This window comes from Glycine max, chromosome 10 (genome assembly GCF_000004515.6).
Source record: "Glycine max cultivar Williams 82 chromosome 10, Glycine_max_v4.0, whole genome shotgun sequence".
Lineage (NCBI taxonomy): Eukaryota > Viridiplantae > Streptophyta > Magnoliopsida > Fabales > Fabaceae > Glycine > Glycine max.
The window spans coordinates 6319903-6370722 of NC_038246.2; the positions used below are offsets into that span (position 1 = coordinate 6319903).

Consider the following 50820-nt stretch of genomic DNA (forward strand, 5'->3'; position numbering starts at 1 on the left):
AAGTTAAAAAAATTATATGCAATATTAAAAAGAATAAAATTTACATAAATTTATTAAAATATTTACTCTTTAGAAGAATCTAAGATGACAAACTTTCATTTTGTTGCTTCTTCAATTGGCTTTCTCTTCTCACAATTTCATATGCAACGCTAGAGAGGTGTGAAAAAAATATTTAATATATAACTAATATTAAAATTAATAAATTTAAGTATACTAATTGAAATTTCCACTTTTTACAAGATTTTGGATAATAAGAAGAAAAATAACTCAGATTTTTGTTAATTTGTCTTCTTTATTTTATACTTAAAAAATGTAATGTTAAAAATGTACATTTAACATAAAAAAGTAAAATTTACATATATTTTTTTAAATCTTGACTTTACATTTGTCTTTCTTTTCATGATTTTAGATGTATAATGTTAAAGAGATGAGAAAAATAGTTAATCTATGACTATTATTAAAAAAAAATAGAGAGTGTTCACAAATATGATCACCGCAAATCCAAATTGACTCAAACCAATTCAAATAATTTGAGTTAAGTATATTTTGTGTTTAGATCAAACCTGAACTAATTCATTCAACCCCATTGAGTCTGGATTTGGTCATAGGTTTAAATATATGAACCCGATAATCCACTAATTTGATCTATTAATTCATTAATTTGTATTAAATTATTATTTATATATAATATATATTTTAAATTTTAAAAAATCAATTACTATTATTATCAAACTTAGTTATTAAGATTGAAATAATGTCTTTTTTTCTCAATTCTCACAATTTCACCATCCATCCACACCAAATTAGAGTTTTAACTCCCATCTTTTTTCGGTGCACCTCACTCAATCGCAACTCGCAATCTCACTTCAACGAACTTAGAAACACACGGAATAGTGCGATAGAGATTAATAAAAAATTTAGCTTGTAAAAAAATTGTAAATGCTTTGACTAGTTGATCCAACCCATTCAAATTGTTTATAAAAAAAGGTTGGTTTAGGTTGGATTTTAATTTTTTTTCTTGAAAAAGAATGGCATGGTTTTGGTGACTGATCCCTTGATGACAGGTGAAAGACATCACTTCTAGCAATGAAAGATTAGCCATTGCACAAGTCCACACGGGTTGTGCCTCAAACCTAGACAATAGTCTCACAACACAGTCTTTGGAAATTCAAGTCCTTCATTCTGTGTACATATAAACAGGTAATCTTTAATTATTCTAAATACACAATTTATTGTGATTATTAAGACATTTAATTCTTAGTGACACACATGAAAAGACACCAATGCTATCGGTCCCTAAAATAAGTAGAAGAAAATAAAAGAAATATAACTTTATTTAATTCTAAAAAAAAAAGTTAGTAACAACACCCTTCAACTCATGGGTCAATAACAATTTTGCACTGAGATCATCACCACATATATAGGTCTTCCTTCTGCTTGGTTCTTGAGTCTCAATATCTTCAAACCAATCGTTCAAATTTGATTAGATTGAATCATGAATTTGTTCATAACCAACTCAAACTGACTTGCTACATCCCTAAAATTTCCATATATTTATTGAAATCTCCACTTTTTAAAAGATTCCAGTTGATAGGAGAAAATTCAACTCACTTTTTCACCTCTTTTTAATTTATCTTCCTTATTTCATGCTTAAAAGATGTAATAATAAAAAAAGATTAAAAAAAGAATAAAATTGACATAATTTTTAAAATCTTTACTTTTTAGAAGACTTTAATGACATGAGAAAATAATAACTTTTTTTTTGTGTTAGTTGATCTTTCTCTTTTCATGGATTCTAATGCAACGATAAAAAGATGTAAAAAATATTTAATGGAAACTTAATATTAAAAAGATTAAATTTAAGTATATTTATTATAAATTTGACTTTTTAAGAGACTTCGAGTGAAGAAAAGTAACACTAACTCATGAATTTGTCATTTTTTTATTTGTCTCTCTTATTTCACATTTTACAAATGTAATATTAATTTTTTAATATATATATATATATATATATATATATATATAATATTAAAAGAATATAAATATACTAAAAATGATAGATTAAAATGTTATTAAATGATTCAATTAATATTAAAAGTGTAAGAGAATATATTATATGCATGTAACAAACATATTTGAATTTTAAAAATAAAATATATATGTAAAATTAAAATTAGTTTTTTTTTTATATTCAGTTATAGTTTATAAAACGGTTGAGTTGGTATTAAGAAAGAATAAGAGGATATATTAAATATACCATTTAAATTTTTTAAGATAATACATATATAAACGAAAAAACATATAATATAAAAATGATTATTATATGTGAGAATTAAAATAATTAATTTTAATCGTTATATTAAAATTAAAGGTTAAGATTATAATATTTTAAATTTAAATCAAAAATTTATTTATTAACTATAAAATCTATAAAATATTTACCAAATAGAAAATTAAATATATTAAAATTTTAATTTTATTAAAATTTTTAAAATCAGTTCTCTAAAATATAAATACAGAAGCTATGATTTCCTAATATTATAATAGCCACACTTATTTTTATCTAAAATATTATTGCAAGAAGAAACTTGACTTCTCTATCTAATTTACTAAAAAAATCTATACATTACATGAATCGAACATTTTATTAAGATTTTAACGTTTTACAATATAATTTTTACACGATTACTTAATCATAAATTAATATTTAAATTATTTTAAAATAATTATTTTTAAAGTTAACAAACTTACCATAGATAATTATGTAAAATTTAAAATATATAATTTTTTTCTTCTAGTAAGCCCTTGAAGACACTTTCACTCTATTATTTGGTGATCACAAAATATTCTTTTTAAACGGTAAATTCAATCATTTTAATAAATAAGGATTAAATATGAATAGATATTACATTAATCATAGTAAAATAAAAAGATAGTTCTTTTAATCATATATTTTAAATTAACTTCATACGCTTATTATTTTTAAATTAATTAGCGCATAAATAATATTATTAAGAATTATATTAGTTTGAAATCTAGATTCTCTTTTTAAGACTGGTTGTTCAAAGTAGAATTTTTTTCTTATTTTTATTGATTTTATAAAGCTTAATTTCATCTCAACAATTTTTTTTTTAAAAAAAAGCATCCCTCATCAAGATGTCTTCCAATCACGTTGTAAAAGTTTGACAATTTCATTGAAGACAATTGCAGAATTAATCCTATAGTTAATTGTGTAAAATGTTTGTAAATTTTTTTGTTCATGTTTCCCCTTTATAGTTTTTTCTCTGCGAGTATGCTAATTTGTTGTTTTGTTAATGTCTTATTATTACTTATTATAACAAGCAAAAAGTTGCTTAATCACTACATACACGAACCAAAGTAAAATTAAGTCATTTTATTAAATGGATTATGGACATTTGATCGTGTTTAATTTTATTTATAATTTTTAAAACTGTTTTATAAAATAGTCTTAAAAATATTTCCTAAAACAAAATAAGAAAATAAATATTCATTAAGTATTATGTTTAAAATATATTTATTTTCTTGTTTACATATGTTTTTCTTTATTTTTCTTTTTTTTATAAAAAAAAAACAGAAATGTTTCAGTTTTAAAGATCGAATTAAATTAGTTTTGAAAAATAATTTTTTTCAAACAGATTTTTTTAGTTTGCTTTTAATTTGTAAAAAGTTAATACAATATTCTAAAAAAAAATGGAAACACAACCTAACTTGCAGAATTTACTGTTTGTTCCATAATAATAATAATTGATAATTGTGTACGAATAAGAAATTTTTCAAAAATAATAATTATTTTATTTTTTTATATCTCTTATAATATTAATTTTATAAATTTTTTATTTTCTTTTATTTATTATTAATTTTTATTAATATGTGTAAAATAATTTAAAATGAAAATGATAATAAAACAGAGAAAGTGTCTCTTTTTACATGATGATAAAGAGAAACTCATGGTCATAATAAATAACACATTTACTATTTATGAAAAAATAAAAAGAATAAAAGTAAACATTCAATGTATGTATTTTACAAAATCTTTAAATTCATGACCATATATATAAATTTAAAACACTTTTTAAAAGTTTAATAATTAAAATATTCCTTAATTAACATTATGATAATTGATATCACAATAATATATAAAAATTAAATTCTAAAATAAATTATATGCATGTGTCACTTATGAAAAATATATAAATAATATTATTTTCTTGCGTGTTCTTATACACTTGTTAGTTAATAATAAATTTTCAATCAAAAAATTTATTAACTGTGTATGAAAATTAAATTCTAAAATAAAATCGCATGCATGCATAATTTTATGCATGCATGCATTACGTATGAAAAAGTTATGCATGTGTGTGAAAAATATTTTTTTTTTTTGGTATTTCTGTGATTACAACTTCTCGGTGAACAATAACTTAAAAAAAAATTAAAAGTACATCTAATAAATCGTGTACTTTAAATGTTGATTTCTTCAACCAATGCATCATAGAAGAAATGAAACCTATCTTCTGGATACATACACAGGCACATAGAATTCGTGTTACTTCTCTCTTGTTCTGCTGGCTTCCCTCAGATACTTACAACAGCAACTTGGTACTTAACTTAGCCCCACATATTTTGATTCTATGTAACCGCTTTCATATCTCATATCTGTTTTAATTTCGATTTTGATTTGCAGCATAAAAGAAATTCTGGAGGGATTTTCCAAACAGAAAAATAATCAATAAATCTATCAACAAGTATCTGGTTTCTGGTTTGTTGCTTTCCATAGTCCACCAATTGGGTTGGTGTTTTTTTTAATATTAATTAATTAAGTGGGTATAAACAAATTCTTCTATCCCCTCTGCAGTTACTCTGCTGGAGCGGTTACCCCTGTCATAGAGGTAATTACAGAAACCTATCTTTATCTTTGATCCTGTTCTTCAATTTCTGATATTTATTCACATTTATTTCACATTTCTTTTAGGTTCAAATGGGAAGATGCTCCTTCCAGAGAGGAAAAGGTCAATATTGCACAAAGTTGTGACCTTTATCAGGAAATTGGGCTTCTGAGAGCACCCTGAGATAGTCCCAGTAAGCAATTTTGATTATATTCCCTATTGACCTTTTTCAGTGAGGATTGAAGGGGAAGAGTGAATGGAGGTTGGGGAAATGGACAGAAAGGAGACACAAGTTGAGGTTCCTTGGAGCCCCGGCCCACCTATTAAGCCAGTTCCTATGAAACCAGTGCCGATCTACATGCCTGAGGAGAGAAACCAAATGGATCATCTTGCAAATGGAGCAGTTGCATGTGCTGAATTTTCACTTGGCCAAGACAAAATTGGTGGGTCAGGTGATGGGTCAAATGTTGCCGGTTACAGTGGCAAAACTTGTGAACAGATAGTTTCGGATGCTGTTTCCAGCTACAGAAAACTTGGGTTCTGTGAGCAACTGTTGGCGGTTGAAGCTGAATCGAGGAACATCAGTGTGACACAAGGGAATAATGATGGATTGAAGAATCCGTTTGTTCCTCCACTCGTCCTTGATAATGTCCTAGACCCTCAGGGTAAGTCCTATTTTTTGTCCTTGCTACTCTCGGTATGTGACATTTCATTAAATTTTCCACTCCACATCTCACTGGAACTCAGTGAGCACTAGCAACGATTGTATTCGTATCAAGGTAAATTAAGAATTTACACAGAACACTGATGATGAATAAAAAAAAATAGAGGTAGCAACAGCTAGAGGATACCTGATAAATTTGAATAAGATATTACGCATACTATATATTTTTCCATTATCATCCATTTTGTATTGAAATGAGGACAATCTGAATGGGAAATCAGTTTGTAATTTCTAAATATACATTCAAACTAGTTTGTGACTAAAATGATTTTATTTGCATGTTTGCCTGCATTTTTCTCCTTAAAGGTTATCAACCTTGAGATCATGTTGCTCTATAGCATTTCATAAAACCTTCTGCACCACAAGCACAATATCCACCATTTTCTTATCAATAAGTTTCTGCTTTAATTTCCAGACTTGGTCTTGCTAGGATCATATTGCTCTTACACTTGTTTGCATATTCTCTTTTGACACAGAAACATACATTGCTTGCTGTAGCATGAAATCTTCACAGGATACCTCATATATACTTGACAATGCCAACAAAGAAGAAAGCAGACAAATAGCATCAATGCAAGTCAATATGGAAGAAAAGGATCCAGGAAGGGAAGAGAGAAATGTCACTGCCAATAAGCTTGACAATAATGTAGCGCCAAACAGCAAAGAACTCTGTGACCCTGCCATGGAATTTGCTGCTGTTTCTTCACCAGTGAAGGAGAATCACAACCCAGATAATGGAAGCAGTCATGATACTGATCTTAATAAAACACCACAACAAAAACCAAGGAGAAGAAAGCACCGTCCCAAGGTCATCAAAGAAGGCAAACCCAAAAGAACTCGGAAGCCAGCTACCCCAAAGCCTGTTCAATCAAAAGAAAAGCAACCTGTCAAGAGGAAGTATGTGAGAAAGAATGCACTGAACAAGACTTCTACTCCTCCAACAGAAGAGACTGGGGAATTGACTAAAGAAATGTCTTGTAAAAGGTCCTTAAATTTCGACATAGGAACAACATATGAAAGTTCTGCTGCCATAGAAAATACAAGAACGCTATTGGGAAAAGAAAATGGTGTTCTTGTACAAGAAACAAATGTAGGTCCTGCATTTGATCTAAACACTTCCATGAAGCAGGCATCAAACAGTTACATGTCACTACCAGAAGACACACAAGCCCTAAATACATCTTCGGGAAGAAAAAGCTCAGGGACAAAGCCAGAGGAAAACCCACCTCCGAAGAGGAAGTATGTGAAAAGGAAAGGAGTGAACAAGACTTCTGCTCCTCCAATAGAAGTTCCTGGAAATTTGACTGAAGAAACAACGTCTGCATCTGCCCAAACATCATGCACAGGGTCCATAAATTTTGATGAAAGAGCAAGTGAACAAAGTTATGCAGTCAAAGAGAATCCAACTGGGCATCCAGGCAGTGAAATTGGTGTAGTAATGAAGGAAATGAATGTGGGCCTTGCCTATGATTTAAACACTTCCATGAAGCAGGCATTAAATGATGACATGACATTACCTAAGGACACACAAGCCCCAAGTTCATCTTCAAAAATCAAACTCCCGGGGACAAAGAGAAAAGAAAACTTGACTGGCAAGAGGAAGAATGCGAGGAAAAAAGGATCGAATCCGTCTCCTATTCCTCCAACAGAAATGACAGAATTGACTGAAGCAATGATACTTGAATCTAACATGTCATGGAGAAGATCCTTAAATTTTGATATCGGAAATGTAGGCAGAGAAAATTTAGATTTGGACATTGGGAAGGAAAATATGGTGTTGGAGGAAAGAAAAGTAGGTCCCACCTATAAAGACACTTGGTTGAAAGAGGCAGTAAATATTTGCATGTCATTACCTGAGGAAACCCAACACCCAAGTACGTCTATTTCAAAATGCACTTCCCCTGGGGCAAAGCTGAATGCCAACTCTGTAGAGAAAAAAAACAAAAAAGGCCGGGCAACTGCTTGGGGTGGAAACATAAGTAATAGTCAAAGTTCATCAATAAGGTTACAAATGGTTGGCTCAAAGAGAAAACATTCTGATACCTTTAATCGTGCAGATGACAGCAGCATGAATCTGATTGGAGTGCAATATAATGGACTGCCCTCATACCAACACCTAAGTACGTCTATTTCAAAATGCACTTCCCCTGGGGCAAAGCTGAATGCCAACTCTGTAGAGAAGAAAAACAAAAAAATCCGGGCAACTGCTCGGGGTGGAAACATCAGTAATAGTCAAAGTTCATCAATAGGGTTACAAATGGTTGGTTCAAAGAGAAAACATTCTGGTACCTTTAATCGTGCAGATGACAGCAGCTTGAATCTGATTGGAGTGCAATATAATGGACTGCCCTCATACCACACTAGCCTTTGCCTTCAGTTTCCAAAAATACAGAAGAAAAGGAGAACCGAAAAGGGGAATGCAACAAAAGAAGTCCAACTGACATGCCCTCAGGAAGATGCTCTAGGACATCCATATGCATCAAGCTCCAGCTGCTGGACTTATGGTTCTGGATATAATACAGCTAGAGTCCCAGCCACAAGTATTGATAATACTCAAACATTCAACGAGTTTCTCTTGTCTTTGAAAAGGCTGGCAGAAACATCTCAAACCTCTACTTGTGATCGTGGTTCTCTAACTAGAATTAGAAACTGTGATACTGAACCAAATTATACAGCAAAACAAGTGGGTGTCCCTGGCAAAGAAACATTTGGGGATGCAATTGGTGCTTTAGTTGCAGAGACATGTACACCACCCACAAAAAAGAGGCAGAATAGAAAGAAAAGTGTTCTTTCCAGTTCAGCACATTCTACCACAAATGAGATGCTACACCACCATAATTTTACATTGGAAAATTGCCCTCTGCCAATGGGGAAGCCATCAGGTATTTGAACTGAATCCTTATTTTTGTGTCAATAACACTATAAATCTCAAAGGACAAATAATTCCACCATGGTTTTTTCTTTTTTTTTTTGCATTGCAGACATTGTTCCTGAAGTACTATGGAACACCATGAACAATATTGATGCATTAACATTGCAATTTAGACAGCTAAACTTAAACGCAGAAGCCAGAGACCTTGCATTTCATGAGGAGAATGCACTTGTCCCTTATAAACAGAAAAACAGCCTTATCCATGGAGATGGGGTCATCGTTCCCTTTCACATTAAGAAACAGCATCTACGACCAAAGGTCAACCTTGATGATGAGACTGATAGAGTGTGGAAGCTTTTGCTGTTAGATATAAACAGTCATGGCATTGATGGAACAGATGAAGATAAGGCCAAGTGGTGGGAAGAAGAACGAAATGTGTTCCGAGGACGAGCCGACTCTTTTATTGCACGAATGCATCTTGTACAAGGTATCATGTTTGACATTATTCACCTTTGACACACACCTCTAGCTAGGCACCAACTTATGTGATCATTGAAGTGGAAGAAATGAGAAAAGGAAAGATGCAAAACAAAACTACACTTTAAAAGAATAACAAATATTATGTCTGCCTACTTCCCAAAAAAGTAGATGGTAAACCCGACCCACCAATAACTATAAAACAAAATAGGTCCCCTAGACCACCACAACATGAATTATGAAATTATTTGTACTTCCTAGGTCAGTGATAATATCACAAGAACAATGCAAGGGCCACTCTCAGTGTCTAAAAAATTTAAGTACCTACACTTTGGCGGTCATCTATTAGGGTTTTTCTTGAAATTGATTGAAGGCAAGACAAATATAATAGCATCCTATATCTTATCCATCATACATAAACTTCAGAATCTCTTATAAGCAACAAATCATCATAGTAATTTAAAGATAAGTAGCATAAATATTTTTTTCAGGTGTAATGTTCATAAACCTCAATGACACAATCTAATTTGACTAAAGATACATGTAGCACTTTACTAAAATAGTGTAATGAAACCATGTCCTCAGGATGTTGTTACAGCTTAGAAGAGAATAAAATAATTTCAACTTTATCTTGAAAAAAAAAACAATGTGCAGAAAATCTACCCCATGAACAATGAAAAACTTCAGACAATAAGAGCTTCTTGCATTGAGTTCATTTACCAATATAAATCATATTCAACAGGAGACAGACGATTTTCTCGATGGAAAGGATCAGTTGTGGATTCAGTGGTTGGAGTTTTCCTCACCCAAAATGTCACTGACCATCTTTCCAGGTATAAACTATACAAGCTTAATTTTGGCAAATTTATAACATGATGACATGCCACAGCAACATTTTCTATTCTATGTTGACAGCTCTGCATTCATGTCCCTTGCTGCTCGATTTCCAAAAAATTCAAGCAGCATGTGCAAAAGACACCATAAAGAAGACACAAGGCTGGTAGTCAACGAACCACAAGTGCATATAGTGGAACCGGAAGAGAGCACAGAATGGGATGTAAAATTATTGAATCAATCTGTTTATGACCAGACTTCTACAATAGATATGGCTGAACATTCTGGAGAAAAAGAAGCCGTCAACAGCAATGAATCCTGTGGAACTCCCAGCAGTGTAATTAGCTTAACAGATGAATCAAACTCCAGATTGTCAGAATTACCTCAAAAGAATATTAAGGAACACTGTAGTCCTACGAGGAGTGGAATACTTAGTGCTACAATTGAGGAAGGAGAAGAAAAATCATGTTACAATGGTGATAGGAAAGAGTTAAATGACATAGTTTCATCCCAAGGCTCTGTTTTTTCCTCTCAAATATCTGGAGATTTTTCAAATGATCAAAATCCTGAGAAAATAGGATCATGCTCAGATAGCAACTCAGAAGTAGAAGTTCTGTCCAGCACAGCAAAGTACAACCATTTTGGTAGCAACACTTCCTTCAGTAAACTCCTTGAAATGGTTAGTTCGACCAAGTTTTATGAAGATAACAGTCAAAAAAGCGAATCAATTGAAAACTCAGGAATGCTTGAAGTTAACGGCTTTGATCCTTTCAAAACAGAAGCATCAACAAGTGACTTAAAGAAAAAGGATGAAAATGGCATGAACAGATCTAGTCTTCAAACAACAGAACCTGCAGGCCAAGTTGCAATTACCCATTCTCAAAGTATTGCATCTCAAGTCCATCCTCGGGAACAAAGCAATCACCAGCAGCAAAGCTTTTTCAACATTTCTGGACAAACTCAAGATCTTATGCAGAAAGAAAGGGGGTCAGGTCTTGGTGAGCAAAAAAATGCCACGAGGAATGGAACCAATGAGATAAGTTCTGCCCCAATAAAATTAAAGACCAAGGAACAAGGAAAAGAAAAAAAGGATGATTTTAACTGGGATAGTTTAAGAATTGATGCACAGGCTAAGGCTGGCAAAAGAGAAAAGACAGAAAACACCATGGATTCTTTGGACTGGGATGCTGTGAGATGTGCAGATGTCAGTGAAATCGCTGAGACCATCAAAGAACGGGGCATGAACAACAGGCTTGCTGAACGTATTAAGGTACAATCAAATTCCATGAAATATTTCTTTTAACTTTCTGGAGACAGACAGCCTATGAATGCAACTTATATTACATGATACACTGCAGAATTTCCTGAATCGACTGGTTGAAGAACATGAAAGCATTGACCTTGAATGGCTTAGAGACGTTCCACCTGACAAAGCAAAGTAAGTCCAGTGGTTGATTAAACTACTTACAAGCAATAATGTGAGCATTTCTTGACTCTCATTGGAGAAACCAACATCCTGAACTCTCTCAATTCATTCACTAGTAACAAACTCACACAAGTGAATAGACCTATTTCATGTAGGCAATGTATTCATAATAAAAATTGATTTCATACATACAGAGAATACTTGCTCAGCATAAGAGGATTGGGATTGAAAAGTGTGGAATGCGTGCGGCTTTTAACACTGCACCATCTTGCCTTCCCGGTAAGTTGAAATAAGTAGTAAGCAATTACAGCAATATGGAATAAATCTGATAAATTATTGACGTATAACAGGTAGACACAAATGTCGGACGTATTGCCGTACGACTGGGATGGGTGCCTCTGCAGCCACTGCCTGAGTCACTGCAGTTGCATCTCCTAGAATTGTGAGTGCTTCATAAATAATATGAGGCATTAGTTCTGTTGATACGAAGAACTGATATCATTGTCTTATGCAGGTACCCGGTGTTGGAGTCAATACAAAAATATCTCTGGCCTCGACTGTGCAAGCTAGATCAGGAAACACTGTAAAGATTTTCTTCAATTTACTTGGCAAAAATAAAATATAAATAAATTCTTTGTTTCTGCAAGTTTAGCAAAGGTTTTTGTTTTTTGCTTTTTTTTTAATGTTATATTGCAGATATGAGCTACATTACCAGATGATTACATTTGGAAAGGTAAATTACATTTTCTCAAGGAAGAGACTGACCTTACTTAGCTAAAACCCATTATGATTGGGACAAAAACTACAATGAATGCAGGTCTTCTGTACAAAAAGCAAACCAAATTGTAATGCATGCCCAATGAGAGCAGAATGTAGACACTTTGCTAGTGCATTTGCAAGGTATGTATATTAAAATTCTTTGCAAAATATAGAACTCTAGAAGGCACTGAAAGCATTATAGTTGGGCAATAGGTATGGATCTTGACGGACAAAATACTAGGTTCATATATCCAGAAATATAATACTCGCTACCTCAGTATAATGACAGTACTATTGCATTCTATCCTTATCACAATGGTTTAATTAAGAAATGTTTACTTAAGTGATAACTGAAAATGATCTCAATACCACACTGAACCCAATAATATGCATGTATCGCAAGTTATGATAGATCAATTACAAATAAACAATATTGTATGCAGTGCAAGGTTTGCACTGCCTGGACCAGAGCAGAAGAGTATAGTTAGCACAACTGGAAATAGTGTGATTAACCAGAACCCATCTGAAATCATCAGTCAGTTGCACTTGCCTCCACCTGAGAACACAGCCCAAGAAGATGAAATTCAACTAACAGAAGTGAGCAGACAATTGGAATCAAAATTTGAAATAAATATTTGCCAACCTATCATTGAAGAGCCCAGAACTCCAGAGCCAGAATGCTTGCAAGAATCACAAACTGATATAGAGGATGCTTTCTATGAGGATTCAAGTGAAATTCCAACCATCAATCTTAACATAGAAGAGTTCACTCTGAATTTACAAAATTACATGCAAGAAAATATGGAACTTCAAGGAGGTGAAATGTCAAAGGCATTGGTTGCTTTGAATCCACAAGCTGCTTCCATTCCTATGCCCAAGCTAAAGAATGTGGGCCGATTACGAACAGAGCATTGTGTGTAAGTAAAATAACTAACTCATCTCCAACTACATAACATTGAGTGCACTATCGAGATTTCATAATAATTACCACAAAAGCAAGACCAGAAATCAGTAATTACATGTCCACAATTATAAATCCAACAATATTCAAATATGAGTGTAAAAGAATCTTGCATGTAATAAAACCAGAGAGTTTAGCAGACATCACAACCACCATGCTAACGTAGGGGAAATTTCTAACAATTTATGTTGATTGTGTTTACTCTTGTACAGTTATGAACTCCCAGATACGCATCCTCTTCTACAAGGGGTTAGTAAATTGATGTATCTATTAATCAAAGCTATGCTTTACCCTGTATGTTCATCTTTTATTAATTATTTGTGCATTACAGTGGGACACACGAGAGCCTGATGATCCAGGCAAATATCTTCTTGCTATATGGACTCCAGGTAGACAAAAATAACAATTTCACTACCTTGTCTCCTACCAGATGAATTTAGATATAGTCTTTGTCTGCTCCATGCAGCAGCACAATAAGTTGGGAAATGATTTCTTTCAGCTTTGGTCTTTCCGAACTCATTTTTCCGGATAAATTATTGTATTAGGTGAGACCGCAAATTCTATACAGCCACCAGAAAGCAATTGCAGCTCTCAAGAAGAATGTGGCCAACTCTGTAATGAGAAGGAATGTTTCTCATGCAACAGTTTCCGTGAAGCAAATTCTCAGATAGTTAGAGGGACACTCCTGGTCTGAATGCTTATCAAAATCATTGTTTTAACCATATGTAGCTTACTAATTCTTATACATTATGGGGGCTGGGGAGGGAACACATCTGCATAGAAATTCAAGCATTATAATAGACTGACTTGAATTTATGATAAATATGAGCAGATACCTTGTCGAACAGCTATGCGGGGGAGCTTTCCACTGAATGGCACCTATTTCCAAGTCAATGAGGTAAAATAATGTGAAATTCAGACTGCTGAATCTCTTTTTCTCTTATACTTGTTTATTGAAATTTAAGCACTACCAACTTGTATCATTTGAACCAGGTATTTGCTGACCATGACTCAAGTCTCAACCCAATTAGTGTGCCCCGAAGTTGGATCTGGAACCTCAACAGGCGAACAGTATATTTTGGGACCTCCGTAACAACAATATTTAAAGGTAAAGGCTTGAGAATTCTTTGTAAAAGTAAGAAATAAATACTGTGCATTAACAATGAAATTGAATATATGAATTTTGTCAATCAGGTTTAACAACACAAGAAACTCAACAATGCTTTTGGAGAGGTAAGATTTAATACACAGAATGTAATCCTGCTTTGTTAACTGAATATCCTACTTTAGCCAGTTTTTATTGGTGTGATTAACACCACTAATTTGCATTTTTTAGACATACTACAGGATCGACTAAATAAATGCACTTCTACCACCTTATTTGTTAAAACACTATGAATGCCATCATGCGACCATAATATGCCACCTCTGATAGGGTGCTGTCTAATGGGCCTGAATTAGTGGGAAAATATAGGCCTGCTACTCAGTGGAAAGTATATACTAGAAGAAACAAAGTGGGGTCAAGGGTAGAAAGGGAATATTAGTTGGTGAGGTGGACAAGGGACCCATGTGATGCAGTTATGAGGTATTAGAGGGAGAGCATGTTGCAGGGGGGGGGGATTATTGAAAAATACATCTGAAAAATAGTAACAGAAAAGGAGCATTAGCTCTGGAATACTCTGGCTATTCAAGCAGGGTGTTAGCATCAAATCGTGAATAATACTATACACCATACTTACCATTTTCTGTTGTTGATCTCTTTAATTCTCTACTACTGTGTTATTTTTTGCTGTTCCTTTCACTGGTCCAACCTGCTGGATACTGACGAGGAGGAGCTAGCGTGGATCTAGTCCATGACTACGAGAATGAACGAGAGGGTTGACGCTTTGGAGGGACGGATGCTAATGCTGGAGGAATCGTTCCGACTGAGGATGGAGGAGTTCCAAAAGGTGATGATGGAGGAATTTGCTAGAATGCGAAACCCACCGAGTTCAGAAGGGATTTCATCGGTGTCGGCGGATGAGAACTCTGAATTCAGAATGACGGTCAAGAAGGTGGAACTTCCTTCTTTTGATGGTGGTGACCCGGTTGGATGGATCACAAGAGCTGAGACCTACTTTGAGATACATGGCTCTTCGGAGGATGTGAAGATCCGTTTGGCAAAGATATGTATGGAAGGAGCTACCATCCATTGGTTCAACTTATTGACAGAAACAGAGGATAATCTGACATGGGATAAATTGAAGAAGATGATGGTTGATCGTTACGGAGGCCGAAGGTGTGATAATCCTTTTGAAGAATTGAAAGACTTGCACCAGGAGGGAGAAGTGGAAGAGTACATATTTGAATTCGAATTCCTCTCTTCTCAAGTGAATCGTTTGCCGGAGGAACAATATTTGGGATATTTTGTTGGAGGTCTCAAACCAGAAATTCGGGTAAAGGTCAGAACCCTAAATCCTCAAAACCGGCTTCAAGCCATGAAAATGGCGCGGGATATTGAGGTGGAGATAAGGGGTTTTCGTTCACAGAGGCTGAATGATTTTGGAAGAAGATGGACAAAGGAAAGAGATGTGTCGTATAATTTGTATGAAAGGGGGAGAACGGGATCGGGTTTTAAGTCGGGTCAAAGGAGTGGATTCGGGTCAACTTACAACCCAAGCCCAAATCGCAGTAGCAATGTTACGGGGCCTGTTTCTCCAAAAATATCTGCCCAGTCTGGGAGTAACTCTCACCTAGGAGGCAATTCGAACTCTCAGAACTCCATGGGAGGTTCGAACTCTTACTACCGTGCCAACTCGGGTTGTGAAGGAGGACCTCGCAGCAGAGGGGTTCAGCATTTGCCCTATTCTGAATTGATGGATAGGAAAAGCAAGGGCTTATGTTTTCGTTGCAGAGAGAAATTTCATCCTTTACATCAGTGTAAGGAGAGGCATCTTCGATTACTTATCCTAGGAGATGATGAACAGGTTAATGAAGAAAGAGAAGTGATTGTCGTAGAAGTGCTAGAAGATGAAGAGGAGGAAGTTATTGAATGTAATGCTTTGGGGTTATTTGAAACTAAAGAGATGATGAGCACCAGGGGTCAACCGGCTACTATGAAACTTAAAGGGAAGTTGGGTGAGGTCCAAATTGAAGTATTGGTGGACAGTGGGGCAAGTCACTGTTTTATTGACCCAAAGGTGGCAACGGCGCTGGGATTAATAGTGGAATCAACAGCGGCGGTAGGAGTGAAATTGGGCGATGGTCACCGAGTAAAGACCATGGGAAAGTGCAGAAATGTGGAGTTAGAATCTTAACCCGGATAGATGCCCTTGTGTTGGAATTGGGAGATCTTGATGTGATATTGGGAGCAACGTGGATGAGACGATTTGGCAAAGTCACCTTTGATTGGAAGAGCATGAGTTTGAGTTTCCCTTGGCAAGGGAAAATGGTGGAACTACAAGGCATTAAAGCCTTGTCTGAATCTTCAAACTCTTCCCTGCATAGTTTGTTGGAAGCTGGTGAAATAGAATTTGATATGACTCCTCGTGGTGAATTGAAGGCGCAGGAGCAGCAGGATTTAAACCACATGCTAGCTGATTATAAGGAAGTTTTTAAAGAACCAGAAGGATTACCACCAAAGAGGGACAATGTTCATTCCATAGAGTTGCATCAAGGGGCTTCTTCGGTCAATGTGAGACCGTATAGATATCCTTTTCATCACAAAAGTGAGATAGAGAATCAGGTGAACTCTATGTTGGAGCAGGGCATTATTAGGTGTAGCTCAAGTCCTTTCTCTAGCCCTGTCATATTAGTTAAGAAGAAAGGCGGTGCATGGAGGATGCGTGTGGACTATCGGGAACTTAATAAAATAACCATACCAGATAAATTTCCCATTCCGGTGGTAGAGGAGTTGTTGGATGAGCTCCATGGGGCCAAATACTTCTCAAAGATCGATTTGAAATCGGGCTACCATCAAATAAGGGTAAAGGAGGAGGATGTGCACAAGACCGCTTTCCGGACACATGAAGGGCATTATGAATTTTTAGTCATGTCATTTGGTTTGACAAATGCCCCGGCAACGTTCCAAGCAACTATGAACCAAATCTTCAAGCCCTTTTTGAAAAGGTTTGTTCTAGTATTTTTTGATGATATATTGGTATATAGTAGAGAGTGGGGTGAACATATGCAGCATTTAAGGCAAATCTTAGAGGTGTTACAAGAAAAGAGATTTATAGCCAATACGAAGAAATGTGTTTTTGGTGATACTCAAGTGGAATATCTTGGCCATATTATTTCGGAGAAGGGTGTAGCGGTAGATCCGGCTAAGGTAAAGAGTGTGGTAAATTGGCCAATTCCTCAAAGTCTGAAGGGAGTTAAGGGTTTTTTGGGGTTGACAGGATACTATAGAAAATTTGTCAAAGATTATGGGAAAATAGCCAAGCCTTTGACCGAACTCACAAAAAAAGAAGGATTTAAGTGGGGGCCAGAAGCGTTGCATGCCTTTGAGGAACTAAAAAGGGTGATGACAACTTCTCCGGTTTTGGCTCTACCGGATTTTACTCAACCTTTTGAGATTGAGTGTGATGCTTCGGGAAGAGGAGTTGGGGCTGTTTTGGTTCAAAAGAAAAGACCGATTGCCTATTTCAGCAAGGCCTTATCTGAAGGAAATTTAGCAAAGTCAACATATGAGAAAGAGTTGATGGCCTTAGTGTTATCGGTGCAGCATTGGAGACCGTATCTGCTGGGAAGGAAGTTTGTTGTTTATTCAAATCAAAAGAGCCTTAAATATTTGTTGCAAAAGAGAATTACTACAGCTGATCAACAAAATTGGCTAGCCAAGTTGTTAGGCTACCAATTTGAGGTAGTGTATAAGCCCGGTTTGGAGAATAAAGCGGCTGATTCCTTATCAAGGCTGTATGGAGATAGTGAATTGAGGAGCCTTACCACTTTTCCAATTTGGTTACAACTAGCAGAGGTTCAAAAGGAAGTAAGAGAAAATGAAGAATTAAAAAAAATCATTGAAGAGTTGTCACAGGACCCGAATGTTCATCCATAATTCAGTTTGCAAAAAGGGAACTTGTTTTACCATAACAGGTTGGTGCTGGCTGCAAATTCAGTGTATATTCCTCTGTTATTGCAAGAGTTTCACTCATCTCCAACAGGGGGGCACTCAGGATTTCTCAGAACTTATCGCAGAATAGCTGGGAACTTGTATTGGGTTGGGATGAAGAGATCTATACAAGACTTTGTGCGAAGCTGTGACATTTGCCAGCGGCAAAAATATGTTGCGATGTCCCCCGCGGGACTGCTCCAACCATTGCCAATTCCGGACCAAATTTGGGAAGACATCTCCCTAGATTTCATCACCGGTCTTCCTAAATCTAAGGGGTTTGAAGCACTTTTTGTTGTTGTGGACAGATTATCAAAGTATGGACACTTCATACCCCTCAAGCACCCTTATACAGCCAAGAAAATAGCTGAGGTGTTTACCAAGGAGATTGTCCGGTTACATGGAGTGCCACAATCCATTGTTAGTGACCGAGATCCTCTATTTGTTAGTTTATTTTGGAAGGAGCTATTTCGGCTACAAGGAACAGTTTTGAAGATGAGTTCCTCTTATCACCCGGAAACGGATGGCCAAACCGAAGTGGTGAAAAGATGTCTTGAGGCTTATTTGCGTTGTTTTGCATCGGAGCAGCCCAAAAACTGGTCGTATTGGGTGTCTTGGGCTGAATTATGGTATAATACTTCCTACCATGTATCTATTGGAACTACACCTTTTGAGGTAGTTTACGGTCGAAAACCTCCCACCATAATTCGTTTTACACAAGGAGAAACAAGGGTTGAAGCTGTGGCTGCCGAGTTAGTAGATCGAGATGAAGCTTTGAGGCAACTTAAGCATCACTTGCTTAGGGCGCAGCAGCAGATGAAGAAATATGCAGATAGAAAGAGGAGGGATTTGACCTTCGAGGTGGGAGAATGGGTCTTTTTGAAGTTGAGACCCCATCGGCAGCAAACTGTAGTTAGAAGGATAAACCAAAAGTTAGCACCGAGGTATTTTGGCCCTTATCCCATATTGGAGAGAGTTGGTGTAGTGTCTTATAGGATAAAGTTGCCCGAATCTGCAAGAATTCACTATGTTTTCCATGTTTCTCAATTAAAAAAGGCTGTTGGTAGTTATACGGTGGAACCAGAACTCCCTGCTGAATTAGGAGTTGAGGATGCGGATGTGGAGGAGCCTGAAGCTATTTTGGCCACTAGAGATATCCGTGAAGGGGATGATGTGACAAGGCAATTTCTAGTCAAATGGAAGGGTCGAGCTGAAGAGGATACTACATGGGTAAATGAAGATGCGATGAGAAGTCAATTTCCCTTTTTCAGCCTTGAGGACAAGGCTGTAGCTGATGGGGAGGGCAGTGATAGGGTGCTGTCTAATGGGCCTGAATTAGTGGGAAAATATAGGCCTGCTACTCAGTGGAAAGTATATACTAGAAGAAACAAAGTGGGGTCAAGGGTAGAAAGGGAATATTAGTTGGTGAGGTGGACAAGGGACCCATGTGATGCAGTTATGAGGTATTAGAGGGAGAGCATGTTGCAGGGGGGGATTATTGAAAAATACATCTGAAAAATAGTAACAGAAAAGGAGCATTAGCTCTGGAATACTCTGGCTATTCAAGCAGGGTGTTAGCATCAAATCGTGAATAATACTATACACCATACTTACATACCATTTTCTGTTGTTGATCTCTTTAATTCTCTACTACTGTGTTATTTTTTGCTGTTCCTTTCAACCTCACATGATCTATAGCTTTTAGGTTAATTGTGCAAGCATTATATATGCACATGCTTCTATAATTTGTAAGTTCTGCTAAAGCTTGCTTTGTTGATTTAGGTTAACAACAGTGTGCTAACAATATCAAAGATAACTAGCAAACCAGCCAAAAACATAACTTGCATCCATAACCAAAGAGAAAGATATGAAACAACCTACTTAGTAGAGTAAATTATTGGTGTAACAACTTGTTTGTTGTCTTCATCTCATCCAGAAGCATTTTGTGACTAACGAAGTCTAATTGACAACTTGCACTATTTACCAATGTACTTCTGGTATCAAAACTCCTCAAACGGTAACTGAAACCCTTGATAGCAATTCCCTTGTGCCATCGCCCATCGCAGTCCATTCTAAACCCACTTCATCGAATAATTCTAGAAACCTTGTTTCCTTACTTTCTCAGTCATTTCTTATTTTCTTTGTCAGACTTCTATTATCCATATTCTCTTCTCCTAGTGGAAGATTCATGCGCACTCTAGCATGCATACTCAGACATATTCGAATACTTTCAATGTGTGTTTATCTTATCATAGATTTTTGACAAACTCGCAGTCATCTTATTTCCATACCCTTCTGTATATGACACTATATTGGCTCCTTACTTTTCTGACCTTAAACTATATCGTGAACTCTTCTATATAAATACGAAATACTACTTTAAAATACAAATTACGAGCTGCATCATTGTACTAAAAAAATTTAAGCTCTAGCTGCCTTGCTGGTTTTTTATTATTATCATTTATCACTAATATACTAGTGCAACGTACCTGCTAATATAACTTATATAATAAAACTGGTAAATAATGCAATGATAATAAAAAAATTAATATACAAGTTATATTGTAATTAAATTCATAAAAAATATATATTTTAAATCTCTGAATTATATTTTAGATTTATAATGAATAATTTAAAATTTTTATGTTATTTTTAATTTTTAACAATCTCTTTCCAAAAAATTATTAAATTCTAATTTAGAGATATAGAAAAAAGATAAGTAGATATAGATTAACTAAACAAATAAAGATAAACACTAGTTTGAGATGGTTGACAGAATTTTTTTTTCAACTAGTTGCAAGATAATATGTGAAATGTAGATCTGAAAAGGAAAAAGAGAGGGAATATATGAATGTCTAATTGAGAAAGTAAAGAAGTGAAAGCATCACTATTCAAATATAAAATATAGGAGTGTATTACTATTAATTTGAAAAGGAAAGAAAGTAAATTAATTGGGGGGAGCCATGTCATAGCTGAATAGAAAAGCAGGTATCCAAATAACATAACCTGTCTAAAGAAATGAAAAAAAATGTTTTCCAGGGTATATCTGTGTGCGGGGGTTTGACAGGGAAGCACGAGCACCCCGCCCTCTGATGGCTAGACTACATTTCCCAGCTAGCAAGTTGGCCGCCAAGACCAAAGAGAAAGCAAAAAAGGAGTCGAATTCAGCAAAATCACGAGCATCCAAACCAAATCCAGAACAGCCGGAATTGATTGCCAACAGAGACAAATGAGCATTTTTCATCATCCCATGCTGTGTTGCCCAGTTGCATGCATAAAATGACAAAGTCATTATTTCATTTTACTTTTTATCGTGCTCAGAGACTGAGCAGTTTTTCCAGATTAGGACCCCCAATAATGTACTATTGGTAGAACTTAGGCTTTAGTTTCTTGTTTCCAAAAAGGAAGATTATGTGAAGGGGAGTGTGAGCCATATGAGAGGCCAAGTACTTTCTCCCCCAATCCCTGCTGATGTACACTTAGAATGTTTTAGAATTAAATTATGCCTCCCCACTTCACCAACAACATCTACATCAATCATGCGTCTTCATCATAATTTTAAAGACAATATAACAAAGATTAAAATGCAATACTGTCCTCTCTGTATTAACTCACTAATCCAAATTCTCATTCTAATATAAACAGAAACAATCCTATCTCGCTCAGAAATCATTCAAGACACATTAAAATTAGCAACATAATAGCCTTCAAACAATTGGAAGAAAAAAAAAAAAAATACATCGCACACAAGCTTTCTAAGATCTTATGAAAACCTATCAAGTTAATAGTAATATTCAATTATTAATTACTTCATCTAAAATCATGAACATACTTACATAAATATACAAGTAACCAATAATCAACACAAACATTGAATAGGAAAAACCTAATTTCAACTCAAAAGGTTTTGCAGGAGGAACAGTAAATTATTAGCATAGAGTATAGGCATGGGATGAAGTCACTTTGTTGAACTTTTTTATTTAAATAAAAAATGTTTTTGTATGATTTTCAAAACATGTGATCATCAGTAAATAAATAAAAATGTTGAAAATCATGAAAACTTGAAATTGCAGGAACATAAAGTTACATAATGAGAGGTAACATATGATCCTCAAAAACCGTCCGCGTGAAATTTCAATTCCAGTTGTATAAAATAAAATAAAGTTTTTTTTTTATTCTTTTAGTTTATTATTTTTCTGAATCTGATGAGCTGATAAATGTAGAAGGAATACAGCTTCGGTCTTTGGACTTTGAGATAAAAATTAAAACCTGTGAAAAATTATAATCATAATCTCAACAAAAGTAACCCTCTCTTTTTTTAAGCTTCAATTTCAATAATTAAAGATTTTCCGCTCACTTGAAGCAGGCTGGGGTTGGACGAATCATCAATGCGTCACTCATCATTCTATTTCCAATTTCCAATCAAATCATGGTTACCGTTGCGGACCGGAGGCTTTGCTCTAATCTTTACTTTTTTGTTTTATTATTATTTTATTTTTGTGTGAATAAAAATATTTCTGCCAAAAGTCAAGACTAATCATCCATTGTACAAAGGTTTATTTAAAAATTGATTTCTTTTAACTATATTTTTTTTTTCATATAGACAAGTTAGGAACTGAAGTTATAATTTAAATAAGAATAAAATTATCTATTAATTATGTTATAATATGATAATTTTTTTAATATTATGAAGGTTAATTTCACATTGACTTAAAATAATATTAAAGAGCAAGTATTAACAAACTAATCACATCCATGACAACTTCAGGTTCAGATTCATGGAACCCGAACCCATTTCTTCTTTTCAAAACAATACTTTATTTATGGAGGATATTTACATACGTAATGATTACACACGTACCAATTTTATTATTTGTAATTGTATTCAATCTTATATTATTGCTTAGTGTGTGTTATGGGTATTTCAACTGATAATTCTAGACCAGACCCTTGAAAATACACTGATTATCGAAATATGTTTTGTTTTTTTCTAAAAATATTTTTCATTTATACGTTTAAGAGTCAAATCTGTATTAACTTGTGTTTTAGATCTTGTCTTATCTGCGGATCTTTGGATTCTAAATTTGCATAACTTAATGAGATGCATAAAGTAGAAAGGGTGGACCCTCTTACGGGATAACGAGTAGATATGGAATAGTTCTATTTGACACATTTCTATCACAATTTATCTCTTTTAACACAATTTTTATCAGTTAAAATTTATTAAGAAATACAAAACTATAAATAAAAATTATTAAATACAGTACATGAAGATTCGTGTGATTTTATAATTTATAATAAATTTTTTAAAAAAAAGTGTATTAAAAAACATGTGTCGTTATATTTCTTTTTGTCCGGAGGAATAATCAATGGAGAAAAAGTATTCAGATGTATTTCATTGTCCCTGAGTAGATTCTATATTACTTACCTAATCTTTTTATTTATATCCTTAAAAGTTCAAGTTAAAGACAAAAATATTAAGTGAATGACAAAGACGAGTCACCTTGTGGGATAGTAGAAGTTTTTCTAACGTTCACCTTTAGCATATACCACCACACTTATACTATAGGACGATTATCACTTGAGCTACGAAAGTTAGAAAATAAAAAAGTAAATATATATTTGGATTACACATATTTTGCCAACCATGAACTTAACATTAATTAGAAATCCTATAGACAAAAGTAAGGTAAGAAACCTTTTCCCTTTATTACTAGAAGTTTTTCTTCTCTTCCTTCTTAAAGTCAATGTGTTTCTCGATGTGTCATTTTTTTTCTTTCCTTTGACAGTTTTCCTAGAGCTATTGCTATAGTGAACACAACTTATCACAATTACGGACTAATAAAAGATTAAAAAAAATTTAAAACTATTATAAATACTCTAATACATTGAAAGTTTTCCAATTAATTTCTACCTAAATACGTTGTTTGTTTGCTTGAAAATGTGGAGGAAAATTAATTTTATTTTACCTTGGTGGTGGTATTTGTTGAGTTTCATTAATTTTTTCCCACAATCTTTATAACCTGCTCCAAATAGTTCGTCTCATTAACAATTAGCAATGAACAACTTAAGTAATATTCTAACAATACAATAAGAATAGTTATATAACAGAATAGTTAATTGCAATCTAATATCAACTGATCTTGTCATATATTACTATATATCCATGAAAAGGACCAATATTCAACATGAAACAATATAATAAGAATGTTGGAAGTGATTTTAATTAATTGACCTGTTAAAAATAAAACAAGCAAATATAAATAAAGCGATACACAATTTAAATATGTTTTCAATGTATACAAACATGTTACTCTTGTTTTTAATCCATGTATTTTTTATTTTATTTTATTCCTACAATATTTTGTCAGTTATTTTGATGTCCATGATGGTCAAGACTAATAACAAAAACGACTATATATATTATATGGTCCTAGCTAAGAAGTAGGTAAAAACAAAGATTGTTATATCTGTAGGAACTAAATAAGCAAAATGTTATATTTTATAGAGATATAAAGCTAAAACTATTATATTTGCTAGAAGGTAAAAAATATTGCAATTAACAACAAATTTATGACAGAGATTAAAACAATATTTATAGAGGAATTTAAATACATTTAAGCCTATATAATTAATTAGTTCATGTTGATTAATTATATAGGCTTAAAAATATTAACATTCTTCTATAAATATAATGATTTTTATTTTGTCTTGTGAGTTTTTTTTATCCTGGCCAATAACATTTGAGGTTACTGTTTTTGTCTTTATTATAAATTCTTTTAGCCCTGATTATCATATAGGAATAAAAAAAATACAGAGACTAATATATATATATATTCGCGTACACTTAAAACATATTTAAATTATGTATTTGTTTATTCAACAAGTCAGCTAATTAAGATCACTTCCAACATTCTTATTATTTTGTTTCATGTTGAATATTGGTCCTTTTATGGATAAATTGTAATATATGATAACATCAATTAATATTAGACTGCAGCTAATTACTATTCTCTTGTAAAAAAATTATAATGTTGACTTTACTATATTGTTATAATTACTTAAGTTGTTCATTTATAATTGTTAACGGGACGAACTATTTGGAGCAGAAAGGAGTTTTAAAGATTGTGGGAAAAAAATGAAGACGTACATTAATGAAACTCAACAAGCATCACCACCAAGGTAAAATAAAAGTAATTCTCCTCAACATTTTCAAGCAAACAAAGTATTTATGTTAAAATTGGAAATCTTTCAATATATTCCAATAGTAATAATAGTTTAAACATTTGTTTCTCTTTTATTAGCGTGTGTATCAATTTTTGATAAACTATGTTCACTATAACAATAGCTCTAGGAAAATTGCTGAAGGGAAAAAGAAAAAGGACACAGAGAAAGGCATCGACTTCAAAAGGGAAGAAAAGAAAAACTTATAATGATAAGAGAGAAGGCTTTTTGTGTTACTTTTGCCTATGAGATTTCTAATTAATGTTAAGTTCATGGCTTGCAAAAATAAATAAAGTAGACTTGACAATGTTTGAACTTATACATCAAGAGATCAGAACATGAAACAAACAAAAGATTAAGGATTTGTTCCCTCAGCATGAGGCTGAAAGTATCTTGCTATTCCATTTTGTATCAACACCATTGAGTATAAAATCAACTGGAACTACATTGTAAATGAACAATGTTCCATTAAAATTGGATATCATTTAGCTCTTGAAAGGCTATTTGGCATTAAGGCTTCTACTAGTACAAACTTTGATTCCCTATGGAAAAATATATGGCAAGTGCAAGTGATCCCGAAAAGCCTAAATTTGGTATGGAGGGCATGTAGAAATGTAGTGCCAGTCGAAAAACCTTAAAAAAAATGTTAGATATTGATACTATATGCCCATGTTGTCACGAGGAGGATGAAATTATGGAAATTTAAATAAATTAATTGATTTATTAAAATAATAAGTAAGAGCAAAAATATGAGATAAATACTGTATACAAAAATTATGAGATTTCTGAAAGAAAATTAAATATGTATGAAAATGACTTAATCCACTTAAAAAGGAAAAAAAATACATGAATAAGACTATTTTATTTTGGTCATTTAATATAGGTTTAAATATCTTTTTACTCCTTCCAATTTTATTTTATTTTACTATTTTTCCTTGCAATTTTTTTTTTAGTTATTGTAAATTATGTTTGTTTTGTTTTTAGTTTTTAAAACACTTTAGGTAATGCTTTAAATAATAAAAAAAACATTATCTAAAATGTTATTAGGATGAAAAACAAAACAAACATAATTTATAAAAATTAAACAAAAAAAATAATTTTACAAGGATAAAAAGCAAAAAAAAAATTATGAGTCTAAAATCAAATAACATAAGAAGTGAGATTGAATTGTGTTTTTAGAAATTTAAAACTTTTTCTAAAATTGAAAACACATTTATCATCTAATGTAGATAAACCTAAAAATAAATGAAGAAGATTTTGATATAGACTTTATCATATGGTGAGGAAAATAGTTTTTGGAAAATCAAAATAAGATATAAAATCTAAAAATAAATTCAAATCATTTGCTAGTTAAAGCAATAAAAGAAAACACATATAAAATTATACTTGTTTGTCTCAAACTTGAGATCACATCTAATTCTTAGTAATCTACCAAGTTTTCACTAATTATCAAAGTTACATAGTTTTCATTGTCACTTCTAGCTTTTACACATGCAAGTATTACCCCAAGTTTAACTTACACACACTAATTTTTATCCTATCAAGTCATTATTGACTTTAAACAAATTAATAAGATTTCTTACAAGTTTACACAATGATTAATATGTGATCGTCTTATATCACTCGACGCTTTAGTCTTTTCTCTCAAGTTTTACAAAGTGTTTTGAGAACTCAGTATCTATACAAAGATTTATATAAAAAGCTTTACAAGAAAATATAAAAAAAAATATGTTTGCACAAGAAAATATGTGTCTTATTTCTTCAAAGTTGTTTATTCTATTTATAACATTTGTCTTCAACTATCTATTGTCTCATACCAGTTGGATTCTTCATTCTATTCTTTGTTTGAAGTTTTGAGTTGGTTGGAGCATTTAATGTTTGCATTAAATGCACATCCTTTCTTCATGTAAAATATGTTAATAGACTAACATGTCTTATATTATAAGAGGAAATTTACTTTCATCATAATAGGTTTACACTAATAGAACATGCATTTTGACAAGGAAAATATTTTATGCATAAAATAATCTCAAACATAAAATATTAAATGAAAGTCTTAAATGTACTTCATAAATATTATGTCAGATTGTTTTATGAACAATACAAAGATATAAATCATGATTTGATAACACATTAAACATAATTTTTATCATTTGTATATATATGTATTTTATCAAAATAATTATGAATATTGATTCATCTTTAAGACATAAATATATTTAAAAAGATATTTAAGTCTTTAATATATAAGACAATATTTCTCTCTTTTTTTTTCTTTTCATCTTAAAACAAAAGCTAAACATTTGAGTCTCACATGTGTTTTTAATTATTCCTCCATCCTCCATATCTTTACTTTGTTTTGGTTGAGAGGAAAGAGAATAAAGAAGGAAAAAAAATTGAAATTTAAGTTGAAGAGAAAATAAAAATTTTAATTTTAGAAATCAATTTTTTTCTCTAACTAAACAAAAAAATAATTATTTTTTTGTTTTTTCTCTTTATTTTTTCTCTCCCAGTTTCATCCCTTCCAAACCTAACATTTAAAAGAAATCAAGAAGAGAAAATAACACCATTTTTGTATCTTTTACTCTACCCTTGCCTTCCTTCTTCCCACTTTATGAAGTAGCAAATGGAGCATTCTGATTTCTTTTTTCCAACTTATGAGAATTAGATCAAATAGTATATGTATCCCTAATATATAATTTAACTCTGAATATAAAAAAAAATCAGCTCAATAAAAAAAATGCAAAACTTAAATATAAAACAAATTTAAAAATCATATAAATAATTATTTTTAGTTAATTAATAATATAAAGTTGCACTAATAATATATATAAAAAAAGTTGTTTGAATAATCTTTCTGTAACACTTATAAAAAAATAAAAGAAAAATTATAATTTTTTTTCATAAATTTAAATAATTTTTTGATAATTTAAAATAGGAATTTTTTTTCAAATTAATACTACATTTATGTGTAAGTTAATTTTAACTCATAAAAGAATTATTTAATTTTTTTCTTATTTTTCTCCTATAATTAATTATGAAACAGTTTATCAAAACAAAACTTTAATACTTTAATACTATCTATTTACTATTTTTGTAAATGAATATTTAAGAAATAGTGATATTTTTTTTCTGAGAAACACAGTGATAAGTGATTGTAAGATTAAGCTAAAAAAACAAGTTTAAGGAAAATAATTACGACTGCGCCACCGATTAAAAAAAGAAAAGAAGGCTGTCCTCGTTGATTTCTCTCTCTCCGACAACCCAATTCCAGTGAGAGGTGTCATTCAACAGTCACATCTGGTTGTAGTTCTAGTGAGAGAAAGTGAAATAGAAAGAGGAGAGAGAAAAAGAAATACAGAGAGAGAAGAAGAAATACCAAAACAGAAAAACCGCGCTAAAAACCAATGGCGAGTTTTAGGGTTTTGTGAACTCACTGTGATGATGGAAATGCCTGCCAGAAGATCCAACTATTCGCTCCTCAGCCAAATTCCCGACGACCAGTTCTCCTCCGCCGCCGCTCCCTCATCCTCCGGCGACGGCAAGGCCGGCCGTGCCGGAAAGTCCGACCGTGCCGCCTTCGAATGGGACCTCGTCGCTGATCACCGGGCCGCCAACCGGATCGGAAACGTCTACTCCTCGATAGGCCTGCAGCGCCAGTCCAGCGGGAGCAGCTACGGCGAGAGCTCGCTCTCCGGCGGCGGCGACTTCTACGCTCCGACGATCTCCACGGCGGCGGCCAGCGACGTCGACGCCTTCGGCTACCTCCACGACGAGCGAAGCAAGTTCTCGGAGGCGGCGCCGGCGAGGATCGCCGGCTCCTCCTCCGGGAAGAGCTGGGCGCAGCAGACGGAGGAGAGCTACCAGCTGCAGCTCGCGCTCGCTCTGCGGCTCTCGTCCGACGCCACGTGCGCCGATGATCCCAATTTCCTCGATCCGGTGCCGGACGACGGCGCGCTGCGGCTCTTGTGGTCGGCCGAGGCAGTTTCGCATAGGTTTTGGGTACGTTGATCGCTGTGCCTCTTTGTTTACGCGGCTTGGATTGGATTGAATTGTATTGTGATTACGAATTCCGGTGATGGATTTCACTGTTTGGTGTTTTTGAATCGTGTGCTGAATAATTTGGAAGCTTGTGAGTGGACATAGGTGTAGTTTGACTCTGGTAAGCTTGATCAAGTGCAATGTAATGTAGCATGAGGTGAAGCTGCAGTGGTTCTATGATTGTAAACTGTTGAATTTATATATTATATAGGTTTAGTCTTCGCCAAAGGGAGGAATGGAGGATCAATCAAATTGTGGTTGATGATCGCAAATTTTTAGACGTTCATTCACAATGATTGGTTGGTCCTTTTCTGTGAGTGATTGGAGGAGTTGTAGTTTGAATTGAATGGAAGGGAATTGCATTAGTACAAAACTGTTAGGAGTTAGATGGAAGGGAAAGGAAAATTAGTTACTGACAGTTATTGTAAATTAGTCAGTTATAGCAATTAGTTAGATTAGATATAAATAGGGGTAATTAAGAGCAAGGACTCAAAGGAGGATTCTATCTTGTTTTGTATCATCTGTAGGTTGAGCTTATGCTCTTTGTGAAAAAATAAATCCTTCCTGAAGGGGAAACCCTTGAAGGAGGGATCTACTATTTTCCGTTCTTCTCCTTCCATTTAATTTCTAACAAAAATTCTTAGTAAGAAGTTGTGCTTTGTTTGTCTGAAAGGACAGAGTTGGATTTTGAATTACACTGTTGAAATCTAATGGGTATCATGTTCCTTTTTGCTTTTCTCTTCTTCCCCCCTCCCCCGTGACGTCTGTGTCTTGGGAAAACTGTTTGCTGTGAATTCTGGGCAGTATGGGTAGGGTATCCTCTTACTGTGTGCTTACCATATTTCTCATGCTTATCTCAAGTTATTTTTCTCATTGTTGTGCTGCATAAAAATTCAATATTGGATAATGTAATACTTTAAGGAGCTTCAAAATGTTAATTTATAAATGAAGTTGAAACCTGATTCTTGAGTTGTTGCATGAATTATGTTTAAGAGGAAAAAATATCCCTTCACTCTTTATTCTACTCCATTTTTCTTTTTTGAAAATCATCTCTTGTTTTCCCTGGAAAGTTGAGGGAGGAAACTGGAAGTTGTACCGTTTTGGTAAGATATGCAATTGTTAATTTTGTGTCTTGTTAATAACGTGCACCAGGTGAATGGTTGCCTATCATACTCTGACAAAATTCCAGATGGCTTTTACCTAATTCACGGGATGGATTCCTTTGTCTGGACCATGTGCACTGATCTGCATGAAAATGGACGAATTCCATCAGTTGATATGCTGAAGTCTGTGAATCCCTGTGTCGTTCCTTCACTCGAAGTAGTTATGGTGGATCGATGCAGTGACCCCAGCTTAAGAGATCTGCAAAATAGTGTTCATAACATTTCTTTCACTAGCATAACAACAACAGATGTTGTAGATAAACTTTCCAAGCTGGTTTGCAACCGTATGGGGTGAGCCTCCTTGGCATTCATGGCCTGACCTATTTAACTTTTTGTCTGGTCATATCAGTCTTAACTGTGTTTTATTGCTATACACAAGGGGTTCAGCTTCTGTTGGGGAAGATCACTTTTTTTCCATCTGGAGGAATTGCAGTAATGATCTGAAAGATTGCTTAGGATCTGTTGTTATTCCCATAGGTAGTCTATCTGTTGGCCTCTGCCGGCATCGTGCTATATTATTCAAAGTAAGGCTCTACTTTCCTTTGGCTTTTTAAGGCTATGATTATGCATGTTAACTTGTTTTTGTTTGCTAGTTTAGTACATGCAATTGTATTTAAGTTGTTTTTTAAATGACTTGCTTTATATTCAATATTTTCAGGTACTAGCTGACGCCATTGATTTACCATGTCGAATTGCTAAGGGCTGTAAATATTGCAAAAGGGATGATGCTTCATCTTGTCTTGTTCGATTTGGGATTGAGAGGTATGTGCTTTATTGCCAAACACAAATACTTTTCTGTTAATAAGTAGGCTGCAATGGAAAAATTAGTTTCCAATAGTTGATGGCCATGGAAAAGGACTTTATATAATTGGTTAACTTGTGAGCATTCTGTTTATTGTCATTTTAAATATATGTTTCTTTATAGTAATATTCCTGACACCTCTCATCTTTCATAATCTAAATACAGGGAGTATCTTGTTGATTTAATTGGAAAGCCAGGAAACTTATCCGAGCCTGATTCCTTGCTCAATGGTCCATCTTCCATCTCATTTTCTTCACCCTTGCGCTTTCCACGACTTAAACCAGCTGAAACTACCATTGATTTCAGGTCACTGGCCAAACAGTATTTCTCGGACTGTGTGTCTCTTGAGCTTGTCTTTGACAACAATTCTGCAGGTGATATTCATATTTCCTGTTAATTTATGATACTCTACATCTGGGAGTGTGAAAGATCTACTAATGGCCTACTGTTGCATTTATTAAGAATTTAGGATCCAGGTGTCCCCGATCTTTCTCTTTTTAATTTCCATATTTTCAATGAATGATGAAATCATTTTCTTTAAGATAGTTACTCTCTGATTGGGTTGAGGGCCCAGACCACGACCAGGACTAGGGCCAGGGCCAGTTATTGGACTTGGATCTAAAAGAGGCCCAAGATTTGGAAGGTTTATGTTAGGAAAAAGAAGTGGGTCCCTACACTTGGTTATCTGAGTAGGAAGAGTTAGTTGCATGCTGGCTGAGAGGTGTAGATCCCAGATAGGGGGAAGGTTACAGGGAGGGGAGTGTAGGGAGTGATGAGTTATTTTTTGCAATTGCTTTTGGGGTGAATTGTAGGCAGAGAAGATTCCTTTTCTGAGAAGCAGCATTCTCCACTGGAGTATATTTTTTTGCCTGTTATAGCTCATTAAGCTGGTTCAGATAATAAAACTATCAGTTTCTGGTGTTTAATCTGTGGTTCCTACTTCCCAACACACTTTATAATTAATTTGCTTGTCTACCAAACTTATATGTTAATGTGTTATAGCTTTCTTATTTGAATTGAACTCTATCCATTTGTTGTTTTAATCAGTTTATAAGCACCAAGAGATTAGATGGCAGGCGTCTGTATTTTTGTCTCTTTCGTATGCTCACTGCAATTAGCTGATGAATACTTTTTCTAAACTTGGAAATTGCAAGAATATGGTTGCCTACTAAAAAAAAGTTCATGATTCTTCACTTTGATGTTTGTGCTATATGGTGTTCCATGTAAGTTGGGTTCTGTATTGTAGAATTGGAAGCACAGTTCAAGTTACTTGGTCAAGTTTATCAATTTCTTGATTTATTGTGATGAACAGGGGTTAACATCATTTATTCTGTCTACAGAATGAAATTTGAGTGACTATATATTTAATTTAATTTTAACATGTGGCAAATTTGCAAGTAAATCAACATCTGGAATAGTTCCAAAAAGCACGTACTTTGAATAAATGTTCATGTTGCTTGTTTGACTTCGACATTAGTTGTAGTTTTGCCTGTCTTCCTGTAATCTTGTTTGCAGTTATGGATGATAGTTATTTAAACTTTAACTAGGTGCCAATTTAGGAGGCGCTAAATTTTCTATCACATGAGCTGTTGCTAATGTGGATTCTGGATTCTCCATTTCAGAACAGTTTGATGGGAAGTGCAAAGACAGGAATAACCCTAGGCCAATTTTGACTGACAGCAATAGAAGTTCTCACCTTCCTCTGCATCCTCAAGATTCTCATCCAAGCTCACGGGAACAAGGTTCCGAAACATATCAATCATGTAACCCTCCTCAGAACATTGTAGACTCGACTGTGGGAAAGTATCCACCACCAATAAAGCATAAGCGTCCTGCTGGTATACCAACCCCATTAGCACTTACAAATACTAATGATGACATGATTGAGGGCAAGAGGTTTGCTGAAGGAAGTCAACTGATTCCTAGCAAACATGCTCGAGAGCTTAACCTTGACATGGAGGATTTGGACATACCATGGTGCGATCTTGTTTTAAGAGAGAAAATAGGGTCAGGTATATCTTCTCCTTTATAACTTGCAATTTTGTTTTAAAGTTTTGGGGAAAAAAAGAGACATACTATTCTAGAGGGAAAAGACAAAATGAAAAAGGAAATTAGATATTGTCCTTAGTAATGATAGTACAAAAGAAGAAAACAAAAAAAGTAAGCCTGCTCATTAGTGCAACAAAGCTCCCCAATCCATGTGCATATTTGACCAGGGGCTTTCATTGAAGAAGTCATGATTCATAAAAGCATTCAAAATATCATCCAATCACTTATACCACACCACCATAAAAATTTTCCTTGCTTCTGCCAAACCTTCTTAAGTTAATAATCAAGATCTGATCCTAACTTAAATGAGCACAGTAATTAATTTTTAGTAACATAACTTGCTTCTTCTAGTGGCATGGTCTGTGTAATTAGTATCAGTAGTCATTAAATTGAAAGTGGCCTGTTGTATTTCAGGTTCTTTTGGAACTGTACATCGTGCTGAGTGGAATGGCTCGGTAAGCCAATCTCTCTCTCTTAAATTGATGCTGTATAAATCGGTCAGCTTATGGTTGTTTGAATTGTTTCTGTTAAATTTTTAGACAATGAATAAAAAAGTGAATAGAGAAAGTAATAAGATGCTGAATAATTGATATATTGTGATATGAAATACTGGCACTTTACTCCTATTTATGCTAATAATCTATTCCAAAGACAAGTATAGTAAAACTAATGCAGGCAGACAAGTCCAGACTCCTGCCCAATGTTACTCCTAACATATTATTATTAATAATAATCCTAATAGGTCCAGCTCAATGCTCATCTAGTACAAGCCCAGCCATTGTTACACTGGCTTTTGCAGTACAAGACCAACCTTCAGTAACAGTGCATTTTATGTTTTCTAATTGAGTTGCGCCTCAAAAGACCGGGAGTTTATTTGAAAATTTTTCAAACGCCAAGAGAATAAGATGTTTTGCTCATGGAACTATTTCCATCAAACATTTATTTTTTCTGCAAATTAACGGAGCCTTAAATAATGTTGCCAAAGTGGCATATTTTTTAGACTTACGTTCTTTTGTTTTCAAGAATTTTAAGCTTAATTTATGTCACCATTTGGAATGCGTATATGTTGGGGCTTTGGGGGTTATATGTCCTCCTAGAGGATTGCACTTTCCAGGATTGCTTCATTAAAGTTTGTAACAGAAAGTGTTTCAATTTTCATACACACACACACACTCACAGAATTATAAATATATAATTTTCTTATGCTTCCCTCTTCCTCTCAACCCTGTTTTATTTTTTGCTGTTCTTACATCCTTCAAAACACATCATATTGCAGGACGTTGCTGTGAAAATTTTGATGGAACAGGATTTTCTTGCTGAGCGCTTCAAGGAATTCCTAAGGGAGGTATGCTTGAAAGTCCTAACCCTGCTTTATTTGCTTTTTAGATATTTGCTTACTGTTTATTTGATCTGTGTTTATTAGGTTGCAATAATGAAACGTTTACGGCATCCAAACATTGTTTTGTTTATGGGGGCAGTCACTCAGCCTCCTAACTTATCAATTGTCACAGAATATTTATCAAGGTTGTACTCCTCTACATGTTCCTCATCTTTTTCCCTCAAAGAGGGAAGTTTTTCAAGGCTATGGATAATAGGATATTTTGACCTTGAGATTCTAAGAGTTCTTGACCTAAGTGCAGGGGTAGCTTATATAGGCTGTTGCATAGGTCTGGTGCCAAAGAAGTATTGGATGAGCGGCGTAGGCTTGGTATGGCTTATGACGTGGTATGTATTTAAAAAATGAGTTTAATGTCTATGTATTGACAGTGTAAAACAATTTTACACCGTCATCCAATCACATATCATCGTTTAAATTGCTTTAAGATAATTATTTTAAAAGTCAACGAACTTATTATACATGGTGAGTTGTGACTGGATGACTATGAAACTTTTTACATTGTTAGTGTATAACCCTTTTTCTCTTAAAAATAAACTCTACTGTTTCTGCTTTTTAGTATTTTTGAATTTGTATTGTCATAAAAATAATCTTTGTATTCTTTGATTAACCATGTGTTATTTTATCATTTGCAGGCAAAGGGGATGAATTATCTTCATAAACGTAATCCCCCCATTGTTCATAGAGATCTGAAATCTCCAAACCTTCTTGTTGACAAGAAATATACAGTGAAGGTAGGAATGGAGTTTTCTTTAGTATAAAAATTACAAATAGTCTTTAAGGGTTTCATATAAATTATTTGTCACCCATGGCAGTAGGATTCCACTTTTCTTGCTGATAGCCTCACACTGATACTAGCCAATAATTAGCCACAATGTTCACGTCTTTTTTGTTCGAGCATAGCTTGAATGTAGTAAGATGTATTTGCTCAAGTGATCAGGACCTATTTCACATCTGGGGAGGGAGCAACCCTCTTCCCCCACCTGTCTCTTGGAATTTGTATTTCATCCCAAAAAGAAAATGACACTTCTGGTTTCCAAATAGCAGATGACAGCCCTTTTTGGATTGTCTAGAGAGATGGAGCTATATCATGAATAAACTATTGATTTGATTGGCTTTTCTTTAAATAGTAATTGATACTTTTTTCCTGGTACATTCTAGTAATACTTTGATCTGGATCTTTTATGAACTTGAGGAAGGTTGTGTTTATTTCAAACCTTTCTTTTTATTGATAGATGTTTTTGCTTGATTTCATCTTAAAACCAATTGGCATTAAGTGAAGTTGTCCAGCAAATATACAAGTTGCACCTTGAGAATTGAGACAGGCGACGTGGGACTTTCTAAGGTCCCCCTCCACAAATGCTCGTTAGAACAGGCGAGCCTACCCGAAGAGGCAAATGACCAAGATGTAGGCTTTGATAACATTTTAGATTCCATCTTAAAACCAATTGGCATTAAGTGAAGTTGTCCAGCAAATATATAAGTTGCACCTTGAGAATTGGAGCCGGCGATGTGGGACTTCCTGACAGTTTCAGCCTTCTGCTAAATTATTTGTGCTTGTTTTGATTCAAATTTGGAATGTTGTTGAAATTTGAAAAGCCATTTAATACGAAAACTACATGTGCAGTGTATTGGTAATTTTTTTTGTGGAAGTTTTTTCGTTGGGGAGGGTGGGTGGGGTGGGGTTGATCTGTTCTGTTGGACATTAATGGATGTTTTCCTCCCCTCTAAATAATAATGCCTTCTTTTTGTAGGTTTGTGATTTTGGGCTTTCACGTCTGAAGGCCAATACATTTCTCTCATCCAAATCAGCTGCTGGGACTGTAAGTTCACATTGACTGCAGATGTTTCTGTTTTGTACTACTTATGTTTCAGAAGTTTTATAACTACGTTTTTATTAATTTTTCTCCTTTTCCTCCCTTAGCCTGAGTGGATGGCTCCAGAGGTTCTTCGTGATGAGCCATCGAATGAGAAGTCTGATGTTTACAGCTTTGGTGTAATCTTATGGGAGCTTGCAACATTGCAACAGCCATGGATTAATTTAAATCCAGCACAGGTTTGTTGTATAGCTGTGATACATGATATTGCAGTATGTTTATGCTTAATAGTTGTATTATTATTATTATTATATTTTTTCAGCATTTATGAAACTTGTGATGTGAAATGAATGACCATAAGAATAAATGAAATTGAAATAGCATGTGGCTGGGAATAGAAATCTGAGAATGATTGCAAGAAATGTATATTGTTTGAAGCATGTCTTGGACAAGCCAATATTGATGGGTGTATGGTTGAAATTTTAAGGTTGTGCCCAAAGTATTTTTTGACTTTTGAGTGTTATCCTGTTTCATGGTGGTCAATGACATCTTTGTTATATCATGCTTGCTTTGGTTGCATTTGCATGCACATAGGTAGACCTTTGGCCCAAGTTTATTCTAAATGAAAGAGGAGTGGGCCTAATGGGCCGCAGGTGCTTGAAAGAAGGAATGAGGGGCAGAATCTGTTCTAGAGAAAGTTGTCAATATGTTGCTTTTTCTGTTTTTCAGTGTAATCACTAATTAGTAGGGTTAAGCTCTGTTGTAAGGAGCTAGATTCCACATTTTCTCTTCACATACTATAGTTTTCTACTACATATTTATTTATTTTGCTTCAATGTTCACAAACGCATATTGGCATGTAGGTTGTGGCAGCTGTTGGCTTTAAGGGGAAAAGGCTAGAGATCCCACATGATGTGAATCCTCAAGTAGCTGCACTAATTGATGCTTGCTGGGCGAAGTGAGTTCAGATGCATCTACCTTTATGTATTCCACTTCAATCTTCTGTCATTAAATTTTATTGATATTAATTTACTGCAGTGAGCCTTGGAAACGTCCTTCTTTTGCCAGTATTATGGATTCTTTGAGGCCATTGCTCAAACCCCCTACACCTCAACCTGGTTGTCCAAGCATGCCATTACTGACCTGAATGGTTTGAACGCCAAGGTTCTTTTCATGCACATATGACAGGATTTTATTGGTCTTTGATGTCTAACAAGATTACACTGCTTTAGTTGTCCCTAGGTAAGTGCCAAATTCCATGACGGTCTTCTCAATTTTTGGTTGTGCTGTGGGTAAGGGGGAATGGTCATCGATTTTCTAGTGGAGATATGACCTCATTATAGTTGGAGGTTGGAGCGTACACAATTTTTTGTTATAATTATTTATAAATCATGCTGAAATGCATTTACAACTCAATAAATAGTTTTATATGCTTTTTTTGTCCCTATTGTTCATGTGTCTAACCTCGCGGTCAAACTAATGCTTGTTCATGTCTTTTTGGTTGCAGAGTCAATTGTATATTTCTTTAATTCAGGTTTAAGAAATACTGATTTCCAACGCAGAGCATGGATACTCCCTCTTTATTGTTCCAAACAAAATTATTTGATTAGGTGATCTTGTAATTTTACCGAGAAATGTTTCACTTTTTCTTCTTTCATAATTTTGTATGTAAAAAAACATTCCCATTGTAATTACATTCAGTTAATGATAAGCAGCTTTGCCAGCGCTACCGGTGTACATTTACATTTTTCTGCATGCTTGGATCCGTTGACTCCATTGAATTACACTCTGTACTTGCATTGAATCAATTCCATGGTGGGAATACTTTTAATTCAGATGGTCCCTCCATCATCCCATCTGACATGTACGCTATTTCAGTATTTTGGTATTTTGTCTTTCTGATCCTCATACTGTAATGAGCACCAATTGTCTTGTACAACACACGATTCATTGTACTCACACCACTTTTTCCATGGTTTCTTATAATTCATGGTCGTCATTTAGAAGTTTGGAAAAGAAAAACAATCCATAAACAGAATGATAAAAGAACAAATCTAAAATGCAAAATTTGTTTTACACTTAATTGAAGCATAAAAGAAATACATGTCTATGTACAGGACATAAGAGATGATCGAAAACTCAAACAATAAAACAAAAATAACTTAAACAGACACTAAGAGGAAGAATAGATCCATTGAACAGGTAGAAGCTCAAGGGGATCAGGAAAATAATGGTAGGTGGATAGAGCCTCATAAGTGCTCGTTTTCGAGCCAGACTCTGATAACTCTCATTCCTTAAGGAACGTATTCGAATTTCGAAGGCGGGCACGGAAATACTACTATAGTACTATTAACATAGTAACTATAGGGTACATTCGGCCTAGAAATACTATTTTAGTGTTATATCTTTATTAAAAATGCCATTTTTATTAAAAATATTATATACATAGAACATAAATTAGAGGAAAAAGTAAATTCACGTAAACCTTATATATTAAACGAAGTATGAATATTGTCGCAGCAAATTTGCATTTTATTATCAAAATTAAGCTTATATCAAAGAGAAAGGCTCACGTTTTTTTTTTCCTTCAGAAGAAAGAATCGGAACTCTCCATTTCAACGAGATCAAATAGGGATAGTTTATAAATTTTGCTCTACCAAAGCAAAGAGGAATCTGCGTCAGTTTGGCAATAGCTTAAGTATTTATTAATTTTATTAATAACTAATTTTCCTCTAAAAACTAAATCGATTATTTAATTAGAGTTATTTTTTTTCTTTTCTTATCTATATTTTTTTCATCCACAAAAATTAAATTTAAAATCTTAATTAAAGAATTTGAATCCAACTCCACTCTGACCGTTGGTTGGAATTTTTTATTAACCTTTATTTATTATATTTTATTTACAGAAATACTTTAATAAACTCCTTTGTTCAATAAACTGCCAAAAAAAATAAAACCCCACTCACAACTAGGATCACAAAAAAAAAAAAAAAAAAAGCTTGCTACTTTCTATTTGTCTTTTACTTTTTTTCTCACCACAATTATTATTATTTTCCAATAAAAGTAGTAAAATGAAGACCCGCGGGCCCATGAAAAATCCCCAGAAAAAGACAAGCTGTCGCGATTGGGTGGTAAAGTTGGGTTGGGCGACCAGACAAGTTGACAGCACTGTCGAGTGTGAACACAACAGAAGGAGTCGCTCTCAAAATCCAACCCAACCAATGAACAGCAACAACAGTCCTACGTGTGAGCCCTAGACGCGGTCGCAACACACAACCAAGAAGTAACCACCCCCAGTTGCAACTAACCAACGTAACTGCCAGGAAACAAACCAAACAAAAACAAAACCTCAAACTCCTTCTCTCACACACTCTGTCTCTCACTGTGCAATGGCCTTTCCCTTCCACCGCCATCACCTCTCCACCCTCCACCGCCCTCACACCCTTTTAATATCCCCACCTCCCTCTCTTTTCTTTTCTCACCCCTCCTCATTCTTCTTCTTTGAACATGAACCCCAACGATGGCAACAACTCTCCCAGTCCCAAGCCCTTGGAGATGGTCAACCCGGTTCCTCCGTTTCTTTCTAAGACCTTCGACCTCGTCGACGCCCCGACTCTCGACCCGATCATCTCGTGGAACTCCACGGGCCTCAGCTTCGTCGTGTGGGACCCTCTCGAGTTCGCGAGAATTGTCCTTCCTCGACATTTCAAGCACAACAACTTTTCCAGCTTCGTTCGCCAGCTCAATACTTATGTGAGTATCATTTCAATCAAAGAAATAACTGTGTTTTGGTTTTGTTTTTTGGGTAGGTTGGTATGTAATGTTTTCTTTGGCTGTTTTTGTAATTTGGTATGTAAGTATTTTTTTTTTATTATGGGCGAATTTTAGTTTGTTATGTTAGATTTTTTTTTTTTTATCAATGTTAGTTTGATAGTTTGACTAGAAATTTCAGCAGCTTGGAGATTCGAACCTCGAACTCTTCTGTCTCCCTTTCTCAACCATTGGTTCAATTTTATATCTCTGTTAGTTATGTTAGTTTTGTTAATAGAGTGGATCAAACCCGTGATCTTTTCGCTCTTTACTTCTCTCTTAACCATATGTATGTACTTTGATGTACTTTGATTGGACAAGTTGATGTATCGAGTGGGAATGTATGAGTGTAAAATTTTTTAGGCGTTTTTATGGTGTGTACTGTGTACTAATTCTTGGATTGGATGGTCGTGTTATTTATTAGAATGAAGGAATCTTCTGAATGCGTGTGGGTTTGTAATGGTTGGGTGTGTAGTGTGTTTGTGGAGGGAGGTAGAATGATGCTTAACTTTGTTTAAGGCCTTGTTTGTTTGTTTACTTATTTCAAGAATAGTTTTTTGTTTTTAGAAATTTGTCTGTCCCAGCCCTTGATCATATTGGGAAGTGTTTGTCCCATGAGCATATTTTTTGTTTTTTAAAAGTTTGTTTTTTTGAGTACTTGGATAGAGAGTACTTGAAGAAAACCAAAAGATGGGGAAACATCTCCTAGTTTTTGCCTTTTGATTTTTAAAACTCTTGTTTTAGAAACGATTTTCAAAACTTAATGGGTTTTGGATGAGAAATTAAGCGCTAAGTTGTATCAAATTGATTTAGAAAACAATTTTTAAAACAAATAGTGAGAAGACAATCAGACAAGCCCTAAGTTTCTTGGCTTGTGTTTTCTCATTTGTTAAAGGCAGGGTTGGTTTCATATTTGAATAAAGATTGTAGGACACCTCCACTCTAGTTGACACCTAGAGAGATAAAGAGAGCCAAGAGAGAAATATATAGGTATAATAGGTAATATAATATAAAAGGAAGAGAAAGATAGAGATAAATAGTAGGTGTTAATGAGGTGTTCCTAAGGGATTTAGCAGTTTCGGGTTATTTTCTTTTCTTTCTAACGAGTGAAGGGCATTCTGCTTAAATTAAGAGAGTTCATCAACCCTCAAGCTAGCTCGTGCCCCATATCGTATCGTTTGAAATGATGGAATGTTCACATATCACTACTCTAATATTTTGTTATGTTGAATCTGCTATTTGTAATTGCTATCTTGAGGTGTACTTTTTTGAATCTGCTATTTGTTCCTAAGGAATATTTCTCAATGATGGAATGTTCACATATCATTACTTATGGAATTGAGTAATAAGAATATGGTTTGGATGTTTACCATTTGCATTGTAGTTAGGATTGAGACATGAGAGACTACTACTATTGGAAGTGGCAACAGGAGAAATATTCCTCCTCTTGTAGAAGGGATTTCATATTTCACAGGTAGTACTGTACTACTACTCAGGGTTCTGTGGGTTGTTTGTGTCATTTTGACTTTTCCTTATGTCTGTGTAAAGCTTGCTTTGGATTTGCAGATTGCATTAATCCAATACAAGCTTGCTCTCTCTATTAGCTCATAGTGCCTAAGTTTCAGTGTACCTAAACCATATATCTTGTTTTGCTTTGCTGATCTTTCTTCCCTTTTCCCTCCTCCTCATTCTTGTCTTGGGGCTTTCTGCTTCTGCTCCATTCATTCTCAGGTAACTTGGTGTTTGTCTTCAGGGATTCCGCAAGATTGACACAGACAAGTGGGAGTTTTTCAACGAAGCTTTCCAGCGAGGGAAGAAGCACTTGCTGAAGAACATCCAAAGGCGCAGGTCATCTCAATCCCAGCCGGTTGGTAGCTATATTGGAATCGGATCTTCTACCGAGGCAGGGGGGTCAGAGGTTGAGATTGAGATAGAAAGGCTTAGGAAAGAAAAGACTATGCTGATGGAAGAGGTGGTTGATTTGCAGCAAGAGCAACGAAGAACAGCTCACCACGCAGGAGAAGTGAATCTAAGGCTCCAATCTGCAGAACAAAGGCAGAAACAAATGGTTTCTTTCCTTGCCAAGTTGATCCAAAACCCCGCCTTTTTAGCCCGCCTTAGACATAAGAAGGAGCAAAAGGAAATAGATTCTCCAAGAGTGGTAAGGAAGTTTGTCAAACAGCACCATGAAACTGGAACAACAACAACAGCAGAAACTCTCCAAGAAGGGCAGATAGTGAGGTATCAACCTGATTGGAGAAATATAGCCATGTCTTCTGAAACTCCAAAACTAAGTTCAGTTTCCATTGAACAATCTCCTCACTACCTTTCACAGGGTTTGGCAGGAGAAATGAGTGTAGTAGGTGCAGAAGACCTTACTGCTCAAATTGACAATATTGTATCAGATGATTTGGCTGCAGTGCACGGGATTACGCCGTCTCAAGAAATGATGATTGGAGAAGGATCATCTACCTTTGGAGCTGAAGACCCCCTCTTCAAAGGGAAGAGTGTCATGAGTCCAATTCTAGAAGTTCCTCCAGAGTATTTTCCTTCCTTCCCAGAGGGTTTGACCAAGGAGAAGAAAGACTTTCAAGATTTTTCTGCTCTTGGAACTGAAGGCATGATAAAGCTAGAAGATATATGGGACTCTGGCCTCAATGTTAGTGGTGCTGCTTTAAGCAGTGGGAATGAGCTGTGGGGCAATCATGTCAACTATGAAGAGTTTCCACAATTTGGAGTCACAAGTGGTATGTCTGACTCAGATATCTGGGATATTGGCTTAGGAAGTTTTGGAATTGATACGTGGCCAACTGATGAACCTTCTCTTGGTGAAACAGATGGTCAATCTGGTCAGCCAAATGAAGATAGGTCTAAGAATTTTGATCCATAGGGCTTCTTTGGTCCTCTGCACTTGTTGCCCTTTGGTTACTTTGCTATATTTATGGTTCCTAGGGGTCATATTATTGAATCATTTGACTTATAAACATTATTCCTTCACCTGCTTTCATTCCTTATTTACTTTCAATTTTTCTTATTCTTTTAGATTAATTAATTCTTTAATTGTCCATATTTTTCTTTGTAAATTCTAATTGTGTAATTATTGACAACTTCCATTCAGGTGAATCATACTTTTCCTTTCACCTGATGAATGATTTAAGTAAACATTCACAGGTCTAAGGTATCATCAAACCCCTCTTTGGGACTTATGACTTATTTTCTCTGCAATGCTTATGCTTTGCCTGTTGCAAATAATCATGAATTCCTGATATGAGTGATAAGGTATGCTGTTTAAATGAATTGGTTGATTTCCTGTTTTCTCTCCCTTTTATACTTATATATGCTCTACTAAAAGATCATTGATTTTATGCTTCTTCTCAATTTGTTATTTTACTTTTATTTACTTTATTATATTAATACTCTGCAACTCATAAAAAATATATTAATATTCTGCACACGATTATATAAATGTTTAGTTTGGTTTTTGCTAAAATTAGTAATTTAGCCCATATGACAAATATTTAATTTTATATATCTAATTTTTATAATAAATGAAATATTTGTAATATATTAAGTATATGTTATATAACTAAATTTATTTTATTCTATGCAATGCATAAAATAAATATTTATTTTTATATAACTAAATTTGTAATAAATAATAAATATTTTTAAATAGATAAATTATATTTTAGATTATGATAAATAATTTAAATTTTTAAATATAATGTTAATTTAAATATTTGATAATTTAAAAAAAATACTAAAATTCAATTCAGAAATAAAAAAATGAAAAGATCAAGCTGAAAGAGATATACAGTTAAGGAAATAAAGTATATGATATTGATAAAACTCCTCGTTCAAGAGAGATTTCTAGAAATGTTCTAGTTCAATTATTCTAATTTTTATATAAAGAGGATTAAATTTATAATAAATAAATATCTTTAAATTTATTAAAAAAGGTAGATTCGTAGAGTTTGCAAAAATTATTTAATGATAGAGAGACATAAAAAATGATATATGAATTATTGTATAAATTAGGTATAATACTATGAATCATGGCGGTTAAAAAATAAGAGTACGTTATGTTCTCATTTCTCAAAATTAGGTGGATTCATAGTTTCACACCTAAAAATTACTTTAAAAAAAAAAAAATCTTGTTCAAAATCCATTTTATACACCGCACCAATTACTCAAACAGCATTGTCACGGAAAGATTTGTTTTGTTTGAAACTGCTCACGACCATTTAAAAAAAAACAGAAGATCACTTGCAAATAGGCGCTGCAAACAATAAAATGCTATAATCCAACACTACCTAATTAGAAATGAAAAGCATCCATCTAAACTTTGAACTGATATACTAACAGTAGAAGCTAAGACTCATGGTTCAAAGGACTGCATTTCAACTTGGCAAAATATGAAGGGGAAAAAAATACGCTGAATAAAATGATGGCAAAACCCCCCCTTATAGGGGAAAATCATGAATATTCATGACACCTAAACAACATGCAGTTTAATATCATATGATCTACAATTGATCATTCTATTATAATCAGATGCCAGGGAAAGACAACAAGTGTAATTTGTAAGTATTAAGAATCTTCCTTCTTCCGTTTTGAAGCACTTCCATCACTCTCATTTTTCCGCTTCGATTCTCGGCGCTCCCTCTTCACTCCTTTTGCTTTGTAAGGTAAAGGAGTTTCTCCAACCTAAACAATCACAAATTGTTGTAACTGGTTAGATATCCTTCAGAGGGCTGAAAAGAAAACTAACATATGCATAGGCGATGTTCATTTAGTTTTACTGAAAGGAGCTAATTTGAAACAGTCAATGCTATGAAAACACTAGTCATACCTTCTGATCTGGGATATAAATACTTCCAATCTTTCCCTGTAATTCATCCTTTTTAACATTCTTCTCCTGTGAGCAACAGCGCAAGTACACAATTCAGACATAATTTCACTTTACATTAACAGATAAAAACAAAAGAAATTTTAGACATGTTGCCAACCTTTTTCTTCGGCTTCTCCCTCGACGTTTTCAGTGCTTCCTTCCTCAAACTTTCATTAGGAGGACGATGCCTACGAAGAACAAAATCCATGGACGGGCCAACTTCTTCCAATTCCATCCTTGGCACAACGGTGCCTGACTTTTTCAGCCGCAATGCACAGTGTGTAAAAAACACACGATTCGGAGAAAGGGCAGCACATACATATGCACGATCCACTCCAGCAAGATTTAGATTCTCCACAACCTGGATGATGCATCACATTACTTCTGTTAATATAATCCCTGCCAAAAGCGAAAAGGACGTTGCAAGACAACAAAAAACAATGACAACGCACCTCACCGCGAAGAAGATCGAGCAAAACTTCCTTCAAATGCTTTAGCTCTTCCACAGCCTCAAATCCTTCTCCAATAAAAACAATAAAAGGCTTTGACCCTTCCTTAGGAGCCAACTTCTTATCATAACTAAAAGACTCCATGGGTTTAAAATTTTCAACTCCAACCTCCACTAAATCATAGATATGATGATCATAAGTTCTCCCAATAACAAGGTTATCAGGCCGCTTCTTCGAGTGAGATCCATACTGCAACAATACAAACACCAAAACCAAAAAGCCTTAGTGGTGTGTTTAGATGGGGAAATTTTTAGACAGGAATTCAACTTTTAAGTAAATTTAAAGCAGCATACATCATAATGACTTATTTGGATATCAAATCGAAATAATTTTTAAAATGATATAAAATTTATAAGGATTGTTTTCAAAGAAAAATGAAGGAATTTCAAACAACACCTAAAATGAAAGAATTTTATGGGTGTTTGCTTGCACGTTTGAAACATGCATTTCTCAGTATTTTCATATCAAATCCCAAGTTTACACAGACATTAGAGTGTATTGCGTTGATCTTGATGGGGATCTACACTTAGTAGATGTTAAACCAAACATCCTGTTAGAAATTCTTCATCTTTTTCATGGTCTCAATGTGAACACTCATCCCAAAACTTTGATGAATGCTCGTTCTCTTATGCACCTCTCTTTCTCTCTCCCCCCCCTTTTCTCAATTTAAACTTCTATGAATTATACAACTATTAATATTTGCTTCTATTTTATGTTAAACAATATTTTCATAGTTGTAAATTGTCAGAAATCAAGAAATTGAGTACAAAACAGAGTTTGAAAAAATAGAAATTTAAATTACCTCTTATCCAAACAAAATAGTTTAAAAAATTAAGGAATCTAATTAAATTCCCATGGACTCGTTCTCTAGTTTGAGTCCTGTATGCAGCTGCGTTAAATACTAAAAGGGAGAGCTTTGCCGCTGGTACCTGACTCAAGCGGAATTGCCTCCTAAAGAGGATACTTGTCATCTTTAACCAAAAAAATCTCATGCACACTAAATTTCGTCAATTTTATTTTTTTTGCAAATCCTTATCCAAACACTACCTAAAGCCATTACTCTCCATTACTATCACATAATAATCACATAGAAACGTATTTTTATTATTTATTTATAAAGAGGCCTTGAATTAGCACAACACAAAAGTTAGATACACTACTATTACTGATATTACCTCACCAATCACCGCTAACATCTCCATAACTAAAATCCAAGCTATTACATATTCCGATATTCGTAACCCTAGCAGAGTAGAGAATAATGATTATTACCACAAAGATACTGCAATCGGTTTTGAGAGAGAAGAACTCAAGCGAAGTCTCGCCGCCGGCCTCGAAGGGCTTGACGTTCTCGTTCCTGCGGCTGTACTTGACGGCACAGTCCTTCTTCAGGTGATAAATCTGCGCCAGCACGGCGTTCAGCACGCCGCTGGTCTTCGTTCCGTGCAGGATCAGCGTCTTCTTCCCCGATTCCACCTGCAAAAAAAGATTTTCCCGGAAAATGTAACGATTTTCTGGGAAAACAGAGAGAGAGAGAGAGAGAGAGAAGAGGGATGTAGAGTTACGAGCTTGGGAGCGCGTTTCTCTAGCTCCCGCTTGCCCTTGCGGGTCTTGGCGGTTTTGATTTCCAACATCGCAACGAAGCAGAAGTAGCGTATGCTTTCAGGTTTTAGGGTTTTGGAGCGGACGAGGGGTTTTTGTTTTGTACCTTTGTTTCTATTCAACTAAATTCACGCCCTTTTATTTGTTTGTTTTTCTTTCTTTCTTCAGTCTTTTAATTTTGATTTTTTTTTTCAGTGTGTATTTACTATTTAGTGAGATTTTTTTTTATTGATATTTATTTTCGCAACTATTTAGTGAGATTTGCTGAAGGATATCAAATAGTTGATGATAGATAATTAGATATATTTTAGAGATTAATATTTGCTACTGGATAAATATTTTCAATCATCAAATTATTGTCGATATGGATTGTAAGATAATTATTAGAAAATTAATAAATTTATTATATATGATAACATGAAATAAACAGATAATTATATTATTTATTATTTATACTATATATATATATTAAATTAATTATCTTGAATAAAAATATTTTCAAATAAATCGAAAATGTTTTGTAAACTATTTTTCAGTGAGAGAGCATTTTTTTATTTTTTTTCTCTTAATATCTTATCGATCAATTTATATTTGTAGATTAAATTTTAATATTTTTTAAAAATTATCAATAATTAAAAATAATCTTATATCACAATATCATAAATCTAAAATATAATTTATATATTAAAAAATTATTTATTTTAAAATTTAATTATAATATAATTTATATCTTGAAAAATATTTTTATTATAAAATGAAAAGTATTTATCGTATTATGCATTGCACATTTGCATAGAATAAAACAAGTAATTTTTATTTTTTAATTTAGTAAGGCCTGAAATCATTCTTGCACTTGCTCCTATGTTAAAATTTAGATGGTGACATGGCGCATAAGAGTATCTCAAACCAATAAATTTATCGAAAATGTTCTTCTATTTTTTTAATTATATTTCACGCTTTCTTATAATTGCACATCATATTTCTTATCTTAAACAACTCAATCAATTTTTTGGTAGTTTTATCTTATGAGTGTAATTTTTTTTTTATTTTTTCATATGGAGTCGTTTTCAAATTATTTTCAAAATATATTAATAAATCAATATTAAAACCATTATTTTTTTTATAAACTTGTTTTTGAAAACCATGTTTTTTTTTCTTTTTGTATTGTATTAAGAGTTTGTTATGTTTAACAAAAGCAATTGGAAAATTAATTGAAAAATACAGAATTAACTAGAAGCTACAAGAATAACTAGTGGTTGAAAGATGCTTGCAAGCAGGAAAGTAGTTAGGTCATATTGGGTTAAGTTTCAACTATTTTAAGACCCAGCCTAATAAAATGTAATTGGTTGCTGCTATATCCATTTCCTTTTTTCTAAGTACATTTCCTTGCTTTTTCTGAAAATTTCATTACTTAAATAACATTTTTTTCTTGTAAATATTCTTCTCTCCCTTGCACACTCCCTCTTTTATAGCAACAACACATCCCCTTCTTTTTCATCACACTTCCTGCTCTCTTTCACTACCTTACCCCCTTTGATCTCTTGCTTCAATCTCCCTTTATTCTTCTCTTGCTTGGTCTCTTGTTCTAGTGTTGAGATTTTTTCATCCTTCAAACTCCAATGTAATATGTTTATGCTCCCAATTACTTTTCTTGATCTATTTTTCTCCACTCACGTACACAACATTATTAATGTCTCTCATTTTATATATGCAACAATGTATGACTAGATTTAAAATTTGTTCAAGTTGTTGCAGCGAAACATCTCTTAGAATTGTCCACATTGAAAGATCAATATCAATAATATGTTTTCTCCACTTCATTTGCCTCACTAATTACATTTTTTCCTTTAAATAGGTTTCGTAATGGTCCTAGTGTTCAACTTTAATTTTTTCATATGTTTTTTTTTTACATTTTGAAAATTACTTTTTGGAACACAATACAATATTATAGAAAGTACTTTCCAAATTATAATTTTATTTTATAACATTTTAGAAAGTACTTTTCAGAAGAAAAAAATCTTTTGGAAAATACTTCCAAAATGTTAAAAATAAAAACATTATTCTAAAAAATACATTTTAAAATAATGATTATGTATCCACATTATGGGTATAAAGAATATATACGATGATAAAAACTAGAAGAAAAAACAAATGGAAGTGTACTTAGCAAAAAAGGAGAATAGATATAACAAAAGCCATGCAATTAGGTTGGGTTCATTATTATTCTAATTTATTTTTGTAAAAAACTCACATTGAACCAAACCAATCCGATCTTAATTAGATTAATTTGAGTTGGGTAGTTGACTTAGTTGATTAAAATATTATTATATTATAAAATTTGAAAAAAGAAACACGAAAAAAAATATAATTCGAAAGATTAAATAATATATAACATTTCATACCTAAAAAATAACTCCACTTATACAAATTATACTAACACTATATTGAGCATAATTTGTAATTATTAATATTATATGTACCTTGGGTTGGGTTGGATTTAATTAATTAGGTTAAATAGATTTAAAACTCATCAAGTTAATACCCAACCCAACTATAATTGGATTAGATAAAATGAACTCAAATCGAACCAATAACTCAACTTAAACGATTGAAATATATGAATTGAGTTAGGTTGATCAGGTTGTAGGTTACTTGTATCCAATTACAACTATATAAGCTAGTGATTGAAAGTTGTTATGTTACCTTAGTGATTGAAAAGAACTTGATAAAATTTTCTGTTAAATTAATTGCTAAATGTAAAATATATAAATGAACATTTTTAAAAGATATTTTTATATAAATTTTAATTTAATTTTATGAGTAAATTACACTAATTTTCCTTAAAGTTTCAACTTATTATTATACTTATCACTCCTCCGTTTTAAAACCCTACAATAAACCTCTTAATTTTGGACAATATGTTACACTTGCCTTGCTTAAGCGTTTTGGAGGTCAGAGACATTAACAAAGAAACACCAGGCAAGCATATGAGTTTTAATGATTTTTATTTTTCCAAAACTGCCCTCAATTCCTTCTTGAAAAACAAAAACATTGCACAACCAGATTATTTCCAAAACCTCGAAATACCACAATTCCAAGCCTCAAATGATAAAATTCCCATACTCTCAAACAACTCAACTTCAATCTCAACCTAAAATAAAATTTAGATTCATAACAATTACTCTATCATAATACCCATAACCACACGATCATGTAAACATTTTAAGGGTTTCCTAGATTAATAATTATAGGAAACCAACAAGATTTTGAAACCTATGATTCTCAAAAATAATAGATAAACAATGCATATATTTCTCCATAATGAGACTTTTCTCCTGTGTACTTTGATTTTTTAGAAGAGGAGAGAAACAAGATTTCACTTCCTTGAGTATTCTTTCTGGTCTCTCTACGTTTGTGATTACTAGAGATTATAGAGAATATTTTTCTGTCAGGAAGGGGATTTTGTT

The 50820-nt window shown here is 33.8% G+C and overlaps 4 protein-coding genes across 6 annotated transcripts; 3 read left to right on the forward strand and 1 right to left on the reverse strand.

The window, feature by feature from the left end:
* Positions 1-4478: 4478 nt before the first annotated feature.
* On the forward strand, positions 4479-22625 carry LOC100806794 (DNA glycosylase/AP lyase ROS1). Of its 2 annotated transcripts, XM_006588758.3 has the most exons (23): positions 4479-4617; positions 4703-4777; positions 4874-4907; positions 4991-5027; positions 5138-5569; positions 6105-8510; positions 8610-8987; positions 9720-9810; positions 9893-11081; positions 11170-11249; positions 11432-11516; positions 11588-11679; positions 11752-11820; positions 11934-11970; positions 12055-12137; positions 12440-12913; positions 13170-13206; positions 13289-13346; positions 13503-13645; positions 13790-13855; positions 13951-14065; positions 14152-14190; positions 21089-21574. In XM_006588758.3, exons 5-23 carry the CDS (start codon positions 5161-5163, stop codon positions 21280-21282), a joined length of 6045 nt encoding a protein of 2014 aa, XP_006588821.1. In that variant the 5' UTR covers positions 4479-4617; positions 4703-4777; positions 4874-4907; positions 4991-5027; positions 5138-5160; the 3' UTR covers positions 21283-21574. The 2 variants fall into 2 exon arrangements, with proteins under 2 accessions (XP_006588821.1, XP_006588822.1); XM_006588759.3 differs by lacking the exon at positions 21089-21574 and adding an exon at positions 22416-22625 and having other exon boundaries at positions 4991-5569.
* Positions 22626-28474: 5849 nt separating this feature from the next.
* Positions 28475-38252, forward strand: LOC100775768 (serine/threonine-protein kinase CTR1). Of its 2 annotated transcripts, none has more exons than XM_014763022.3 (16): positions 28475-29275; positions 30467-30768; positions 30857-31001; positions 31136-31239; positions 31445-31653; positions 32902-33291; positions 33743-33783; positions 34605-34673; positions 34752-34852; positions 34969-35053; positions 35360-35458; positions 36479-36547; positions 36649-36780; positions 37405-37499; positions 37580-37890; positions 38049-38252. In XM_014763022.3, exons 1-15 carry the CDS (start codon positions 28715-28717, stop codon positions 37686-37688), a joined length of 2511 nt encoding a protein of 836 aa, XP_014618508.1. In that variant the 5' UTR covers positions 28475-28714; the 3' UTR covers positions 37689-37890; positions 38049-38252. The 2 variants fall into 2 exon arrangements, with proteins under 2 accessions (XP_014618508.1, XP_006588824.1); XM_006588761.4 differs by having other exon boundaries at positions 37580-37783.
* A 1515-nt stretch (positions 38253-39767) lies between these two features.
* Positions 39768-43385, forward strand: HSF-20 (heat stress transcription factor 20). Its single transcript, XM_006588762.4, is given in 3 exon segments — positions 39768-40013; positions 40015-40294; positions 42105-43385. Coding segments are annotated over 3 exon segments (1500 nt in total). The 5' UTR covers positions 39768-39930; the 3' UTR covers positions 43242-43385.
* A 1347-nt stretch (positions 43386-44732) lies between these two features.
* On the reverse strand, positions 44733-47477 carry LOC100781114 (ribosome production factor 2 homolog). Its single transcript, XM_003535252.5, has 6 exons — positions 47317-47477; positions 47024-47227; positions 45695-45940; positions 45361-45603; positions 45204-45269; positions 44733-45058 (listed from the first exon to the last, which is right to left on the reverse strand). The coding sequence occupies exons 1-6, from the start codon at positions 47383-47385 to the stop codon at positions 44942-44944; spliced, it is 945 nt and encodes a 314-aa protein (XP_003535300.1). The 5' UTR covers positions 47386-47477; the 3' UTR covers positions 44733-44941.
* Positions 47478-50820: the final 3343 nt, after the last annotated feature.

Coding starts and splice junctions, on each gene's coding strand:
- LOC100806794 (XM_006588758.3), top strand. CDS start 5,161: ATGGAGGTTGGGGAAATGGACAGAAAGGAGACACAAGTTGAGGTTCCT. Junction 13,856..13,950: donor CCTATTTCCAAGTCAATGAG/GTAAAATAATGT, acceptor CATTTGAACCAG/GTATTTGCTGACCATGACTC. Junction 14,066..14,151: donor CGTAACAACAATATTTAAAG/GTAAAGGCTTGA, acceptor TTTGTCAATCAG/GTTTAACAACACAAGAAACT.
- LOC100775768 (XM_014763022.3), top strand. CDS start 28,715: ATGATGGAAATGCCTGCCAGAAGATCCAACTATTCGCTCCTCAGCCAA. Junction 34,674..34,751: donor TCAAGGAATTCCTAAGGGAG/GTATGCTTGAAA, acceptor TGTGTTTATTAG/GTTGCAATAATGAAACGTTT. Junction 34,853..34,968: donor GTCACAGAATATTTATCAAG/GTTGTACTCCTC, acceptor ACCTAAGTGCAG/GGGTAGCTTATATAGGCTGT.
- LOC100781114 (XM_003535252.5), bottom strand. CDS start 47,385: ATGTTGGAAATCAAAACCGCCAAGACCCGCAAGGGCAAGCGGGAGCTA. Junction 47,228..47,316: donor AGAAACGCGCTCCCAAGCTC/GTAACTCTACAT, acceptor CTTTTTTTGCAG/GTGGAATCGGGGAAGAAGAC. Junction 45,059..45,203: donor TTTATATCCCAGATCAGAAG/GTATGACTAGTG, acceptor GTGATTGTTTAG/GTTGGAGAAACTCCTTTACC.